The sequence below is a fragment of the Anomaloglossus baeobatrachus genome, chromosome 8, assembly GCF_048569485.1.
Source record: "Anomaloglossus baeobatrachus isolate aAnoBae1 chromosome 8, aAnoBae1.hap1, whole genome shotgun sequence".
NCBI classification, from domain to species: domain Eukaryota; kingdom Metazoa; phylum Chordata; class Amphibia; order Anura; family Aromobatidae; genus Anomaloglossus; species Anomaloglossus baeobatrachus.
The window spans coordinates 196,341,442-196,413,530 of NC_134360.1; the positions used below are offsets into that span (position 1 = coordinate 196,341,442).

Below are 72,089 nucleotides of genomic sequence, written 5' to 3' on the forward strand. Positions count from 1 at the left end.
CTTTGCCAGGGCAGTCCAAAATTGTGAGGTTCACCAATGCCCCTGCATACAGACGTGCATGAGGGCCTGTAAACCTGAAGTGCCCATTGTAAGGAAGTGGGTCTATTTTAGTATAGCCCTTTGCCAGGGCAGCCAAAAATTGGGAGGCTCCACGTTGTCCCTGGATAGAGACGTGCATGATGGCCTGTAAACCTGAAGTGCCCATTGTAAGGAAGTGGGTCTATTGTAGTATAGCCCTTAGGCAGGGCAGCCAAAAATTGGGAGGCTCCACATTGTCCCTGGATAGAGACGTGCATGATGGCCTGTAAACCTGAAGTGCCCATTGTAAGGAAGTGGGTCTATTTTAGTATAGCCCTTTGCCAGGGCAGCCAAAAATTGGGAGGCTCCACGTTGTCCCTGGATAGAGACGTGCATGATGGCCTGTAAACCTGAAGTGCCCATTGTAAGGAAGTGGGTCTATTGTAGTATAGCCCTTAGGCAGGGCAGCCAAAAATTGGGAGGCTCCACATTGTCCCTGGATAGAGACGTGCATGATGGCCTGTAAACCTGAAGTGCCCATTGTAAGGAAGTGGGTCTATTGTAGTATAGCCCTTAGGCAGGGCAGCCAAAAATTGGGAGGCTCCACATTGTCCCTGGATAGAGACGTGCATGATGGCCTGTAAACCTGAAGTGCCCATTGTAAGGAAGTGGGTCTATTTTAGTATAGCCCTTTGCCAGGGCAGCCAAAAATTGGGAGGCTCCACGTTGTCCCTGGATAGAGACGTGCATGATGGCCTGTAAACCTGAAGTGCCCATTGTAAGGAAGTGGGTCTATTTTAGTATAGCCCTTAGGCAGGGCAGCCAAAAATTGGGAGGCTCCACATTGTCCCTGGATAGAGACGTGCATGATGGCCTGTAAACCTGAAGTGCCCATTGTAAGGAAGTGGGTCTATTTTAGTATAGCCCTTTGCCAGGGCAGCCAAAAATTGGGAGGCTCCACGTTGTCCCTGGATAGAGACGTGCATGATGGCCTGTAAACCTGAAGTGCCCATTGTAAGGAAGTGGGTCTATTTTAGTATAGCCCTTAGGCAGGGCAGCCAAAAATTGGGAGGCTCCACATTGTCCCTGGATAGAGACGTGCATGATGGCCTGTAAACCTGAAGTGCCCATTGTAAGGAAGTGGGTCTATTTTAGTATAGCCCTTTGCCAGGGCAGCCAAAAATTGGGAGGCTCCACGTTGTCCCTGGATAGAGACGTGCATGATGGCCTGTAAACCTGAAGTGCCCATTGTAAGGAAGTGGGTCTATTGTAGTATAGCCCTTAGGCAGGGCAGCCAAAAATTGGGAGGCTCCACATTGTCCCTGGATAGAGACGTGCATGATGGCCTGTAAACCTGAAGTGCCCATTGTAAGGAAGTGGGTCTATTGTAGTATAGCCCTTAGGCAGGGCAGCCAAAAATTGGGAGGCTCCACATTGTCCCTGGATAGAGACGTGCATGATGGCCTGTAAACCTGAAGTGCCCATTGTAAGGAAGTGGGTCTATTGTAGTATAGCCCTTAGGCAGGGCAGCCAAAAATTGGGAGGCTCCACATTGTCCCTGGATAGAGACGTGCATGATGGCCTGTAAACCTGAAGTGCCCATTGTAAGGAAGTGGGTCTATTGTAGTATAGCCCTTAGGCAGGGCAGCCAAAAATTGGGAGGCTCCACATTGTCCCTGGATAGAGACGTGCATGATGGCCTGTAAACCTGAAGTGCCCATTGTAAGGAAGTGGGTCTATTTTAGTATAGCCCTTTGCCAGGGCAGCCAAAAATTGGGAGGCTCCACGTTGTCCCTGGATAGAGACGTGCATGATGGCCTGTAAACCTGAAGTGCCCATTGTAAGGAAGTGGGTCTATTTTAGTATAGCCCTTAGGCAGGGCAGCCAAAAATTGGGAGGCTCCACATTGTCCCTGGATAGAGACGTGCATGATGGCCTGTAAACCTGAAGTGCCCATTGTAAGGAAGTGGGTCTATTTTAGTATAGCCCTTTGCCAGGGCAGCCAAAAATTGGGAGGCTCCACGTTGTCCCTGGATAGAGACGTGCATGATGGCCTGTAAACCTGAAGTGCCCATTGTAAGGAAGTGGGTCTATTGTAGTATAGCCCTTAGGCAGGGCAGCCAAAAATTGGGAGGCTCCACATTGTCCCTGGATAGAGACGTGCATGATGGCCTGTAAACCTGAAGTGCCCATTGTAAGGAAGTGGGTCTATTGTAGTATAGCCCTTAGGCAGGGCAGCCAAAAATTGGGAGGCTCCACATTGTCCCTGGATAGAGACGTGCATGATGGCCTGTAAACCTGAAGTGCCCATTGTAAGGAAGTGGGTCTATTGTAGTATAGCCCTTAGGCAGGGCAGCCAAAAATTGGGAGGCTCCACATTGTCCCTGGATAGAGACGTGCATGATGGCCTGTAAACCTGAAGTGCCCATTGTAAGGAAGTGGGTCTATTTTAGTATAGCCCTTTGCCAGGGCAGCCAAAAATTGGGAGGCTCCACGTTGTCCCTGGGTAGAGACGTGCATGAGGGCCTCAAAACATTAAGTGTCCATTGTCAGGAAGTGGGTGTATTATAGTATAGCCCTTAGGCAGGGCAGCCAAAAATTGGGAGGCTCCACGTTGTCCCTGGGTAGAGACGTGCATGAGGGCCTCAAAACATTGTTCCCATTGCAAAGGAGCGGGTCTCCTGTCGTTGTAATGTCCATTCTGCAAAGAATGGGCGAAAAAATTTACCACTGGGGGTATACCTGAAACAAAGGCCTAAGTATTGCAATTTGTAACGGTCATCATCATGGTGGCGCATGAGGAGAAGGAGGAGCACTCCAGCGATTATCCAAAGTCCAGAAGTGTGTACCCATGGGTGAGTGGAGGTACATGGCAAACTTTAAATTCCGCTCTCATTTGCTGGTGGTGTGGTGAAGTCTGGCCCAATCCAACCCTTGTTCATCTTGATCAGAGTCAGCCTGTCAGCATTTTCAGTTGACAGGCGGGTGCGTTTATCTGTAATGATTCCACCTGCGGCACTAAAAACACGCTCTGACAAAACGCTAGCAGCAGGGCAGGCCAGGACTTCCAAGGCGTAGAGAGCCAATTCATGCCACGTGTCCAGCTTGGATACCCAATAATTGTAAGGCACAGAGGAATGTCGGAGTACAGTTGTTCGATCTGCAAGGTACTCCTTCAGCATCTGGGCAAACTTAGGATTTCTTGTGGCACTACCCCGCACCTCAGGGGCTGTGGTACGTGAGGGGCTGAGAAAACTGTCCCACATCTTAAAGACTATTCCCCTACCTCTGGCGGATTGGACTTGTGCCTCTCTCGGCTGTACGCCTCGGTTGTCCACTGATTCCTGACCTATGCCGCTAGCGTTTTGTGAGGGGAATGCTTTGCCTACTTCCGTGACTATGGCCTTCTGGAACTGCTGCATTTTGGTTGACCTCTCCTCCATGGGAATAAGAGACAAAAAGTTCTCCTTGTAGCGTGGGTCTAACAGTGTTACCAACCAGTAATGATTGTCGGCCAAGATGTTCTTAACGCGAGGGTCACGAGACAGGCAGCTTACCATAAAGTCAGCCATGTGCGCCAGACTCATAACAGCCAGGACTTCAGTAGCCTGACCAACAAGATGACTGAACATGCTGTCCTCCTCCTCCTCCTCCTCCTCCTCATCTACCCTGTCCTCTGGCCAGCCACGCTGAACCGAGGATATGACTGGTGTGCATGTCATATCCTCAATTTGGCCGGAGAGTTGCTCCATGTCTTCATCCTCCTCCTCGTCATAGTCCTCCACTGCACGTTGTGATGAGACGAGGCTGGGCTGTGTGTTATCACCCACACCCACTACTGTTTCTTGCTGCAACTCATCGCGCTCCGCCTGCAATGCATCATGTTTGTTTTTCAGCAGAGAACGTTTTAGAAGGCAGAGTAGCGGTATGGTGACGCTAATAATGGCGTCATCACCACTCACCATCTTGGTGGAGTCCTCAAAGTTTTGGAGGATGGTACATAGGTCTGACATCCATCTCCACTCCTCAGGTGTTATGTGTGGAGTTTGACCCATTTCCCGACGGCTTAGGTGATGCAGGTACTCAACAACTGCCCTCTTCTGCTCACATATCCTGACCAACATGTGCAGAGTTGAATTCCAACGCGTGGGGACATCACACACCAGTCTGTGAGCCGGAAGATGCAAACGGCGCTGAAAGCCGGCAAGGCCGGCTGAAGCAGTAGGTGACTTTCGAAAATGTGCAGACAGGCGGCGAACTTTTACCAGCAGATCAGACAGCTCTGGGTATGACTTTAGAAACCGCTGAACCACGAGGTTGAGCACATGGGCCACGCATGGAACATGTGTCAGCTGGCCTCGCCTCAAAGCCGCCACCAGGTTCCGGCCATTGTCACACACGACCTTTCCTGGCTTTAGGTTCAGAGGTGTGAGCCAGTGATTTGCCTGCTGTTTCAGAGCTGTCCACAGCTCTTCTGCATTGTGGGGTTTGTCACCTATGCAGATTAGCTTCAGCACAGCCTGTTGCCGCTTTGCCGAGGCAGTGCTGCAGTGCTTCCAGCTTGTGACTGGTGTGGAGGGTACAGTGGATGAGGATGCGCAGGAGGAGGAGGAGGCTGAAGAGCATGACATTCCGGAGCTGTAGAGTGTGGGTGAAACACTGACTGAGGTAGGGCCTGCAAACCTTGGTGTGGGAAGGACGTGTTCCGTCCCTCGCTCAGACTGGGTCCCAGCTTCCACAATATTAACCCAGTGTGCCGTCAACGAGATGTAGCGGCCTTGCCCACAAGCACTTGTCCACGTGTCTGTGGTTAGGTGGACCTTGGGTGAAACAGCGTTGTTCAGGGCACGTGTGATGTTTTGTGACACGTGGTTATGCAACGCGGGGACGGCACACCGGGAGAAATAGTGGCGGCTGGGGAACCGAGTAACGTGGGACAGCTGCCGCCATCAGGTCACGGAATGCTTCTGTCTCCACCAGCCTAAAAGGCAACATTTCCAGCGCAAGCAGTCGCGAAATGTTAGCATTTAGAACTGTGGCATGTGGGGTGTTGGCAGTGTATTTGCGCCTGCGTTCAAAGGTTTGCTGAATGGATAACTGAACGCTGCGCTGGGACAAGGACGTGCTTGATGATGGTGTTCTTTCTGCGTAGGCAACTGCAGGTGCAGGAGTGGAGGAGGCTTGTTCGCAGGCAGCATGGACAGGGGATTGGCTCGCATGCACAACCAGCGAAGACGTAGCAGTGACATCAGCAAGCACTGCTCCTCGACTCTGTTGTACTTCCCACAAAGTCGGGTGCTTGGCTGACATGTGCCTGATCATGCTGGTGGTGGTCAGGCTGCTAGTTTTGGTACCCCTGCTGATGCTGGCACGGCAGGTGTTGCAAATGGCCTTTTTTGAATCATCTGGATCCAACTTAAAAAACTGCCAGACTCGGGAAGACCTAACATTTGTACAGGCACCTTGTGTCGTCGTGTTGTTCCGGGGAACGGTTGCCTGACTTCTGCCTGGGGCCACCACCCTGCTTCTTACTGCCTGTTGTGATGCTACGCCTCCCTCCCCCTGTGCACTGCTGTCCTCGCTCTGCATATCCTCCTGCCAGGTTGGGTCAGTTACTGGATCATCCACCACGTCGTCTTCCTCTTCCGCACCCTGCTCCTCCTCCTGACTTCCTGACAATTGTGTCTCATCATCGTCCACCACTTGTTGAGACACGTTGCCAACTTCGTGAGAACGTGGCTGCTCAAATATTTGGCCATCTGTACAGACGATCTCCTCATGACCCACTTCAATATGAGCTGGCGAGAGGCCAGAATGTGTGAATGGAAACGTGAACAGCTCTTCCGAGTGTCCAAGTGTGGGATCATTAATGTCCGAGGAGGACGTGTACTCAGCCTGGTGGTAGGAAGGAGGATCAGGTTCAGAAATGTGCGGTGCAGTATCACGGCTACTGACACTTGACCGTGTGGAAGACAGAGTGTTTGTGGTGGTGCCAATCTGACTGGAAGCATTATCTGCTATCCAACTAACAACCTGTTGACACTGGTCTTGGTTCAAGAGCGGTGTACTGCTGCGGTCCCCAAGAATTTGGGACAGGACGTGCGAGCGACTAGATGTGGCCCTTTGTTGTGGCGAAATTAGAGCTTGCCCACGACCTCGGCCTCTGCCTGCACCACCATCACGTCCACTTCCTTGTTCCTTGCCAATGCCCTTGCGCATTTTGCAATGCTGTGCACTGCTGACGTGTATATTCACTACTTGTGCGTTATATCAAAGTTTCTGGAAATTGCACACAAGTGCACCTGTACGCTGCCACCAACAGGCACACACGTGCGGTTTTAAAAACCAAGCACGGACGCAATAAGAACCTAACAGGTTTTTTTGGGGAGCGACAATTACAGACAAGTCAGACACTATCTGGACTGTTTTACACTGTGTACACCAGCCCCAGATATGATGAAGGCTGGTATACGGTCACCACTACCCTGCCTGCCTGCCTGCCTGTATACTGGTACAATAGTCCTGACAAGGACTCTTTTGGTCACTAGCCTGTATTCAGACCTGGCTATACCCTGCCTGTATATAGCAACAATAGTCCTGAGAAGGACTCTGCTACTGTACTCCGACCTGGCTATACCCTGCCTGCCTGTATACAACTAGAATAGTCCTGAGAAGGACTTTTGGTCACACTGTTTGCAGCCCTGCAACTGAAAAAGCTATAAAGGGCCGCAAAGCTTTCCCTGAATCAGCGACACTCTCCCTGCACTGACAGTCTGGATAGCTGTGAGCAGAGCACAGCGCGCCGGCCGATATAAAGGCTCGGTCACGCTGTGCAGGCCGGCCAATCACTGCAATTCCACAACTAACAGGGCTGTGGCATTGCAGTGGTCTGCCAGCCAATCCCTGCATGAGGGCTGGCTCTCAAAAGAGCGCCAACATGCAGAAATGAAGACCACGAGTACAGCACGAGTATCGCGAGATTACTCGGTCCCCGCCGAGCAGCCCGAGTACAGCGATACTCGTGCGAGTACCGAGTAGTTACAAGCATGCTCGCTCATCACTAATTAATGTCACTTTTATGTTGAGGTGCCCATACTTTTGCACCGGTCAAATTTTGTTTAAGTGCGGATTGCACATTTTCTGTTAGTACAATAAACCTCATTTCAATCCAGAAATATTACTCAGTCCATCAGTTATTAGATATATGAAACTGAAATAGCTGTTGCAAAAACCCAAATTGTTATAAAGAAAAAAGGTTAAGGGGTGCTTCACACACAGCGAGATCGCTGCTGAGATCGCTGCTGAGTCACGTTTTTTGTGACCTCATTAGCGATCTCGCTGTGTGTGACACTGAGCAGCGATCTGGCCCCTGCTGTGAGATCGCTGCTCGTTACACACAGCCCTGGTTCGTTTTTTGATTGTTGCTCTCCCGCTGTGATGCACAGATCGCTGTGTGTGACAGTGAGAGAGTGACGAAATGAAGCGAGCAGAGAGCAGGAGCCAGCATCTGGCAGCTGCGGTAAGCTGTAACCAGGGTAAACATCGGGTAACCAAGGTGGTTACCCGATATTTACCTTCGTTACCAGCCTCCGCCGCTCTCGCTGCCAGTGCCGGCTCCCTGCTCCCTGCACATGTAGCTGCAGTACACATCGGGTAATTAACCCGATGTGTACTGTAGCTAGGAGAGCAAGGAGCCAGCGCTAAGCAGTGTGCGCGGCTCCCTGCTCTCTGCACATGTAGCGATGTTATGATCGCTGCTGCGTCGCTGTGTTTGACAGCTAAGCAGCGATCATAACAGCGATATACAAGGTCGCTGTTACGTCACAGAAAATGACGACGTAACAGCGACGTTGTTGTCGCTGTCGCTATGTGTGAACCCAGCTTAACATTAATAAAATCTCTTTTCTCTCCTTTATAAACACAGTGAAATGCTTTACATTGGTTACACGGTCATGACTCATCTAGACTGGTTTCTGTAATAGCCACTATCTTATTACCTACAGACTGTCAGTGATTTGAGACTGGGCTTGGAGGTTCACCTTCTAACAAGACAATGATCCCATGCATACTGCTAGAGAAACGCTCTTGTGGTTTAAGTGAAATGTGTAAGGCTATGTGCACACGTTGCGTACAGTCACTGCAGAAATTTCTGCAGCGATCTGAAGAGCACGTGCGCTTCAAATCGCTGTAGAAAATGTCCGTAGTGGAAAAAAAAAAAAGCCGATTCCATGCGCTCTGCCTGCAGCTCCTCCCATAGACAGAGCGGGACCTGCAGGCAAAGCGCACGGAAGAAGTGACATGTCACTTCTTAGAACGCGCGCTTTGGGCAGCAGCCGAAGCGCTGCGCTCTAAGACGCCACGTGCGCACGTCTCCTGCATAATCTTCATAGATTATGCAGAGGACGCAGGACGCATGCAGTTACGCTGCGCTACAAAGCGCAGTGTAACTGCATGTAATTACGCAACGTGTACACATAGCCTAAATGTAATGGAGGGACTAGTCAAAGCCCAGACCTTAACTCAATGGAGAATCTGTGGTCAGACTTGAAGATTGCTGTTCACCAGAAGAGACCATCTATCTGGTAGGACGTGGAATACTTTTTGCCTTGAGGAATGGGCAAAAATCCCAGTGGCAAAATATGGAATATAGAGACGTCTCCAAAGCTAGAGATTTGTGGACCTGTGGAAGTTCGGTTCGGCGGGTGCAGCCTTGACCTCAAACTTGACTTGAACCCCAATGGAAGTCACTGATTGGCAGTTTGGGTCTCCAGACACATGCAGCCAGCCATAAGCAGTTCATTTCCAGGAGAGGGTGGGCAGGTTTTTTTTTTCTGTTTTTTTTTGTTTTTTGGTTTTTGGTTTTTTTTTGGGGGGGATGTTGCACACAAGATCTGATTGCGCTACTGTTACCCCCAGTGTGAATCATTCAAACACTGCAAGTGGCTCACACTTGGCTGAGCAGTGAGTGTATCCGGGCACAGCAATGCTCACATAAGTGGTCGGGATACGTATAGTACCTGAACGCTGGGTGTTTTTTTTTTTTTTAAAGTCTGTGTGACACAAAAATCTAACATCAGGTGTGCTCATCTCTATCCAAAGCGACTTAGAGATGTAATTGCTGCAAAAGAATGCTCTCCAAAGTACTGACTTTAGGGGGGGTGAATAGTTGTGCACACTGAAATTTTCAGTTATTTTTTCCTATTTGTTGTTTACTTTACAATGAAAAGCAAGGGTTCACAGTTGTAGGCATGTTCTTTATATAAACTGATGCAAACTCTAAAAAAACTGTGAAATTCCAGGTTACGAGGGCAAAATATAAAAAATGATAAGGGGTGAATAAATTCGCAAGGCACTATTTATCTGTCTTTACAATATCTAATATACTAATTTTGTTTGCAAGACCTCATATATTGACCATAATTACGGTATATTTTTCCCATGTCCACATTTATTCTTGGATTTGCTTATGAAGCCACAATCCAGATATTTCCCGTGTCAGCATTACTTGTTTTGCTTGCTAATGTACAAGGTGTAGAGCGATATATCCAACACTCCCTCCGCACCGCATTACTAGAGTGATGCAGTAATCGGGACTCTAGGTCACCGATAACATTACATTGCTCCACTCTCGCCTTGATCTATATATAGTGTAGCTTCTGATGATATCTCCGCGGTTAGCCCACTCTATTCATCCCTTCACCAAAACATAAAACTCATGAATGCCTCTGGAGGAAATGTGTTGTGATGTGGTGGGCAGAAAGTTCCCTTCTAATCTTTTTGATAACGAGCCATGATAAAAGCTCTGCTTGTTTGGGATTCCTGAGATTCCTGCTCTACAGAAGCCATGGGATGTGATGAGAGAATTGCTTTTATATATCTCTTTTCAGACTGGGTAACTTTTTTAGCTCACAGCCATCCAGACCGTAATCTACATTAACGTATGTATAGCTGAGTGGTAATGTGTAACCCCAAACCCCATTGTATCTAGACCAGCTGGTTTCTGTGCTTTATTTTTCAGTTTCTGTTAGTACAATGGACTTTTGTATGTCCAAATTCTATCTCTACGACAAAGGGAGTTAAGCAAAGAAAGGAAAGTATCAGCAAGAAAAGACATCCAGGATTGGGCAAACGTTTGAATGCATTCTTGAAATTAAGGCTGCTTTCACACTATGTTCCAATCTCCGGTCAATGGTCCCATCGGGGCTTCCGTCTGCACCCCCCGCAAAGCTGGTTTTGGACGTATGCTCTGACGGGACAATTGTGTGCTGTGTCGTGCACCATTAATGGGAATATACACTTTCTGGAGATGGACAGCCAGACAATAGTATACTATGTCTGGCTGTCCGCCTTCAGAAAGTGCATATTCCCAAAAATTGTGCACGACAGAGAACATGGTGACTCCATCGGCGCATATGTCCGAAATCCATTTTGCTGTGCGATGGTGTTGAGGAGAGACATTGAATTAAATACTTAATTAACCTCATGATATAGAGGATTGTGGGAAGTGTATTCAATTAAATCAATTCTCTATAAATACACCAGGCAGAGATATAAAGATGGTCGCTATTTCCTGTTTTCCACACCTTGCCTGGAATGCAAGGAATGTCCAGATGTAAGAAGACCACCATATAAGGAAAAGACCCAATAGCCAACCTAGAGGACAAACCCACAGATGATGACCCCCCCCCATGGATCCACCCGATGACGCCAACCAATCAGCTCATAGACTAACATATTGTTCAACTCACTGACCAATGGACACATCCAAGTATGCCCACTGTAGGGCTAACCATGCCCCTTTTCCTAGTTTTTATAACAGCATGTTCTTGAAATAAATCAGGCAGTTCTGGGCCGACCTTGGTAATGGAAAGATGAACAGCCGACTGTGTCTGATCTCATTTTTCAAGCATGCACTCGATCCACACCAATTAGAATCAGGCAGTAGGCAACACGAGTGAAACCTGGTTAAGTGTTCACCCTAACAATGGGACCATTGAACGGAGATGGGTGTGAAAACGGCCTAACAATATTTTCAAAAATAGATTTCATAAATTAGTTTATTTTTTTATTAATTAGCAAAAAGCCAAGTGAATGAAGAAGAGAGAAACAGAAAGAAATGATGGATCAGTTTGCGGGACTCTGATCCATCGGCAATGTCAGTAGTCTCTGGCCGTGGGATGAGAGATCACCGAATCTCTTACCTTCTGGGGATGACCTACTTGGCTTTTGATTAGCTAGACTGGCATACCATCATCATTGCAGCATGATGCACAGATGACGTTGTGCCAGCCTGGCTAAATAAGAGCCACAATGGGGATCCAGCAAGGCTAAAGATTTGCAGAGCTCCCATTCAGCTGTCACAGAAATCCTGACATGGACTCAAGTCCTGCAAATCAATCTGCCCATCTCTAGTGATCACCATTTGACTTCAAAACGGCATCAATTCTTCTAGGTACACGTGCACTCAGTTGTTTTTTACATTTGTTTTATTGAAAACTGTTACAGAACAATAATACGAGGTACGTGTATTCCAAAAGACTTCAGAAGTTGGAAACAAAAGTACAACAATATGCATTGTTCTTCAAAAGGTAAATATAAAGGAGCTGCTGAGGTACACACATCATTACATAGTTTGATATTACTAAGTCAATTAAATCCCATGTTGTTTCATAGGTTGAAAAAAGCCCTAGCTCTATCTAGTTCAACCTTCCTCCACCAATTACACATTTTGTCACTAAATTATTTATAACCAACAATACTGTGTGTACTGAGGAAATCATCCAGCCCTTATTTTTAAAAGCTGTTAAAGTATCTGCCATTACTACCTCTTGTGGTAGGGCATTCCACAGTCTGACTGCTCTAAAGCAGGCTTTACACGCTACGATATTGCTAGTAATTGCTAGCGATATTGTACGCAAAAGCACCCGCCCCCGTCGTACGTGCGATTTCGTGTGATCGCTGCCGCAGCGAACATTATCACTACGCCAGCGTCACACATACTTACCTGGTCGTCGTCGTCGCTGTGACTGCCGAACAATCCCTCTATCAAGGGGGAGGGACGTTTGGCATCACAGCGACGTCACTAAGCGACCGGCCAATCAAAGCGGAGGGGCAGAGATGAGCAGGACGTAACATCCAGCCCACCTCCTTCCTTCCACATTGTGGCCGGCGGCAGGTAAGGAGACGATCCTCGCTCCTGCGGTGTCACACACAGTGATGTGTGCTGTTGCAGGAGCGACAAACTACATCGATAATCAACCATTACCGATTTTTGGTTTTGGGACGACCTCTCCATGGTGAACGATTTTCACCATTTTTGAGGTCGCTTAAGGTCGCTGGTAAGTATCACACGCTGCGATACCGTTAATGATGCCGGATGTGCGTCACTAACAACGTGACCCCGACGATAAAACATTAACGATATCGTAGTGTGTAAAGCCCCCTTAACTGTAAAGAACCCTTTCCTATTTAGCTGCCGGAATAGTCTTTCTTCCACTCGCAGTGGTCCTTAGTATTGTCTTTGGAATATGGATAAGTGTTGAAAAAGTATAGAAACAATATACATATTAAATTTTCTATCATCAAACTTGAAGTATGAGCTCAGAATTTAAACTGTTCACATCTAACTTAACAATAAAACCTTTTGCTGCACACCATCAGATTCCCACGTACATCTCAAGAACTATATGTAACCTTTAACTGGTAGTATAAATGATACATCAATTGTGATAGATCATCTGCACCGATGAGTTCCATACCTTATCAAATTTCCTAGGGCATTCACTATTATGATATACAGTTTTCTCATATGAGATTATTTTTTTATGGAATCAGCCTAGACCCTTAAAGGGAACCTGTCACCAGTTTTTCGGCCTGTAAGCTGTGGGCACCACCAGTGGGCTCTTATATACAGCATTCTAACATACTGTATATAAAAGCCCAGGCTGCTATGAGAACATAGAAAACACTTTATAATACTCACCTAACGGTCGCGCTACGGTGGAATTGGACAAGATGGGCTTCTCCGTTGTCCGGTGTTGGCGCCTCCTCTTTCGGCCATCTTCGTCTTCATTCTGAAGCTTCTGTGCATGACACATCCTACGTCATACACACTCGCCGGTCCTGCGCAGGTGCACTACAATACTTTGATCTGCCTTGCTCAGGGCAGATCAAAGTGTGCCTGCGCAGGACCTCCTTATCGGCCTGTGTGTATGACATAGGACGCGTCATACACACAGGCTTCAGAAGGAGGAAGACCAAGATGACCGAAAGAGGAGGTGCTGGTCCTGGAGAACGGAGATACCCATCTGACTGTTGTGCACCGGAGCGACCTTCTAGGTGAGTATTATAAAGTGTTTTTATGTTCTACACAGCGGCCTAGGCTCTTATATACAGCATGTTAGAATGCTGGATATAAGAGCCCGGTGGTGGTGGCCGCAACTTATAGGCCGAAAAACTGTTGACTGGTTCCCTGTAGCTACCAATTTCCTGGCAAGAAATAAGGTTTCTCTAAGGGTACTTTCACACTTGCGTTGAACGGTATCCGTTGCATTGCGTTGTGTAACGGATGCAACGGATGTGTTGCATATAGTGACACAACGGATGCAACGGATGCTGCAAAACAACGCAATTCGTTTTGATTTTTTTTTTTTTTTTTTCCCGGTTTTACCAGCGGCAGACTATAGTGAACGATCAGCTGATCGTTCCCTGCAGCCGGCCGCTGGGTGATCAGCTGATTGCTCCCAGTAGCCGGCCGCCGGGTGATCAGCTGATCGCTCCCGCCCGCCGGGTGATCAGCTGATCGCTCCCGGCTGCCGGGTGATCAGCTGATCGCTCCCTGCAGCCGGCTGCTGGGTGATCAGCTGATCGCTCCCTGCAGCCGGCTGCCGGGTGATCAGCTGATCGCTCCCGGCCGCCGGGTGATCAGCTGATCGCTCCCTGCAGCCGGCCGCCGGGTGATCAGCTGATCGCTGTCACTTGCCGGCGCCCGGGCATGCCGGCGGGCGGGCGCTCAGCTGAGCGCTGTGACTTGCCGGCGGCCGGGCATGCTGGTGGCCGGTCATTCAGCTGAGCGCTGTCGCTTGCCGACGGCCGGGCGCTCAGCTGAACGTTCGGCCACCGCGAGCCAAAATAAAGTTTGATTTAAAAAAAAAAAAAAAAAAAAAAAAAAAAAAAGAGCATGCGCAGTGAAATCCAGAGGATTCCGCTGCTCAAAATAACGTTACATGCTGCGTTCCTCCCGCTGGGCGGAAGCAACGGAGCGTCGCCCAGCGGAAGCAACGCAGCTCCTTTTGGTACAATCCGTCAACCATACAAGTCTATGGGAAACAGCGGAATCCGTTAACGGATTCCGCTGTTTCCCAAAAGGGCGGATTGTAACGGAAGGAAAATAACGCAAGTGTGAAAGTACCCTAAGAAAGGTTTTGGTATGATGACTCCATATTTCCTCCTCCAATAGCCCAAATAATTACATTTTAGAATCTAGAGGAACAGGAATGGATATTAGGGAGGATAGGAAGGTGACTTTACTTTGCCAAAAGGAGAGAATAATTGGACAAGCCCAAACCATGAGATAGAAATCTGTGTTTAGGGTGTGACACGGTAAACATTCCGAATCGGGTGATCTTCCCATTCTGTACAACCTTGATGGGGTTAGGTAGGCTTGGTGAATAATGCATAATTGAGTCATTTTATTGTTCACTGAAGGGAAGACATAAAGAGGGATTCCAAGATCTCTTACCAGTCCTCTCCACTAATAGTGGGAATAAGCAGCTCCCACCTTCAGTGCCAACTTGGAAGGGAACATTTTGGGAATGTCTAGTTTATCAAGCTCTAAAAATTCTAGTAGACCGCTAATGTTTGCCACTTCCGCCATGTGGGTCTCCTTTGGCAGTTGAGAACCTGGCATCCAACTGCTTAGCGCCTTTAGATGGCCTGCTCTGAAGTAATAAAAAAACAATCTGGCAAAGCGGCACCTTCCAACTATATATCTCCTTATCTCCCCTCAGCTCCAGGACCAGACAATAAGGTCGATGTTTCCTCTCCCACATGGGCTTAGTCAGGCTTCTCTCCTGTCTAACAGATCAGAGCCAAAAAATTGAGGACCCACAATCTCCCAGCCGTGTCCACCTTTCTTAAAGGAGTGTTTTGGTCCATAGGGGGTCAGGGAAGGGATAAAACCCTTAGGCTATGTGCACACGCTGTGTATTTTTGATGCTGCGTTTTTGTGCGTTTTTGGCCGCTAAAAATGCACAAAAACGCACCTGCGGCAAAACAACGCGGCAAAAAACGTACGCGGTTTTACCGCGATTTGGTGCGTTTTTGGCTGCGTTTTGCTGCGTTTTTGATCTCTGCGCTTTTCTGTATTTTTCCAATGCATTGCATGGGGGGAAAACGCAGAAAAACGCAGGAAAGAATTGACATGTCCATTTTTTTTTTTAAGCTCAAAAACGCAGCTTAAAAAAAAAGTTGTGTGCGGACAGCAAAAATGAAAACTCATAGACTTTGCTGGGGAAGCAAAGTCATGCAGTTTTGAGGCCAAAAACGCACCCGAAAAACGCGCAAAAACGACGCGAAAAACGCACTGTGTGCACATAGCCTAAGAATGGCATTCAGGATAGCTGAAGCTTCACTCCAGCACATCTGCTAAGTGGATGAGCATAACCATGCCCTCCATGCATACAATTTTAGTGGGAGCTCGACGGGGAGGTTGTTCCAAAATCTTTGGAGAACTAACCACAGATATTCTGTGAGCCCGCATTAAAGAAACATACACGACGTATAGGTACGTCATTGCTTGTGAAGGGGTTAAAGAGTAACCATTTTAATTTTCTTTTTCCATAAATCAATAGTAAATGTGAAAATAATAATCTTTGTAAAATATCTTACTTTAGGAATACACTTCTTTCTCCTCTTGAGCTGATCCTTCATTCTCAAAATTCTCAATTCATTTGTCTTCAATGAATACAGATTTTCCCATTACTGATATAGGAGATGACGGTTGGTGCTCATAAAGGTTTATGGAGAACTGCAACTGTTGTTTCAGGAAAACTTGTAGCAGAATGTCTGTGTCTGCCTCTAACTCATCCCTCAGCCTTTAGCTCCTTCCTCCCCTCACCATAGAATCTTATGAGCACCAACTGTCATCTCCTATCTCAGTAATGTAAACATCTGTCTTCACTGTATTCCGAATGTACTCATGTATTGACAGTGACCGGTCAGTCCAGGAGGAGAAAATAAAGTTGATTTCTCTGGTAAGATAGATTACAAATTTGCTTATTTTCATGTGTTCTGCAGATTTAGGAAATAAAAATGAAAAAAAAAACAACTGTTACTGTAAGATTTCACTAAATGGGGAGCTTTACTTTAGAGAGAGGAATATGATACTTTATCAAAATTAATACCCCTATAGGGGCAGCTCAGATCAATGGGAAGAAGAAGAAAAAGCTCAATCCAACTTAAGTTCATCTGTTTTAGTTTTAGATAATGGTTATAATTAATGATGAGCGAGTTTTGAAATAATCGGATTCATGATACACCTAACGAGTACTGTCTAATACTCGCGTATGCATTCCGAATAGTGTGTGCAATGCAAGGCAATGGGGGAAAACTCGCAACGTAAAGAGTAACCCGAATTCTGCACTATTGGCTACTCGCACGAATAGTACGGCATTCAGGTTACTCGTTACATTGAGTGTATTCCCCATTGACTTGCATTGCACACACTATTCGGAATACATACGTGAGTATTAGACAGTACTCGTTATGAGTATTGTGAATCCAAGTATTTCAAAACTCGCTCATCATTACTAATAGTTAAAGCACTTAGGATAACTCAGGAAAATGTCCTTATATTCTTCACTTTTATTTCACTTGGCTGCATTTCTTCCACTGGGATCACACAAGTGTTATGTCTTTCAGCGGTATAATGCTGTGCAATTGCAACTATTATCTCAATAACCGCAGATAAAATGCTAGCGGGGTGACTGCTCGCCATGCCATAAAGATTATTCATTTTATTTGGGAACCAAGAGAAAAACAAGCAGTTGAGACAAGCTGTCCGAGGTTTACACTGGTGCAGGATACCAGCCACATTGGGTGAGGGCAGCTCTGTGGCTCAGTGGTGAGCACTGTATGGTGTCTCAGTGGTGAGCACTGTATGGTGGCTCAGTGGTGAGCACTATATGGTGGCTCAGTGGTTAGCACTGTATGGTGGCTCAGTGGTGAGCACTGTATGGTGGCTCAGTGGTTAGCACTGTATGGTGCCTCAGTGGTGAGCACTGTATGGTGGCTCAGTGGTGAGCACTGTATGGTGGCTCAGTGGTGAGCACTGTATGGTGGCTCAGTGGTGAGCACTGTATGGTGTCTCAGTGGTGAGCACTGTATGGTGGCTCAGTGGTGAGCACTATATAGTGGCTCAGTGGTGAGCACTGTATGGTGGCTCAGTGGTGAGCACTGTTGCTTTGCAGCGCTGGGCACCTGGGTTTAAATTTCCCCCCAAGAACAACATCTGCCAGGAGTTTGTACATGGGTTTCCTCTGGGTTCTCTGGTTTCCTCCCACACTCCAAAGACATATTGATAGGGAATGTAGATTGTCAGCCCCGATGGGGGACAATGCTGATCATGTCTGTACAGTGCTGTGGAATATGATGGTGCTATATACAGTAAGTGATGCATAATAATAATAAAACTAATTATTGAGTAAAACCATCTATATATACACTGCAGATTAAAATTAGAGAACATTGATAACTTGCTTTTTTCAGAAATAATATAATCTACATTGATGAACATGTGAAGATTTTTTGTAAGGAGTACTTCATGCCACTACAACAGTGTTTTACAAAAGATCCAAACTTTATCAACATAAAACCTTTATTTTGCCCAAAACGTGATGATCATAATTAGAGAACAGCAATGACTTCAGCACATCTGCGGCCACAGGACATCACAACTCTCTCACACTGCTCTGGTGGGATTTTGGTCCACTCTTCTTCCAGTCTCTTCCACAGTTCTTTGACTGTTGTGGGTTTCTTGGCCATAACTTTGTCACCAAGGATTCTCCAGAGGTTTTCTATTGAGGTCAGATCAGGATTATGGGTTAACCATTTCATTATTTCAATATTTTCTGTTTTTAAGGAACTGTTTTACCCGTTTTGCTGTGTGACAGGGGGCATTGTTCTGCATGAAAATTGCTGACTGATTGAGTGATGAGCGCAAGTAAGGAACGACGTGTTGTTGAAGAAGGTTCTGATCCACACTTGCATTCACTCTGCCATATAGCTGTATGAGAGGTCCAACTGCTGCTGCAGAAAACATTTCCCAAACCATGACATATCCTCCACCACCTTTCACTGACTTCTTAAAGGGAACCTGTCATCACAAATTTAGCTTGAAACCTAAAAGTTTCCCCCTCTGCAGCTCCTGGGCTGCATTCTAGGTTCCTGTACTTTTTGTGGCCCCTTTTAAACCAAATTAAATACTTTATAAACTTGTACCTTTTGCTATGTAAATTTTGTAAATCGTCCATGGGGCGGGCTCTCTGCTGACCGTTGCTGTTCCTCCAGCACATTGACGCCGTCCCCCCACGCTCCATTTCATCCATCAGGACGCCGCCCACTGCGCCCGAGGTTCCGCCCACGCCAGGATCGCTGGTGACGTGTGTCACAGGAACGAGATTATGGGCGGCGCTGTGATTGCATCGCAAGTGCCCGCCCATAATCTCGTGGACGCGCTTTCCCCCACTGCCTCCAGCAAGTGCCGCCCTTAACCTCGTGACCGCACTTTCCCCTCTGCCTCCAGCGTTCTGCGCAAGCGCTCGCCGGCCAAATGACCCGACGTCACCTCCTTCCCATCTTACCCTGCAGCAGGGCAAGATGGGAAAGAGGTGACGTCGGGTCATCTGGCCGGCGAGCGCTTGCGCAGAACGCTGGAGGCAGAGGGGAAAGTGCGGTCACGAGGTTATGGGCGGCACTTGCTGATGACACTCACAGCGCCGCCCATAACCTCGTGCCTGCGCCAAACGTCACCAGCGGTCACACGTGCACACAGTGCACAGTCCCGCTACAGTCGCACAGCGCATGCGCGGGACCAGGGGCGGCGTCCTGAGATATGAAATTCAGCGTTGGGGGCGGCGTAAATCTGCTGGAGGAACAGCAACGGTCAGCAGAGAGCCCGCCCCCATGGACGATTTACAAAATTTACATAGCAAAAGGTACAAGTTCATAAAGTATTTAATTTGGTTTAAAAGGGGCCACAAAAAGTACAGGAACCTTGCTAGAATGGAGCCCAGGAGCTGCACAGGGGGAAACGTTTAGGTTTAAAGCAAAATTTCTGATGACAGGTTCCCTTTAACACACTTTGGGTTCAGTCTTTCCCCAGTTTGTCAACAAACATGTTTCCCATCAGACCCAAATAAAGTAAACTTGCGTTCATCACTAAAATCAAGTGTGGACCACTTCTCCTCTGTCCACACAACATGCTCCTCACCAAAGGCGAGTCTAGCTTTTTGATAATTTCTGCTAATGAGAGGTTTGGTCACTGCAGAGTGGGATTTCAGTCCAAATGCTCTTAAGCGTCGTGACCCTGTATGATGAGACAGATCCTTACCCTGTTCAGTGCTGAACTGGCGAGCAATTCCAGCTGCAGTGCTGAAACGATTACCCATGGAGATTCTCCACACTATACTGTCCTCTCTTGCATTTGTCTTTTAAGGGCAACTAACCTTCTTGGGAGGCTTGAAAATGTTTGTGATGTTGTAAAGATGCAATATTCTCGAAATCACAGATTTGTAATAACCAACTTCTCTTGCTATGGCTGGTAGGTTCTCCCCATTGGCCTTCATCTGGACAACCTTCTACTGGAAGGTTTCAGTCACTTTGGAATAGTACACCATTTTTGCAAAGTCAGTGCAAACTGGAAAGTTAGGCTGCCAGTTACATAGGGTTTGTCAAGTAATTAAAGAAATAAGCACCAGGTGCCAGATTAACACCAATAACTCACAGGTATCTGAAAGTGTTCTCTAATTTTGATCAGTGTTCTTTTACATTTCTCATTTACATTTTTATTATGTGCTTTACAATAAATTAAATTTATGAAATAAGCTTAAAATACTGCGAAATAACTTATGCTAGGATATAATCACATAGGACGACACAATGACCTTAGCATTTAGAAGATTGTGTATTGTTCTCTAATTTGATCTCCAGTGTATATACACTACACAACAACATAGTATAATAGCCTCCAGCAGTAACGCTTCCACCGTGGGATGCTACCGGCCACATAGAAACCCCATCCATGTTTTCCACAAATACTTTGTTTTATTAGTCTATATTTGCTGTTCTGCACTATGACAACAGCTGGACTAGCTGAAAAGAATAAGGACTCAAAATTACTGGATAATCTTAAATACGCAGACGACACAGTATTTATTACAGAGTACTCAATACAAAGTACATAAAGTTATTGACTACTGTCAGGTATGACCGGGACACATTTGACCTGTACGGGGACAAGCTGGAGGTTATAAAGGACTTCAACCTTCTCTGATCAATGATCACTCAAGATGCAGTGACCAGACCGGAAATCAATAGGAGACTAGCTAAGGGCAATGGAGTCACTGGACACGGTCTTCAAATCGAGGAACAATTTACTGGTGACAAAGACATGGTTCTTACATAGTTTGGTCTTTTCTGTGGTAACATACAGATGCGAAAAATGGACAATAAAGGATCAAAACAGAAGAAGAATGAATGCCTTCGAAATGTGGTGCTGGAGATGGATGTTATCAATACCATGGATGGCAAGAAGAACAAATAAATCAATTTTGGAGCAAATCAATCCAGACATGTCACTCGAAGCAAGGATCACCAAGCGACTTCATGGTTGCAAGAATAGAAGGAACAAGGCAAAGTGGAAGACCAGCAACCCGATGACTTGATATCATCAAGAAAATAGCGGAGAAGACCTTGGTGGAACTATCTAGGCTGCACAAGATCGATCTTCCTAGAGAGCATTGATCCATCAAGTTGCCATGGCTGGAGATCGAGCTGAAGGCCATTAAAATAATAATACCAACACAAAGTAGCAAGTATTTGTGAATTCTAAAGCAAATGATTCATGGTTTTCTAACTGTTTTGAAAATATACATTTGAAAATTGTCACTTGTATTTGTATTCAGCTCCACTGAGTCAATACTTTGAAGGACCACCTTTCACTGCAATTACTGCTGCAAGTCTTTTGCATTATGTCTCTACCAGCTCTGCACATCTAGAAGGTAAAATAAATAACGGCATAAACATCAGCATATTAAAAAGAGAAATAATACATATATATATATATATACATATATACATATATATATATATATATACACCATATAATATGCAAAGAGGACTACAATATATGAACCAAATCGCTAAAAATTGACGTATCACACAGAAGAAAAGTAGGCGATCATATGGTTCAAAAAATGCTTTTTATTAATTAGTGCAGAGAGGAGAAAAGGGTAAGGCAAAACGGATTACATCACCACAGTCGTGGGGTAAGAAGCATATTTAGATGTACATACAGTAGCTGGCACAACAGTGCATTAGAAATGTAAAAAAATCACACATGCATTACTATATGAAATATTCAAAGCTGTGTAAAAAATAACCACAGACACGGATATTTAATGGCACATGTGATAACACTATAAACCCACCCATAGACTGCACATCATAGATGATCCATTCCCCTTTGGGCAAGAGAATTTTACATACAGAGTACTATGACATGTGCCTATGTCGGTAACAAAGATCAGCATAATCGCAAAAAAAGCACATTAATATAAACATAGATACATAACAGTGGAGACTAGACCGTCACAAGAATTCCCACTGAAAAGGATATATCAAATCCAATAAGTACTCAAGCTAGTTAATGCGATCAAAAAAACCGACAGAGGCACCTGTCCCCGCATATCCGCCCAAAGAGATAAGGCAGTCAGAGTGAAACACATAGGATACAGATGTACCATAAATAAACCGTTTCCACAGAGAACTGTTTGGAAATAGTACAAATACAAAAGGCCACTGTTAGTCAGGATAGGCCAGCAACAATGGACATTACCTAGACAAATATCGCTGCGGTGGTAATGCGCCCGATGCGCATTTCGGAGTGTACCTTCGTCAGGGGGGTGAAGAAGGTGAAACATTTGCCAATTATTTTTTGTAAAATAGATCTAGCTCAGTGGAATGGAATGGGGGTATCTGTGAACAGCAATTTTCAGATCTTGTCAAAGATTCTCACTGGGATTTAGGTCTGAACTGTGACTAGGCTATTCACACACACTTGAATAAGTTTTCATCTAAATCATCCATTGTAGCTCTGACCATATGTCTAGGTTTGTTGTCCTGCTGGAATTTGAACCTATGCCTCAGTCTATCTCAAGTTTTTTGTAGCCTGTAACAGGGTTTTCCTCCAGAATTGTCCTGTATTTAGCGCCATCAATTTTTTCTATCAATTCTGACAAGTTTCCCTTTCCCAGCTGAAAAAAAGCCTCCCCACAACATGATGATGCCATGATGTTTGAAGTTTACGATTGTGATTTCAGGGTGATGTTTTACTTTAGCATCTTTTTCCCCATGCTCGCTGTGTCCCCTACCTGTTTTTTTTGCAAACTGCAAATGGAACATCTTATGGCTTGCTTTCAAAAATGGCTTATTTCTTGCCACTTGTCCAAAAAGACCAGATTTGTGGAGTTTGCGATTAATAGTTGTCCTGTGGACAGATTCTCCCACCTGAGCTGTGAATCTATGCAGCTCTTCCAGCGTGACCATGGGCCTCTTGGCTACTTCTCTCTTTAGTGCTTTCTAACCTTGGGATGTCAATTTAGGTGGACGGCCATGTCTTGGTAAGTTTGCAGATGTGCCATATTTCTTCCATTTTTGTATTGTGATGCTCTGGCCTATCAGGTCGTCACAGGACATTGTGCAATCTGCTCTTCTGCATGGTGTTCATCTTCTCCTTGGTTACGGGTCCCTGGACTTTGGTGTTGCTAAGAACGAGCCAATCAAAAATCCTAGAAACACTCTGCACCACACCCACCACACACACCAATGGGTAGCCTGAAGGGAATAGGGCCGCCCACTAGGGGGGTTGGTTTGGAGGGCCAGGATTGTCAGGAGTAATCAGTCAAGTGGTGACTCTCGAGAGGAGAGGTCACAAGTAGTTGGAGGAGGTTAGGAGCTGGGCTCCTCAGTTACCAGATGGCAGACGTTGGTCTGGGCCTGGTAGGAGCTGGAACCCCGGTCACAGGGGATCGTGTCAAGGGGCACGGAACTACCGAGGAGGGCAGCCGGCGGCCTTGAGCCATCTCCCGGCAGGGGCCTGAGCATGGTGAGGTACGTGGACCCTAGGCCGGGAAGTAGCTTCAAGCGTCCTGGTAATTTACACGACGAGGGCAAAGACTTCATGATTCATCCTCCACCCGCTCCAAAATCGGGGTACTAGCGCAACGAGGGGGATAGGAATTTCCCAATAGTCCAGAAAATCCCAAGCGTGAACCCTGAGAGCAAGCTCACTCCGTTAGCCGTACGGGTGAGCGGGACCCGACTAGTTTTACACTACAGGGGCCAACCAGCAAAGAAATTGCCAAGGAAAAGGTCACAGGCTAACAAGCAATACCATCGGGCACGGGATCCCAGCGTACTCCCTCCCTACTACAGCGGTGCTAAGAATTCCGGTTTACAAGTTGTCGGTGTCAGCGTTATTGGACTGAGTGAGTACACAGTGACCCTTTCTTTCCCAACGGTGCTCCCCTCACCACCACCAAGCCCCGAGGCACTCTCCCCCTACCCACGGAGGGGTTAAACACCTAGCTGCCACACCATCGCCACCGGGCACTCTCCACAGCAGCGGTGGTATTACACCTTACCACACACCGCGGGTGGTGTCACGAACTCTAACATCCAAATCCCTTGTAAATTCCCCCCTTTTATTTCGAGTGCCCACGCGGCCCATCCTGGGTCCGGAGATCCCTCGAGCCACCGCGGATCCGGATCCGAGCAGCTGCCCGGCTGCTGGTTCTGGGGCAGTATAGTATGATACAGTGAACAGTGCTTCATGAGATGTTCAAAGCTTGGTCTATTTTTTCACAACCTAACCCTGATTTACTCTTCTCCTCAACTTTATCCTTGACTTGTCTGGTGTGTTCTTTGGATTTCATGATGCTGTTTGATCCTTAATGTTCTTAAACAAACATCTGAGGCCTTCACAGAAAATCTGTAGTTATATTGAGAATAAATTACACACAGAGGGACTTAATTTACTAATTAGGTGACTTCTGGAGGCAATTGGGCACACAAGATTTTATTTAGGGGTATCAGATTATAGGGAGATGAATACAAATACATGGCACAATTTTCAGATTAAAAAATGTAAAATATTAAAAAAACCATGCATCATTTCCTTTACACTTCATAAATACTTGATACTTTGTATTGGTATATCACATAAAATCCCAATAAAATACATTAAGATTGTTGAAGTAGCGTAAAAAATATGAAAAAGTTCAAGGGGTATGAATACTTTTTCAAGGTACTATAATACAGCAGATACCTGCTCTACATCAAGTGGGCTCAGCATAAACCACCACCACTCACTCCTTGTTGAATGTAGATATGTCCAACAACTTGAATGAAGGGGTACCTAAAATTGTAAGTCACATTATGTAGAATAGCTGACCATAATGATGTCCACAGATTAACCAGACAATAAAATAACTTCTAGTGGTTTGCAGATGTACAGGCTTAAATATAGCACAAATCATGGGAACATTTTTGCATACAGTCTGGTGGTAATAGAAATGATAGGAATGTACAGGACATTGTAGAGATGCACAATGTACAAACATCTGCTAATACGTTGGTACCATTTCCTGTAATGGACGCCCCCGTGGAGCCCTTATTACAATCGTCGTCTCCCGGGGTGTCTGTCCCATTCCTCTGTCATTTTCCAGTACACGATGTACATGACAGGACAAGCTCCCAGGCAGCAAATGTACAAACTGCACAAACCTGTTCTTATGAAGTTGTTCGGTTGAGTGCAACCACCCGTATCGGAGAGAGCTCAGCTATGGACTGCGGCTGTAAGCAAAAAGACGTGGCCATAGGGAGCTGTCCATGGAAAGGCTGTATAGTAGGGGATGCAGAGAGACTTATTGAGCCCTGTGACTCCAATGAGGTTATACAGATTTGTGTGGCTGCAATTATCATTTAACAGTTTACAGTAAATGGAGCTGAGGTCTTCATATCAGTATTATGGGCTGGCAAGAGGATATTCCGATGTGCAATAAGAAGTGGCATGACTACAACTAGGGTTGCCAATTTACTTTTTATTTTTTCTGAACAGCTTATCAATAAAATCACGGACAGATAATATTTTTACGGACACAAAGGAAAACAATAATCATTATGCCTTTAAGTTATATATGACTATTCCAACTAAAAGAATGAAACCGTATATAGCTTATTGTCACAGAAGAACCAAGTCCACCAAAGAACTGCTTGTTAGAGGTTCATAGTGAAACAACCTCAGTGCCAGATCCCCTACTTATGATGTTATGTACCATATAGATATATATATATATATATATATATATATATAGACTTGTCCAGATGGGAAATACAGTTTCTCAATAGTCTCTGATCGCCATTTTTAACACTGTAGAGGTGTGGCGGAGGGCGTGAGAGCGAGCGACATCATATTAGTCGCAGGCGAGGGGCTTAGTCTGCATCAGTTCAGCAGTCTTCTCTTTTTGGCCCACTCCCCAGCCCTTTCCATGGAGCATAGGGGAAGGGGTTAGCGGCGGTGTTCCTGGTGGGATGTGTGGGCTTTGTGTGTGCAAGCCATACTTGTGCTTAGGCCCTTGTACAGACCAGGATTCACAAACACAGATTCTGTGTTCTTTTTCAACAGTCTTTTACTAACATTTCCGTACAGTATCTCGGTCACATTCATTACTTTGGTCACAACACTTGAACATTGTAGGTACGGAACATTCGACTTCAACACATACTTTTACTGCAGACTGCTGCATAGTTCCTGGTACTATTGCTGTTGTATAAACATCCTCTTCCTTACTACCTGACACCATGGTTCCACTCAATAAAGTCATGGAGTCCCACATGGCCATGGTCGCATCCCACCCACAGTAACCCGATGCTATCAATGGTTTCGACCACCATCGGGCAAAGCTTATCTACTGGTGATTCCATGTCAACCCGTTCTCCCATGTTTATGCCAGACCTCCGATCTAGTACTAGTACCACTGGAGTCGGTCGTTACCCGAAATACTCAGATTTGGGCCTGGTACTCACTACAGTGGAATAGGGAGGATCCGTTGTCCTGTCTTACTCTGGAGTCCTTCCCACGTGCTTTGGCCACAGACACCCACTTTCCTTGGCCTCAGGTATCTAGCTGACTTGCACGCTCCTAGCTTGCACTACTTCTTCACTTGTTCTCTTCACTTCACACTAAACTTAACCAACTAAAGCTTTGATCGAGCCCGGTTGTACCCAGCAGCAGCTGCTCCCACTGTGGGCTTCCCACAGCAATTAACTGTTTGCTGTCTCACCTTCCCTGTCACTAGGCAACACCCAACACCTACCAGGGAACAGTACCTAAATATCGGCCACTAGAAGGCCACATTCACAGATTAAACATAATCACATTGTATGTATAAACACAATTCACATTATTATTCTGTAACAATGATCGGTGTCTTCATGTGGGGGGGAACATGGGCCTCCCTCTTACAACACCATAGACTCACATCTACATTGGGACCACCATTGCGGATATGGCCAAATATACCATACTGAGCTTTTTTTGTCTGGTTGAAGGGAGACTATCGACTGTTCAAACCAAGAACAGGTGCCCGATGCACCCTTGGCTTGGTTGAGCTGCAGTTCGGCGCACTCTCCCACCTACTTGTTATTATCTATCACTGCTCTTCTCTGGCCCCTGTAAATCCACAGCTGTCAATCAATGAAGAGGATGGTGGAGATAGGTGGAAAACAAGTAGTTAGGAAGTTGCACTGAACTGTTTGGCTCTACTGGACGCTTGTGCTTGGTTTGTGCAGTCAGTTTGTGCTGTCAGGCTCTCTTTAAATGCTGAACACCACGATGGAAACTAGACAGACTGTATTATTCTTAGTGGGGTCTGCTAGTATTCGTCATACGGGGGTCCGGTACGCCTTTTGTTTTTGCAATTCTGTTATAATAACAAATGCAGAACGTGATCATATTAACATAACAATTAACATCAGCCTTAACAATGACTAATACATTTTCAAAAAAAACCCATTGTGGTCTGTGACCACTATGAAAGTTAACAATGGTAGATTTGTTTTGATTCTCCCAATTGTACAAAGATTTTTCTAACCTTTTACATTTGTGGGGCATTCTTAGGATATTCCATCAATATGTTAATGACAGGGTCATGAATTGCTAACCACTTTTGCATTTTTTTAGCAATATATAATAGGTCAGGCCAGGAACATGCATAAAGGCAATGGGGCCTCATACAAAACCTTAGCGCTCTATTTGTGCCATTAAAAAACACCTGAGACAGTAAAGGGGGTGTTACACGCAGCAATATTGCTAGCGGTATCGCTGGTGAAAGCACCCGCCCCCGTCGTTTGTGCGTCATGGGCAAATCGCTGCCCGTGGCGCACAAAATCGTTAGGAGCCATCACACGGACTTACCTTTCTAGCGACGTCGCTGTTGCCGGCGAACCGCCTCCTTTCTAAGGGGGTGGGTCGTGCAGTGTCACAGCGGCGTCACTAAGAGGCCGCCCAATAGAAGTGGAGGGGCGAAGATGAGCGGGACGTAACATCCCACCCACCTCCTTCCTTCCGCATTGCCGGCGGCCGCAGGTAAGCTTCAGTTCGTCGTTCCTGAGGTGTCACACATAGCGATGTGTGCTGCCTCGGGAAAGACGAACAACCTGCGACCTCAACAATCACCGATTTTTTAAAAAGGAACAACGTGTCAACGATGGACGATAAGGTGAGTATTTTCCATCGTTAACGCTCATTCCTTGCTGTCACACGCAACGACGTCGCTAACAATGCCGGATGTGCATCACGGAATCCGTGACCCTGGCGATATATCGTTAGATCCGTCATTGCATGTAACGGGGCCTTAAGGCTTTGTGTTCGCTAATCATCTATTTGTTTGATCCATGGCTTTTTTCCCCAGTTTTATGCGTTTTAATACCTGTGTAGAAGGCGTTCCTGTACAGGTTCTCACCACCCAATGAAATAAGGGACCAAGCCAATGTAAGCTGGGCCCACTCTCTCCAGAGATCTCATAGCAACCACATAGGACGCCTCCATGGTACATATGAAAGAGGAAGTCACCCCGAGCTGCACTGGTGCCGCTCTCCTTCACCAAGGAGACTCCGTGTGTGGACATGGCTTTGGGCGGGGTGCATGACACTTGCTGCTTTGAGCCATACCCATCACTCCTGCTGCAAGTCGTTGATATGCTCGAATAGTAAAGCAACACCAAATTCGCTTGGCCAAACAGTCTTCTTTACTTTTTATTCTTCACACCGTTATGACAGACATGACCTTTCTTCCTCTTTCTGTGGGGTACTACTCTTCATTCTGTGCTGAGTCTGTGCCTCCTTCTCTGTAATACCGCACACCTTCATCTGCTTCTGGGCCTTGGTAACTTCTCCAGCCGGACAACTCTCTAAGCCTACCGGAGTGAGCCATAGGGTTCAGACCTCCAGAGGTTACCTCGAAGTTTCCGGAATGGCCCTAGCATTATAGATACATCCTCTGAATATGAACCCACTTCTCAACTGACTCTCCTTCTGGAGCTCCTTCGTCTAGCAATCTGCCCTGCCACCTGTCACACCTCCCTTCCACTACCTTAGCCCTATCTTATCTAATATCTCTTCTAAAACGGCTATACTGCTAACCTAATCTGACCGCTAGATGGCAAAATTTGGCAACATAGTCTACAGTCCTAAATCTACTGCATACAGAACCTGTTCTTTAAAATCACTTAAATATTAACACATACATTTATATTATTCATTCTTAGAGCTGTTCTACTATTCATATGTGAGGCCGTATCGCACATTTTATAAAAATATTTTAGTGTAGGACTGCCGCAAATGAGATTTGCCGTGACGTGGCGAGGTAGCTCAAGAAATTGCAATTTTTTGCCAAAAATCTCAACATTTTTATAAGTACAGTTTGGAATTTTTAGTGCTGAAGTGTACATTTAGTGCTGGCTTTTTTTTTTTTTTATTTATATTATTCAACAGTATACACATAAGACATAGCATATTTACATGGGGCACAGTCCACCTATTACACATTCACCATTTTCTCTACATTAACTTTGTCTAGAAGAGTAAACCGCTGATAATCACGTGCCTGGGAGTCTCCCATTACTTTGTCTATGAATGTGTTATTTTGGATTTCATTACTTTGTTGCCCAGGTTTGGCATTGTCTGGTGAATGTGCACGATTATGGGTAAGTTGTGAGAAGTAACTGTTGGCTGACTCAGCGTCATGTATGGTCAGTTTATGTGTATTCTCCTATAAGACATGCTCTCACTTCTGCAGTCCTGGCTCCCCATTTGGTCAGGGTCAACAACAAGGCAGCTGAGATAGGCATCTTTCTAACGGAAATGCTGGAGGTCTTAATATCGGTAATTCCAAAACCAAAAGGCGATTTGGAATATGTGAATAATTATAGGCCTATATCACTTATTAATACGGATATGGCCCTATATACATGTCCTTTTGCCAAAATATATACCAATAATCATTTATCTGACCCATTTAAAATAACATATGGAACTAGACAAGGCTGCCCCCTATCTCCCTTACTATTCGTAATAGCCATTGAACCACTTGCGGAATTAGAGCGCATCAGCGAATAAAAGGAATTAACACATGCAATTACCATCATAAGATAGGCTTGTTCGCTGATGATGTTATCCTTACATTGTCCGACCCAATAAACTCTGTTAGAGCAGTACAGGAAGTGCTTGATTTCTTTTCCAAAGCCTCGTACTATAAATTGAACATGGAGAAATCCAACATACTTCTATTTTTCTTGGAAGATAAAACTATTAACTTAATAAAAAAAAGTTTTCAACATTTACATGGGAAGTTACATCAATCTCTTATTAGGGTATCAAAATTACCGACAACCTACATTCCTTAAGAACAATAAATATGGAGGATCTCATCGAAGCCACTCAAAAGGCCACTAACAATTTATATAAAGAAGAAATTACGTGGCTAGGTAGACTCATGTCCTACAAAATGATGATCTTAGCCAAGATTCTTTACTACTTTAGGGCTATGCCACTCACCATTCCAATAAAATTCATTGGTAAACTTCAATCAATTCTAAATGGGTTTATTTGGAATCATAAAAAACCAAGACTTTCTAAGTCCACTCTAATGAAACGTAAAATCAGAGGCGGATATGGTTTGCCAAACCTTGAAAGCTATTATAAAACTAATATAATAAAACAAAGTGTTGGCTAAATAGTGATTTTTCTCCGACATGGTTGGACCTTGAGTCTGCTTTAAACAACTATTCTTCTCTCCGTTCTCTTCTTTTAACCCATATACTTAATCCCAAACTTTCCCTGCCTTACCACCCTACTCTTGCATCTACTATTCTTGCTTGGCGGAATTTATGTAAGATTAAAACCAAGATGTCGAAATATGATCAAATTAAAAACTGCTCTCTAAATATTTTAACATTCCTAACTGATGTGCAGGTTCCTTCCTCGTGGCAAAATCTTGGCCTAAAAACAATTAGTAACATACATGATGGAAAAGATTTTATTTCCTTTTTAGATCTAAAAATAAAATATAAGATCACAGACTTGGACTTCAAAACATTGATTTCTCTAAGGGAATCCCTTAATAAATTATTGGTTGGTAAACATCCCCTTCCAGAGATTATAAACCACCTCCTTTGTAATGCGGAAAAGAAAACCATCTGGAATACCAAATATATCTATGACCTTGTAAATAATTACACTAAACCTATTCATTTAAACTACATGGCTAAAAGGGGGAAAACTTTAAACAAGGATTTTACAGAAGAAAACTGGCAATTAAAGGCCCCTTTACACGCAACGACATCGCTAAAGAGATGTTGTTGGGGTCACGGAATTCGTGACGCACATCCCTTCTCGTTAGCGACGTCGTTGCATGTGACACATACGAGTGACCGCTAACGATCAAAAATACTCACCTTATCGTTGATCGTTGACGCACTGTCCTTTTCCCAAATATCGTTGCTGTTGCAGGACGCAGGTTGTTAGTCGTTCCTGCGGCAGCACACATCACTATGTGTGACACCACAGGAATGAGGAACAACACCTTACCTGTGGCCGCCGGCAATGAGGAAGGAAGGAGGTGGGCGGGATGTTCGGCCTGCTCATCTCTGCCCCCTCCGCTTCTATTGGGCGGCCGCTTAGTGAAGGCGCTGTGGCGCCGAACAAACCGCCCCCTTAGAAAGGAGGCGGTTCGCCGGTTACAGCGACGTCGCTAGGCAGGTAAGTAGTCTGACGGGTCCAAGCGATGTTGTGCGCCACGGGCAGCGATTTGCCCGTGGCGTAAAACTGACAGGGGCGGGAACGCTCGCTAGCGATCTCGCTAGCGAGATCGCAGCGTGTAAAGTGGCCTTTAGCCTAAAAGCGACTTTTTCCTCTAACATTTCGGCTATACTACACGAGTCCTTCTATAAGGTCATAACAAATTGGTATTTCACTCCCTCTAAGCTACATAACATAGACCCCAAAAATACTCCACTTTGTTGGAGAAATTGTAACGAAAAAGGAACGTTGGTCCACATCTTATGGAATTGCCCAAAGATTTGACATCTCTGGAGGGAAGTGTCAAATCTAATTAATCGCGTTACAAATTCCAACATCAAATTATCGCCCCAAATAGCACTTCTTTCTATGGATACGGAAAAACTAGACCAAATACAGATCCCGATTGTGATTCACATTTTTTTTTATTACAAAACAACTTTTATTGGCCAAATGGAAAAGTGATACTGTTCCAAATATTTCTGAAGTAATCAAGAGGTTATCCGTGAACCACGAATTTGAAAATAAACACGCGATATACAATAACCTGTTCCAACCCTATCAAAAGAGATGGGGTACCTGGCTATCCTACATCGAGCAATCCAAACCATAAGCTTTTATAGTAGAAATTTTGAAGATAAAAACACAAATAGTCCTCTGACTAATGCCCCAATCAATTTTCTCCTTTCTTTCTTCCTTCCTCTTCTTTCCTTTTCCTCTTTTTTTTTTCTTTCTTGTACATATTTCATAAAAGAAATGATTCTCAATATTTGCAAAGACGATATAACTAAAGTAAGCTATATATATATATATATATATATATATATGTTGCACAGATGTTTTTGCCAATGATTATTATGCATGATAGTTCTCCTTCTAACCATTTTCCTAATCCCATTTCACCTTTCTTTTCCCGGTTTCCCCAATCAAGATCTCTCCTTCCGCCCTCCCTCCCCGGCTTACCTCCTCTCAAACAAAAAACGCAAATGTTTGAATTGTTTACAAAGAAATTGTCTAATGTTTCTACTTTGTTCCACTAATCTAATGTAATATAGTAATATATAAATGTTCTAATATGTAATAATAAAAATATTGTAACCAAGACATGCTCTCACCCTTTATGTTTTCCTTAAGGGAGGTGAAGGCTCTACATCCTGTACAGATAAGATAAAAGGAATAAAATATTGGCTAAAATAAATACTATCAATATGTAAACTTGCAAATAGTGTTCAAAGGTGAAGTTCCACATCATGTGTCTAATTTAACCATTAGAGCGGCTGCTTACTAGGTAGTAATTTGTTATATATCCTTAAGGCAGCCCATCAATATAAGTGGGGATCCAAAATGCGGCACCTCCACTGATCAGCTGGTTGCAGCTTCTGCAGGGACCAGATGTTAGGAGCAATAACAGCACAGTGCCATACACTGTGCAGTGGTCATTCACAGGTACTGCAGTACTTTAATGGACACTGAGCTGCAGGACCTTAAAATTACCGCTGTAGTGTATGGAGCCGCACTGTTTCAGCTCTGTACACTTTGCAGCTCCTCTCGGATGGATGTACAAACAGCTGATCAATGGAGGTGCTGGGTGTTGGACCCCCAGCCAATCTGATTTTGATGACATATCCTTTGGATAGATCCTCAATATATTGATTTTTAAATTCCTAAATGGCACCTAGGCGTTTACACCCTTATTCCTTCCAACTGCCATGAAGTGACAATATATAATAAACATATCCAATTGCTCTTAGCTACTGTTCCCCAGGAGCTTATTACTAAGCTGAGAATCATTTACAACACTTTTTTATTTGCTCTGTATAATACAGAAAAAAGTCTGTCAGTGTTAGGAGACCGACAGCAAGTATGCTATTGTTCCTGCAATTTATTTATTTAGCAGTAGTGATGGGCGACACCCGGATCCGCGCGTTTTCAAACATGCCCGAGTGCCAGACCCGGGCTCGGGATTCTTAGGGATTTCTGGTTAATGGTTGATAGATACTGATGTAAAAAACTGAAATACTCAACGTGTGAACGCGGCCTTAAGGCCGCTTTACACTCTACGACATCGCTAAAGCAATGTCGTTGGGGGTCACGGAATTTGTGACGCACATCTGGCCGCGTTAGCGATGTCGTTGCGTGTGACACCTATGAGCGATTTTGAATCGTCGCAAAAACGTTCAAAATTGCTAATCAGTGACATCCCCCCTAATCTCAATTATCGTTGCTGCTGCATGTACGATGTTGTTCGTCGTTCCTGTGGCAGCACACATCGCTATGTGTGACACCGCAGGAACGAAGAACCTCAGCTTACCTGCGGCCGCCGGCAATGCGGAAGGAAGGAGGTGGGCGGGATGTTACGTCCCGCTCATCTCCACCCCTCCTCTTCTATTGGGCATCCGCTTAGTGACGTTGCTGAGACGCCGAACGAACCGCTCCCTTAGAAAGGAGGCGGTTCGCCAGTCACAGCGACGTCGCAGAGCAGGTATGTGCGTGTGACACTGCCGTAGCGATAATGTTCGCTACAGCAGCAATCACCACATATCGGCCGTACGACGGGGGCGGGTGCTATCGCACTTGACATCGCCAGCAAATGCTAGCGATGTCGTAGCGTGTAAAGCACCCCTAAAGGCCCTGTCACACACAGAGATAAATCTGTGGCAGATCTGTGGTTGTAGTGAAATTGTGGACAATCAGTGCCAGGTTTGTGGTTGTGTACAAATGGAACAATATGTCCATGATTTCACTGCAACCACAGATCTGCCAAAGATTTATCTCTGTGTGTGACAGGGCCTTTAGTCCTGTTTCACACGTCAGTGATTCTGGTACATTTGTGCTTTTTTTTTTTTTATACATACCAGAATTACTGACATACGCAGACCCATTATAATCAATGGGTCTGCACACACATCAGTGATTTTTCACTGACCGTGTCTCCGTGCAGTGTACACGGGTATCCAAGATTGCCGCACGGAGACAAGTCCGTTTTTTTCTGGCATCCCAGATGTCCCACGGACCACACTAAGGTGATACGTGAAGCACGTGCCAGGAAAAAAAAGCCGTACATTGAAAAAAAAAAACATTTTCAACTCACCTTTCCAGTGACGCTCTGTGCAGTCTCAGCTCTCTGCAGCTTCCTGGCCAGCTCATTACTGCATGCATATTCATTTATGCAGCCGGAGATGACCCGGAAGTAACTGCAGAGAGCAGAGGCAGCGGCGCCCGGATGCTGCAGAGCCAGAGACTTCAGCACCATGGACAGCAGGAACGGGACAGGTGAGTTATCTCCATGTGCAATCACGGATTGCACATGACAACCCACGTGTGCCGTGATTCAGGACACACGGATGGACATATGCGCTTTTTACATGGCAGTGTGAAACAGGCCTTACTGAGAGGCATTCCCAGAACAGGACTTTTCCCTGAAAAATGCTTGCAACGCTGTTGTGGTGCTTGAGGGAGGTTACAGAGGATTGTCTGAGTAGAGGGAAACTTTGGTCTTTGCTCACTGTCAGATTATACACAATCCAATACACATAGCATCAATCAATTACAAGACTCCTTTATATTTCCCATTCACCTTTATTTGAAAATAAATCCTATAAAAATAAGTTACTTTTACAAATAGAAATACATTCATTTTCTCATAATAATCATATTCATAAAAAATAATAAATCATATATTATATAAATAGTACCCATGATTGTCAATGTATAAAAGTAAATCACCAAACACAACAATATCTAAAAAACAAAAACTCCTATGCAAATCCCTTTATAAAAATACAATATTGTCCTGATAAGTGCTTTGTCTGAGCATACGTACTATATATACACCTCTGCAGTACGATATCTGAAGGCGGTGATTTTCAGGTAGTGTTTCTTACTAGGGATGATCGAATACCTCAAATATTCGGCTTCGCCAATATTTGTCGAATAGGTCGCCGCTATTCGTCTATTCGCCAATATTCGATGCGCAATGTAAGTCTATGGGAAACCCGAATAACAACTATTCGAAACTTTTCGGGCTTCCTATAGTCTTACATTGCGCATCGAATATTCGTATAGCGGCGAGCTATTCGTCGGATATTCGCGAAGCCGAATATTTGAGGTATTCGATCATCCCTATTTCTTACATCTATGTAACTAGAGCAGTGTAGTGTTTCTTTTAATAAAGCCAAATTGTTTCACAAGTTAAAAAAAAAAGCAGCTTTGTCATATCCATGAGTTTCAGCATTAGAACCGAATAATTGGTAAGGGCTGATTTAGAGGTCAATGATTTTTGATTGTACGCCAAAAAAAAAAAATCAAAAACCCACGAGGGAGGGGGAAATGGATTTTTTTCACACGGATCTTTGAAAACAGTTAGGAACAAATGGTATCACAGTGCTGTCCAATTTCTTTTTCGTGGGCCCATAGACTTATATGGGCAATTTTGATCAGTGACCTTGATGAAAATCATGATTTGGGGTGGACCGCTATGGATGGCTTTCAACTCTATCGTCTATAAAGAAAAACACCCAAAAAAACCCAACAACTCGTTTTGGGTAGTTGTGTGCATAGTTTGGTCTAGCAAAAGTCCAAACTGTCAGTTTAGTGTTTCCCCAAAAATAACACCTACCCCTGAAAATAAGCTCCAGGAGGAATTTTGGGCCTCCGGTAATGCCTCACCCCTCGTAAGCAGGAGGCTGAGAGGCAGGGGAGAGGTATACTGTGGAAGATGACACGGGAGCACAACCCTTTACGTTTCTGTGTCATGCACCACCCTTTAAGTGCAACGATAGCCATAACACTGCATCTATGCATTTCCTATAGAGTTTCTTTACATTAAACTGACCAGTCTGAGCATCACTGGAAAATGGGAATTAGTCACTGTCAAAACTTGTCCCAAAATCTGATTAGAAAAGCCGGGGGATATGATAAGAAGAAAAGTGATTGCTGCCGATGGGCTGAAGAGCAGCGTCTGACTGCTACACGTATATTTCTGACAGCTATAGGTAAATTATAGGTTATTTCTCAAAAAATATGAACCCCCAATAGTCTACTAGTCTGCCAGGTGATCATTTGTTGACATGGGGAGCAATAAAGCAGACTTGGCAGATATTTCCTCTAGGGTTTGTCACCCTGAAGACCATTCGTAACTAGTAGCTTCTTATTTTGCCACCTCCATAGACTTCTATGGTCAGCGTATCACTGCATATCACACCTGCTGGAAAGTGATACACAATAGACTGAATATTCTTGTACCTTTTTGCTGGTAGTGCTTTGAAAGTAATAATTATTTTACTATTATTATAAATATAAATTCCTCATTCAGCGCTAAGTCCAGTAGCGCTGACAATGCCCAAGGGCTATATCCAACAGCACACAGCATCCATCATCATATAGTGTTACACATATAGGAATGCATCCTGCACTTGTACCCTGTCAAATATTGACGTGATGAAGAAATAATATAAAATTGATAAGTTTCATAGAAACTAGGGAAGTCCGATGCTGCGTGGAAAACAGCAGGTAGTGTGCACTGAAGAGTCCAGTAGTCAATTTGCATATGGGGGTGTTCACAGTACCCCCCGTCTATACAGCGTTCAACGGCGTTGTCTCTTTTGTCTTCTGTTTTTGCGCTTTTCTACATTTGCAGAGGACCACTGACAGCACTATTATTATCACGATAAGAGCCACGGCTATTCCTACAGCAACTAATATAGTAATATCCAGCTCTGGAAAGAAAAGGAGACAACGTCGGGTTAGGTGATGTAAAGCACAAAATAATTAACTCTCTATAGGCATGCATTAAATATTGCATAAAAAATATGTATCTCATTTTCAGTCAAGATACATATGGGGGTTATTCCTTTCTTCACCGAAGCGCCATCTCCTATTAGTAAAATATACCGTATATTGCAGCGTTAAGGTATTACGAGAGGGTCATTAGAGATAACCGTCCCACCCTAGTGTAATAGCGATACCTGGATGCATTATTAACCACCACATTTCATGACCTATGTAATGCAAGGCCCATTAAAGAGGTTTTTCCATCTCAAATACCCCGTGGATTTGCCATAACTGTGCCACCTTTGGAATCCCCACCTATTGAAAGACTGGTGGTCCATTTATGCCCGGTAGAAGACTCCAAATGAATGAAGAGGTGGGATGCCCACCTACTGAAAGAATGGTGGTCCACTTATGCCCATCTTTCCAGACTTGACCGAAGACTCCAAATGAATGATGAGGTGGCTGCGCGAGTGTGGCAATTTCCATTCAAGTCTAAGGGTATGTGCGCACAAGTGTTTTGGAAAAGGATCTCGATAAATCCTCCTCAAGAGCTTAAAATTCCTCCAAAAAAAACTTGGAGATTCTGCTCAGTTCCTGGTGTGAAAAAATTCTACAAAAAGACGCCATTTGCACAAGCCCTAAAGTATAAAACAGTAGAGTAGTTTCTTGGCAACTTCTGAAGACTTGGATGGAGATTGCCTTGCTCACGTACTCACTCTGCCATTCACTCTGGAGGTGGCTGCCATGATGGGTAGAACGAGGAGAGTATTCCACCATGTTCTAGACAGGTTGGCTCCCAGAGGTGGCATCAACAAATCCTGGAGATGGGACATGAATATCTGAAACGGAAAAACCTACTTTGGACCGATAGTTGTTGCTTCTTAATATACACCGCCCTGTACAACTCCACTAATTAGTAAGACATGAAACCACAACACATTACAAGTAATGTGTTGGTAAAAGAGGAGGCAGAAAAATAGCAGGACTCGTGGGAACACAGAGGAGTCTATATGAAAGCACATTTGACTTATTGACCTAATTGCGTGGGAATGGACTGAATAGAATTAATAAAAGCGTTATGCAATAGGACCCAACTCCCACATGTCTACTGAGGTCATACGAGAGGAGTCAACTTACAATGAGGCACAAAACTCCAGTGGAGGGTAAAAACCCACTGGCAGCTGGAAAGCAAAAGCAAATTCAGAGTCGATGACATTTACATTGGATTATACATTAAGTAGAAAGGTTTCTTCAAGGATCCACAGAAAAACTTTTCAGGGATTACAATGTATTTTTTTTTAACTTAGAGGGTTATTCTCCACTTTGAAGGTTAGCACCTCTCCATAGGGTAGGTGATAACTTCTTGATCAGTGGGGTCCCAGTGCTGGGCATCCCATTAATCACAAAAACAAGCTTCTGAAAAGCACCATTGAAATGAAGCAGCGGCCGGCGCATGTGTATGGGACTGAGCGAGAAATGTTGTATTCGGCCAGCTCTGACAGTCTAATAGGCAGTGAATAGAGTGGTGGAATCCATGGCGCTAGTGTTATGTTATATGGAGGCATGATATGGTGTCCAAAACATACTCCATGAGTTTCTTGTATATAGTCACTACAGTGTGTTTCCGGTACATGTGACATCCATTTCCACACGTACCGGAGACTAGGACAAAAGTAGACCCATTAAAATCAATGGGTTTGCTCACACGTCCATGTTTCCGGTATGTGTGACATCTAAATCCACACGTACCGGAGACACGGACACATGTAGACCCATTAAAATCAATGGATTTGCCCACACGTCCGTGTTTTGACATGAACATTGTGTCAGTGTGGAGTACATGCGTGTCTGTGTACTCCACACAGCGACATGTCCATTTTTGGCTGGCAGTCACACGGACCACACACTGATGTGATCTATGGGACACATACTGGAGGACACCCATGCACTGAATTTAAATGGACTTTTATACTTGCCTGTCTCAGGCGCTGCTGTCTCCAGAGCTGCTGTTGCTTCCAGATCCTGGAACCGGAAGCAAGTGTGACAGCAGCACGGAGACTGGTAAGTATACAAGCTCATGCTGTCTGTGTGGTATCCGGATGTGACACGGATAACACACACACGGACAGCCATATTGACACATGTGCGTTTAATGCACGGACATGTGAAGGGGGTTAAGGCAAATTACGAAATTCTCTAATATTGGGGTAAACTGTTTAGGTATTATAGTCAAAAGCGCTTCCAGATTCATGAATTATTATTTATTTTTATTTTTTTTTTAACGAAGTTGAATTTTCATTGAATCAATAGCAAATAATATCAGATACTGTGGAGAAGGTGAACCTGAAAAATGCAATAAATGCTGCTCCACCTGTATGTCTCAGAAACTGTTCCCAATATGGTCCTCATACCGTGTTACACAGTTAGTTTACTATGGGACATTCCATTCCGGATCACTTTCACTGTCATGTGACCTGATTTTTTTTTTCTCCCCCTATAGCTAAATGGAAACATCTTAACCTTGCCATAGGCAATATCTATCGGAGCCGCAGACAAATCTCCCCTTTTTTGTTTTACAGTCAGGTTATTTTTACAACACATTCTCTTAACTTTGAGCAGAAAATTCTGATAGCAAAAAAATATAAAAAAAAAATTGAGACACTGGACACATACCTCCACCGTCTGATTGGGTGCACAGTTCCTCCGAGCTTTGGCTCACACGGTTTTTGACGCGAGATGGAACCGATGCCTGGACATAGAAGCAGTAGCCTTCACCTTTCTCTGTATTTATGACAATCTCATTAGTGGTGGATGACTGTGATTTCTGTGAAGGCAATTAAAAAAAAAATAAAATAATAAAATGACAATTTTTTATCCTATTGGTATTGGAAACAATCAGCAAATTTACCTGTTAGTTGTCCTTTACCAGATTATTGTGCAGTGCCTTATGCGTAGCAATCCCATAATGAAACCCTGCTCTATGCAGACATTAAACTAAGGAATGCTGGGAGATTTCAGCTCCGAAACCATTAGGATTGTAATTTATACTTTAATCTATTACACATGCTGTAACATCGGATGAGTATGAGATTTCATACTATGCTGGCCAAATGTACTTGGAACATCAACATTTAATATGAAAAAAAAGGAATGGCTGGACCAATATTGACTAGTTCATCCCAAAAATGAAAACATATTTAAGACCCTCCCAAAAAAATTGCATTAACTTGGTCTGGAATGCTCTTCAAGATTACAGCCATCCCAGAGCAGTGAAAACGCTCTTGGCCCCGCACCCACTGTGAATGCTTTTGGCCCCGCACCCACTGTGAACGCTTTTGGCCCCGCACCCACTGTGAACGCTCTTGGCCCCGCATCCACTGTGAACGCTCTTGGCCCCGCACCCACTGTGAACGCTCTTGGCCCCGCACCCACTGTGAACGCTCTTGGCCCCGCACCCACTGTGAACGCTCTTGGCCCCGCACCCACTGTGAACGCTCTTGGCCCCGCACCCACTGTGAACGCTCTTGGCCCCGCACCCACTGTGAACGCTCTCGGCCCCGCACCCACTGTGAACGCTCTCGGCCCCGCACCCACTGTGAACGCTCTCGGCCCCGCACCCACTGTGAACGCTCTCGGCCCCGCACCCACTGTGAACGCTCTCGGCCCCGCACCCACTGTGAACGCTCTCGGCCCCGCACCCACTGTGAACGCTCTCGGCCCCGCACCCACTGTGAACGCTCTCGGCCCCGCACCCACTCTGAACGCTCTTGGCCCCGCACCCACTGTGAACGCTCTTGGCCCCGCACCCACTGTGAACGCTCTTGGCCCAGTACTCAAATGCCGGGATCTTGAGTGACTCATGTGATTACAAGGTTCATGTGAAATCCTGACATCACTATACATGTCATGACGTTACAGAGACCTAATAAGAGCAAGAGGCATCCAGGATCCCAGCATTTAGGTGTTGGTTGGCCAAGGAAGGTCCAGCACACATAGAGTATTGAATTTATTGCTAGTAGTATGAATCTTTTTCCTCTCTTTCAGAATGGCATATTATCAGCATTCATCCTCAGGTTATAATGGCCTCTGCTTACCTTTCCTGTGCTGGAAGCCTTCCTGTAGTATAATGTATAGATAAAGTCATTTTGAAAAATCTCCCGCAGTGTCTTCGGAGAGTTATCAGCATTTCTGTAGGGTGTCGGGGTATCTCTGAGAACTACAGTGAGACGGTTTTGCTCTTTGTCGAATGTGTAGTTTTGGATTATCGGTTTTCCAATTATTGCTACAACGAAAAAAATAAAATCATGTTAACAAAGGAAGATTATAGAGTTATAGCAGGCGTATTTGCAAAACATTATCTAAGAAAAAAAATACAAAAATAAAAAAAAAATCAGCTTTTTTGGACAGTTCCACTATATGTCAAAGATATTGATCTGCTAATACTGATGGATGACAACTTAAGGCGTTGCCTAATTTTTTTAGGGTATGTTTTCGATCCACATATAGGATCAGATACTGCCATAAAGTCCGTATGGCCGATGAGAAGCCCAACTCGCCAACAGGTCATATGATGGTTCCACAAACAAAATCACTGGTTATTAGAGCAGAACCGAACAATTGAAATCTAGTTGAAAAATTGGAGAAACCTTTTAATGTCCAATTTTGTGTGCCTCAAATGTTCAATACATAATGGACTAAAACCAGGAAGACAAAAAAGCAAACAAAACCCAACAACTCAATAGAATAATATTTTAAACAAAGACCCTTCAATAATTTTATGAGAACAATTCTCTTATAGTCAAATGGTTTCATCCTCATATTCTCTTCTAGATTTCTTGACCCCCCCATGATGTCTTTATTAAGAATACATACTTTGCAAATAAGGGGAGAAAGTTGGCCCATCCGAATAAGGAAACTCCTCGGCAGTAATTTCTGGTGAGTCGATTTCTGAAACAACTCGAACTTCGTAAGTGGTGTTAACATTTTCCATAAGATCAGTAACATCGCATGTGGTGTCCTTGATGCGAAAACACTTCTTTTTCCAGTCTTGAAAAAGTGGACTAGAAAGACAAAAATAGATTTTGATTTAAACATTCAACTCTTTATTGAAGACGTTAGTCTGTATATCTCGGTGTATAGGATGGCTGTCAGATTCCCACTGACATCCTAAGACTTATGCAAAGACATAAAAAGAGAAGACCCCCTTTGAATCAATCATCCGAAAAAAGCCACATTAATAGGTATGATGCCACATACAATTCACAATCCCTCTAAAGTTGGGAAAAAGTGATTTGATGATGAATATACTGTGTATATTAGATGCAATCCCCAAAAATGTGAAATGTAACGCTTCGACCCCCTATATTGGGGTCTTCATCAGACTCAATAAGTTCTTGTGTATGAATTTGCCTTTAAGATGATGATACTGTCCAAAATCGCAGTGAGAGTTATAGATAAATCAGATTGCTGTACTGTATAGATGTGATGGCGCGGTATAGGAGAGCATCTTACACACAGGAGAAAGGCATGTAAAACACTCTGCTATATTGTGCCATCACATCTATACAGTACAGCAATCTGATTTATCTATAACTCTCACTGTGATTTGGACAATATCACTATCTTAAAGGCAGGACACAAGAATCTATTGTGTCTGATGAAGACCCAAATACTGGGGTCGAAACGTTACATTTTACATTTTTTGTATTTGCTTTATAATAAAGTCCTTATATTCAATTTTGGTGTGCCAAGATATATTGCATCTAATGACGGGTTTGAACCCTTCTTGAGCACACAAAGTTCAAAGTGTGCCATAAACTTTATTCTAATATATATAGCTCTGGCAAAAATTAAGAGATCACTGCAAAATTGACAGTTTTTATGATGTTTCTCTTTATAGGTATATTTTTGAGTGAAATGTAAACGGTTCTTTTATTCTATAAACTACTGACAATGTCTCCGAATTTCTAAGCAATAAATTTTGTATTTATTTTCTAAAAATGAGAAATGATCAAAACAACAAAAAATGCATGGCTTTCACACCTCCAATAATCCCAAGAAAACAAGTTCATAATCATTTAGAAACAACAATACGAATAATGTTTTAACTCAGGAAGAGTTCAGAAATCAATATTTTGTGGAGTAACCATGATTTTTAATCCCAGCTTTCATGCGTCTTGGCTGCTTTCCACCAGTCTGTCACACTGCTTTTGGGTGACCTTATGCCACTCCTGGTGCAAAAATGTAAGCAGTTCTTCTTTGTTTGATGGCTTGTGACTATCCATCTTCTTCTTGATTGCATTGCAGAGGTTTTCAATGGGGTTCAGGTCTGGAGATTGGGCTGGCCATGACAAAGTTTTGATGTGGTGATTTTTAATCACAGCTTTCATGCGTCTTGGCATGCTCTCCACCAGTCTTTCACTCCCGGCCAGTGGATTGAGATGTACTCTGGTTGGAATTCAACTGACACTGGAATTGACATGCGGAGAAGCTGATTTTATAAAATTGTGCAGTGGTCTCTTAATTTTTGCCAGATAGATACGGTATATCTCTATATAGGTGCCCGTTCTCTTTCAACCCAGTCTCAGTGAAGAGAGGATGCATATTTCTCTCTTCTCTTGAGACATTATCTCCGAGCAGCACCGGAATAATCTTCAATCTCACAAGCTCAGAAGTAGAGGAAAGGCCAAAAATACCAAATTGGAGGACCGCCAGTGTGTAATCGGGTGGTTGTAGTATATTTACTGTTAACATTCTACTGCTAGAAGTTTTCCATCATCAGATAGTAAATTGTATGTGCTTTTAAATTGCTATTCTATAACCGAGATTGTTGTTTTGCAGTATTTTTTCAACCCCTGTCTTAAACTTTTGCACAGCACAGTGTGTTATTACTACACCTCTTCTATAGTATATGAACTAGGTTTACTGATCCTTGGAGTCATAATCTGCAGTTAATGTGGAATGCGGTAACATTTTTTTTTTATTATCTTTTATTATCTTGCAGCTTTTCTCATTCCTTCCAATGTAAATCTTCACAACTACTTGTGACATAACATGCAGGAACAAGAATGCACCTAGTCCACCCCTACAGTATATTAATTCCTCCATTATCAGCAAATCTGCCTGTACACAGAGTAATCAGAAAGAAATGTTCCACACCTCTAAAAAAAAAAAAAAAAAAAAAAAAAAAAAGATCCTGACAAAGCAACTGCCATCCAACCGTTCCAGGAAATCATTGGCACCCGTGTATTGTCAGATTCTACAGCAAAGTTATGCATTAGAGGCTGTGATTAATTAATAATTTGCGGTGCCCCCCGGGAGGCCACATGTTAATGTTAAAACCAATACCTGCTCATAGCTTTACCGAAAAACACCACAATATAAGTTAGAAATAAATGTATAACTAAATATAATATAACTAAAGTCTGGACCACCATCTGTAAAATGACGACCAGAGAGAAGTTACCACTCACCTTCTCACCAACACACTGTATGAATAGTTCGTAGGTTTGGGACTCCAGTCTAAAATGGATTTAAAGTTGATTGATGTCCACATTATGTTATTTGCTGTGGGAATGTTCATATCTACAAAATAAGAATGGGATTTTAAGGGTTAACACCGACAACTTTTGTTTCGAAGATACTTCCTTTTGAATTGCAGAATTAAAAACAAAGTATCTTATAAGTTACTTACTAACTAGGGATGATCGAATACATTGATTATTCGGCTTCGCGAACATTTTCCGAATACCTCGCCGCTATTCGACTATTCAATGCGCAATGTAAGTCTAGGGGAAACCCGAATAGTACTGAATAGTTGTTATTCGGGTTTCCCATAGACTTACATTGCGCAACGAATATTCACGAATAGTCGAATAGCGGCGAGGTATTTTGAAAATATTCGCGAAGCCGAATAAACGAAGTATTCGATCATCCCTATTAATAACCACAATTACTATGGTGGATTTACAAGACTATTGGTTGTTATCCCGATTTTTTCATTCGTCGTAGATGACTACATTATCTAATATCGTAGAAACATCTCCAGTCACATTGGAGACTTCTGGTTTTGCATTGCCACATTTTTCAGGTTAAACCAACCTGAAAAAGCCCCAAAAAAGCCATAAAGAATGAACATGACTATACACAGCAATGTCAAAACGATTTGCTGTGCATATTCTGTAGCTTCTTTTAACTGCTTCAGGCTTTGAAAGAAGGGAAATGGCTAAGAGGTGACTGACGCTTCTCACACGTTCACGTTGGAGGTCGCAGTATGTTATATATAGAATTAAAGAAGAAAAAAACTCCAGCGGCAAAACCTCCGCAAAATGCATTAGAAAAGATAATTCAGGGAAAACACCACCATTGTTTTCATGAAGCAAACAAGAAAAAAAAAAATACCAGCTCTCCTTAGTTTTCAAAGATTATTCTATGTGGATCCATAAATGATCGTGGGATGCACAGACAAGAAATCTCAGGTGGCTTTTGGATAATCGATAGTTAAAATAAATAAATATAAATATATATTATATATATATATATTTATTACAGACCAAAAGTTTGGACACACCTTCTCATTCAAAGAGTTTCCTTTATTGTCATGACAAATTGTAGATTCACATTGAAGGTATCAAATCTATGAATTAACACATGTGGAATATTCAAATTGTCTCTCCAGGAAAGGAGACAAACTCTAGCTCAGTGCAACCTAATGGAAGTAGCGATCCTAAAATTCTAAAGTGGATTTTTAACAATCCTTTGCATGTGACATATTACACACACGTGGAATGAAATACTTAACAAAAAAAGTGTGAAACAACTGAAAATATGTCTTATATTCTAGGTTCTTCAAAGTATCCACCTTTTGCTTTGATTACTGCTTTGCACCATTTCCGGTGACTACCTCTTGAAGCTCATCAAGAGAATGCCAAGAGTGTGCAAAGCAGTAATCAAAGCAAAAGGTGGCTACTTTCAAGAACCTAGAATATAAGACATATTTTCAGTTGTTTCACACTTTTTTGTTAAGTATTTCATTCCAGATGTGTTAATTCATATGCGGGCTTCACACGTTACGATCTTTCGTGCGATAGATCGTCGGGGTCACGGTTTTCGTGATGCACATCCGGCTTCATGGGCGACGTCGTCCCGTGTGACACCTACGAGTGATCGCAAATCGATGACAAATCGTGAGTCGTGTACTCGTCGTTTAATTTTAAAAAGTCGTTTATTTTACTTAGCGCCGGTTGTTCATCGTACCCGGGGTAGCACACATCACTACGTGTGACACCCCGGGAACGATGAACAGCAGCTTACCTGCGTCCCATGGCACCTGCCTGCTAGGCGGAAGGAAGGAGGTGGGCGTGATGTTTACGTAGCGCTCATCTCCGCCCCTCTGCTTCTATTGGCCGGCCGCTGTGTGACGCCGAATGTCCCACCCCCTTCAGGAACTGGATGTTCGCCGCCCACAGCGACATCGCTCAGCAGGTAAGTACGTTACACGGGAGTTAAACGACTTTGTGCGACACGGGCAGCGATTTGACTGTGACGCACAAACGACGGGGTCGGGTACGATTGCTCGTGCAATCGCACGATAGATCGTCTCGTGTAAAGCCCGCAATAGTTTTGATGCCTTCAATGTGAATCTACACTTTTCAGAGTCATGAAAATAAAGAAAACTCTTTGAATGAGAAGGTGTCCAAACCTTTGGTCTGTACTAATATATTACACATATATATATATATATATATATATATGTATATTAGTTAAAAAAACAAATATATTTGTATAATTTTTATGATATTTTTGGGATTACTGGAGATAGAGATCTCTATCTCCAGTAATCCCAAAAATATCATAAAAATTGGATTTTATTCAATATCCATATAAGTTGCAAAAGAATGCCATAACAAACAAGTGAATTTAAAAACAGGATGACGCATTTCAAGGTAAATTAGCTCTTATTCATATCCTGATATGATATGGACTTTCTATGGATTTTGAATAAAATATAATTTTTATCATAGTTTGGGGATTGCTGGATTAATCTATGGTTTTCTCGAAACATTTTCGGTTTCAAAAAGGATTCAGGAACGGTGATGTCTTAAAGATGTTGTGTGCACATATCCGTCACTTTTTATTCTACTGCAGCTCTGCTGTTTGTGATTCACCTTGGAGAGGATTCCTTTACTAGGGGATATTGTGATTATAAACTACAAAAAAACAAAATTCAGATCCAGCCACATAAATAGGAGTGAAATAAGCCTCAATATTGGAGATTCTGGAGCTCGACTTCAAGTACAATCCTTCATCATATATTGTGATATAGCACAAATTGTTAAGAACCAATGCAAAGTTTGAAATTCTTGTATTTGTGGCCTCAACAGTAAACCTCAATTTATTAAGTAAAGATAAAAGGTTAATCTGAATTAATAATTAGCCGGATTTCACAGCCGGATTGCTGCATGTATGCAAGTACTGGTGAACAACAAGGAATGCTGAGAATAGAGATCAGCTGGTACAAGCTCCTACACTCTGGCAGTACAATATTCTGCACCGATATCCAAGGTCTTAATACCATCACACTCAATGAGAGTGTTTTCCCCCATTAAAATAAAAACACTTATAATGACCTCCAATGTCAGTGCTGTTCCAGCAGTGTTGATACTCTGTCTCCCGGAGCTTACATGAGGTTGTTACATCATGCAAACCCTGTGCCCAATCATCACTGGCTTCCATGTTCCCGCCTTTAGACAAATCAAACATCAACAGGAAGTGAGTTTACTCTTAATGTTCATCTGAAGGTGCGAAGAGGGAGGCTGGTGATTGGGTGCATGGCATAAGAACCTCATGTGAGCTCCAGGAGAGAGCGTGTCAACACAGCTGGAACAGCACCAGCGGTGATTATAAGTGTTATGTTAACGAGAGCAAATACTCTGCTTGAGAAGGGATTGTCCGAGTAGTGGAAACCCCCTTTAAACTTAATTTCTAGTCATTGCTACTGTATAACAGTTTACAAAATATGCCAGATGCAACATGGAAATATTGTGATACTGATTTTTTTTATGAAACCGTACAGTAAAATTCAGCCATTTATATAGCAATTGTCAGAAAAACTTGTCTCTGGAATCACATTATTAGCAAAATCATATAACAATAAATCAATCAGAGGATGGAGTGAGGAGTGCAGCACACACCATCCGGTATATTAAAACGTCCAATTTATTGGTCTACATTAAAAAGCAAAAATACGCATTCGCTGACGCGTTTCTGGCACAGAGGTGCCCTTAGTCATACTGACAATAAATCAACCCATCAGATACTGTCTAAGGGCTCATTCAGATGAACATTTTTTTCTTATATGATACAAAAATATTTGGAGATGACATGTTTACTTTTTTCCTGGTTGCTGAATATAAACTAATATATATATATATATATATATATATATATATATATATATATATATATATATATATATATATATATACTGTAATGTCTTCTTTCTCGTTAATCTCAATGATACAAATAGCTAGTTCAGTTTTCAGGATTTTCATTACCCAACACAAGAGACTTCCTGTCTAGTAATCTCACCAATGAAAGTTACCTCCAGCCTCTCCCCAATCTGGAATGGCTGATACCAGAGAATAATATCATGCTCACCGCTACACCACAAATGTGTTGGTATAATGTTAAATGTCACAAAACAAAACAGGATATGTGATGATATTTTTGCATTCATTGTGCAAGGCCTTGGAAGAACTGATCCTTAAAACATGCCTTGTTTCACAATTCTCTCTACGGATTTGTCTTCCTCTTGTTAATGTAAAACATACCAAGTTAATTAGAGGTCACAATAAAACTAAGTCCCCCTGAGACTGCGGCTCTTACTTCAAAAGATCGTTGTGAGTTATTTTATGCCATGAGCATCTGTTCAACATTGTAGAAATCCAACTAAATGACTGTGTCCAATCACAGAAGTTGTGCCTCCTGTTGTGTAGAATGCGCCCACATGTTCCTCCTGTAATGTGAGGATTATAGGGCTGTACACCTCTGGGTTTGCTCATTTTTTGCATATAAAAAAAAGGTCTGATTTTCATCCAGGAAAGTTGGACGAGTGAAATCCATTAGGTATTCCGCCTGTCATGGGAGTACGCAATTTTTTTTTTGTATTCTACAGTCGTTTACAAGTGTTTTATTCTACAGAATAGAAATGTATCCATAAAAATTGGATGGTATATAAATGGTCCGTGTGACATCTGGTTTTTATTTTTCTCACACTCATTGACTTGCATTAACGAGTCCCCAGAATTTTTATATGACCTTTTTTTTGTGAAGCCAAACACAGCTAAGGGCTTTTTTTTTAAATAATAGTATATACATGGGATTGGGAAAGGGGGTGTAAAATGGAGAGAAAGCCTAAATGTAGCCATGTCTTCACTCACAGTATGGAGTTCTGTAGGATTACAGCTCTACCTCCTTGACAGGTGCACATAGGGACAAGGATGCCCTACATTAAAATTACCCCTCAAGAGTCATCTGGTAGGAGCTACACTGACTCATGCAACCCCATGACATTCATGCCCAGGTGAGGTCCATCAGGCCAGGGTACAAAATTCCAAACCAGCTCTTTTCACCTTTCTTTCCTGCACAATGTTCAGATTACATTAAAGCTGTCTGCAAATGATGCTCCCCAGCCTATGTACAGGTATGCGAAACTCTTGCACTCTCTGGCAATCCTGGGTTCAAAACCTAAAACTATTCCTATGGTAATTTTGTGAGCACTTTTTTTTAGCCTTTGCAAAAAAAACAAAAACCTGACTTTTTATTCCTCTGAGGAAATCTACGGCACTTTAACTAACCACTGCCAAATCAAAAGACTGCAAAGAGAAAAAAAACAACCACAAAACAAAAAAAACACTCGGGTATATTCATAGTTTTTCATGCTAATTAATTTCAAAATCCGCGATGAAGAATATTCAGGAGCTTTTGGAGACTGATCCACTTCAAAATGTACAAAGAAAAAACAAACAAAAAAGAAAACAAAACAAAAAAAAAAACACGCAGTCCTGCTCACCCTTCCAGGTAAAAAATACATCTCCATAAAGGAACAGTTCCTGAAGAGGCTTTTGCTTAAAAAACTTGAACTTTTCGACTTAAAAATCTTTGTGAACATAAATTTTACATATTCTATGTTGGACCCCACTGTTATTTTAGATTAAATAATATCTTCTAGATAGCAGATGCACATTGTATAAAATATAAATTATATATTGTGAAATATCATAAGTGACAGGTAAATATGACATACATTGTAACAATTGTGATTGTTATATATGATACATTGCAATATTGCAATATACATGATATATATATCATATATATATATATATATATATATATATATATATATATATATATATATATATATATATATATTGTACAGGTTGCATAATTCCTCATTTGTGATGATATCAGACAGATCAGTCCCCCCACATGATTGATCTGTAGCATTCTCCCCGTGTTCTGTCCACATTGGGTCATGCCCTTATATGGGCAGGGATCTTGTAATCTTAGAATCTTCAGAACATTACACTTCCTATTGTGTAAATATTTACAACAATATAACAAAGCTCACTCTGAATGATACAGGGTTTAGATAACTGATACTTATTAGATTTCAGGGTGAACAACAATGGGATTTACCACTGGAAATTCCCAAATTTTCAGTGATAAAGAATACATTTTAAACAGGACTAGCCGTGATTTATTGTAATTTGGACACGGATTCTTACCTTGCGCTGAGCTCTTCTGCCAGCAGAAGACAGCCAGGAGCAGCAGACTCTGTACACAGCGCATGGTGTGATATAATCCGGGGTAGTGAGATTAGTTCAGTAATTCTGGTAATCCGGAGTCAGACGCTGACACTGCAGAATATCTGTCAGTCCCGGGCTCCGCCGCTCGGTGCTGTGTGAGGGGCTGTGTGTGACTTGTACTGGTCCCCAGCTCCTTTATACTCACCTCTTACTGGGCCGGATCTGTAGGTGACTGGGAGGGAGGGGAGTCCTGCCTGACTCACTGCACAGCGCCTCCTGGCATTACCACATTGTGCCGCTAGAGGCCGCTCTCTGCTCTAATTAGTTATACAAATTACAGAAGTTTGGAGTCGCCTGTAGCCAAAACCTCTGTATTCATCAGGACAGACAGTGGTCACTAGTGATACAGTGCAAATCACACGTCTGGTCTGCATTCTTTATTAGGACTCATGGCAGTCTGTTTATTATATATTTTCCCTCACTATATAGTCATATCTATTTCCAAAGACATATCATTATCTATCTACTCATCCATCTATTTCTCTATCCCTCTATCAATCTATCTCTTTATCCATCCATCCATCTATCCCTCTACCTATCTATCCATCCATCCATCTATCTATCCCTCTATCCATCTATTCATCTATCTCTCTATCCATCTATCTATCAATGTATCTATCTATCTATCTATCTATCTATCTATCTATCTATCTACCTACAGTATTTATCATTATCTATCTATCTATCTATCTATCTACAGTGCTGGCCAAAAGTATTGGCACCCCTGCAATTCTGTCAGATAATACTCAGTTTCTTCCTGAAAATGATTGCAATCACAAATTCTTTGGTATTATCTTCATTTAATTTGCCTTCAATGAAAAAAAAAAAATTGTCATAAAGCCAAATTGGATATAATTCCACACCAAACATAAAAAGGGGGTGGACAAAATTATTGGCACTGTTTGAAAAATCATGTGATGCTTCTCTAATTTGTGTAATTAACAGCACCTGTAACTTACCTGTGGCACCTAACAGGTGTTGGCAATAACTAAATCACACTTGCAGCCAGTTGACATAGATTAAAGTTGACTCAACCTCTGTCCTGTGTCCTTGTGTGTACCACATTGAGCATGGAGAAAATAAAGAAGACCAAAGAACTGTCTGAGGACTTGAGAATCCAAATTGTGAGGAAGCATGAGCAATCTCAAGACTACAAGTCCATCTCCAAAGACCTGAAAGTTCCTGTGTCTACGGTGCACAGTGTCATCAAGAAGTTTAAAGCCCATGGCACTGTGGCTAACCTCCCTAGATGTGGAAGGAAAAGAAAAATTGATGAGAGATTTCAATGCAAGATTATGTGGATGGTGGATAAAGAACCTCGACTAACATCCAAACAAGTTCAAGCTGCCCTGCAGTCCGAGGGTACAACAGTGTCAACCCGTACTATCCGTCGGCGTCTGAATGAAAAGGGACTGTATGGTAGGATACCCAGGAAGACCCCACTTCTTACCCTGAGACATAAAAAAGCCAGGCTGGAGTTTGCCAAACCTTACCTGAGGAATCCTAAAACGTTTTGGAAGAATGTTCTCTGGTCAGATGAGACAAAAGTAGAGCTTTTTGGGAAAAGCCATCAACATAGAGTTTACAGCAAAAAAAAGAGGCATTCAAAGAAAAGAACACGGTCCCTACAGTCAAACATGGTGGAGGTTCCCTGATGTTTTGGGGTTGCTTTGCTGCCTCTGGCACTGGACTGCTTGACTGTATGCATGGCATTATGAAGTCTGAAGACTACCAACAAATCTTGCAGGATAATGTAGGGCCCAGTGTGAGAAAGCTGGGTCTCCCTCAGAGGTCATGGGTCTTCCAGCAGGACAATGACCCAAAACACACTTCAAAAAGCACTAGAAAATGGTTTGATAGAACGCACTGGAGACTACTAAAGTGGCCAGCAATGAGTCCAGACCTGAACCCCTTAGAACACCTGTGGAAAGATCTCAAAATAGCAGTTTGGAGAAGGCCCCCTTCAAATCTCAGGGATCTGGAGCAGTTTGCCAAAGAAGAATGGTCTAAAATTCTAGCAGAGCATTGTAAGAAACTCATTGATGGTTACCGGAAGTGATTGTTCGCAGTTATTTTGGCTAAAGGTTGTGCAACCAAGTATTAGGCTAAGGGTGTCAATACTTTTGTCTGGCCCATTTTTTGGAGTTTTGTGTGAAATGATCAATGATTTGATTTTTGTTTCATTCTCTTTTGTGTTTTTTCATTGCAAGCAAAATAAATAAAGATAATAATACCAAATAATTTGTGACTGCAATCATTTTCAAGAAGAAACTGAGTATTATCTGACAGAATTGCAGGGGTGCCAATACTTTTGGCCAGCACTGTATCTATCTATCTATCATCTATCTATCTATCTATCTACTCATCCATCTATCTATTTCTCTATCAATCTATCCCTCTATCCATCCATCCATCCATCCATCAATCCATCCATCCATCCATCTATCTATCTATCCCTCTATCCATCTATCTATCTATCTATCTATCTGTTTGTCTGGCTGTAAGCCTGTCTGTAAGTCTGTCCGTCTATCCATCTATCTATATTTATCAATCAATCTATCCCTCTATCCATTTATCTATCTATGTGTCTATATATTTATCTGTCTATCTAGCTATTTAGAAAACTGGAGCAGCACATTAAAAAATGAGAGCTGATTGCAAGGCTTCCCAAAAAATACCATATATCTAATAATATATTAGAAAAAAAAACAGGCGGCACTTCAGAAAACGCCTAGAGGTGGAGCCGGCCAGTCCACTAGTTGACCAGGTGGAAGGGGAAGACAGAGGACAGTTGATCAGAGGAGTGAGAGGAGTAAAGGTGGGCATGAGGAGATGCACTGACAAGGAGTTGACAGTAACCTGGTGCCCAGGAGGGTAGTTGCCGGTGGAGTACTCCTGGAACTACGCACCAACGGATACAGGACCCTAGGTCAGGCATAAAGCTCAAGGCAGGCCTGATTGTCCCCTCGCTGTGCAGGTGTTATCAACGACCTCGCTAACCCTAAAAATCTGAGACTCAGTAGCAAAGAAAGAGCCGGGGACAGGACCAGAGACTCCAACCCCAAAGGGTTCACGCTACCGTCATACGGACAGCAGTGGAAAGAAAAACACCGGACGGGGACCCCCAGTTGCTCTATGCCACGGGGACCCACTAACCAGAGACAGTTGCAGGGGAAGAACCAGATTACTACACTGGCACTGGAACAAAGGGGACCTGAAGGTGAAACCAACCAGCCTCAGGTGACCAGTTAGCACCAGAAAGTGAGTAAAGAACCAGTTGCACTGAACCCCTTGTGTGGACTACCTTCTTGCGACACCCATCATTACACCTACCCTCGGAGGCCCGACCCTGCTTGTGCAGGGTCTAACATCCAGGCTGCCATTAACACCAGCCCCAGTAGTGGACATTGTGCAGCGGTGGCTCCATCCACATAGCCGCAACACCGCAAGTGGCGTCACGTATGAACACTAATCTAATCCCCTGTAAATATATCCCCTTTACAAAAAGGGCCCAGGGAATGGAACTGGGCAAAGGCCACCACAGTGACATCCCCAAGATATACACTGCCCGGGACCGAGTACCTCATATCCCTGGGCGCGACACATGAGTATATACATAACCTAACAAAATAACTCCAAAATAGAATTAGAACCTAAAGAGCCTCTGGTTATACTCAGTTGAAAAAATATAAGACCAAATAATATAAATCTATATTTTTAGTTTATGCGATATAAGATATACTCTATTACAAGGGTGCACAACTTTTTTTGCGCCAAGGGTCACATTGCCATACTGAACCAATCCCAAGGGCTGGAATTTTTTTTAAACAGGTACTTACATGAATGCATCACCAGCATCATCAACCATTACATTAATACATCACAAGAACCATGTTTTGAGTATTTTTGGAGGATTTGAAAAGTTTGAACATACACATGAACATGTGCTAGCTTAATCTTAAATGTTTGGAGAAGAAACTCGACAACTCCTCCTGATAATCTCTGATCTTTAATTTTTGAGGATTTTAACATAGACATGAAGCTCATTGTGAATTGCTAAATGTGTACATAAGAAGAACCACTGTCAACACGTGAGTGCAGTGCCAGAACCACCATTAGTATATCAGTACATGAATGCAGCACTAGAACCACCATCAGTACATAAATGCAGCACCAGAATCACCATCAGTACATGAATGTAGCACTCTAACCACCATCAATACATGAATGCAGCACCAGAATCACAGTCAGTACATGAATGCAGCACCAGAATCACCGTCAGTACATGAATGCAGCACCAGAATCACCGTCAGTACATGAATGCAGCACCAGAATCACTGTCAGTACATGAATGCAGCACTAGAACCACCATAAGTACATGAATGCAGCTCCTTTAAAGCATCTTTGAATACATTTAGAGTGTTATGCATAAATACATTTGTATAATAAAGATATCAATTTTAATTATTTGGTCTTAGATTTACTGAATTAAATCTAACCAGATGTTCTATAGCTTGTATTTCTACCGGACAGATTCCCATTAAAAACATTTAGGACTCTGTAGATTTGAAAACAGGCTCATATAATCAATATAAATGGGAAATAAAAAATGTCTAGAAGGGGGCTCCAGGAGATCCCAAAACCCAACCAAATTCACATGTATACAAGAAACAGACTTTTGTGCAGCAATATTTCAAAGATACCAGAGCCTATTCTACGGGTCATGTCTGCGAAACACCACACTGGCAAGTAGCCCATTTTGGATTTTATATATATATATATATATATATATATATATATATATATATATATATATATATATATATATATAAAGTTGCTTTAATGCTACTGCTTTATCACCACAGATACAGCTGTCTATCAAGCTATCTATCTAAAAGTTGTCCCCCTCTTCACACCCTACCAGCTGAAATTAAAAGGCATAAAGTTAAAGATGGCACATTTCCTTTGTATTTTAGGCAAAAAGTATATATCTTTTCATCATTTTTAATTTCAAAATTACAGAAGGAAAATGGGCTGATGCCAAAGTTTTACGATTTGTGTGCTCAGACAACTTTGATCAAGGTTTCAGACCTTAATTAGCCTGTTAGGGTTATGGCTTGTTCACTATCATCATTAGTAAAGGCTAGGTGATACAAATTTCTCAGTTTTATAAAAACCCAGCCTCCTCTAACCTTGTGCCAAAAAATAACAGTCATGGGTTTTTCCCAAGCAGCTGCCTAGCACTCTGAAAATTAAAATGAGGGAGGTCCACTAAGCAGGAGAAAGATATGAGAAGATAGAAAAGCATTTTAAATTTGCCCTTTCCTCAGTTTGAAATGTAATTAAGAAGTGGCAGTTAACAGGAACAGTGGAGGTCCACTGAAAGACCAAGCAAAATTTCTTGGAGAGCTGCCCATAGAATTGCTAAAGAGGCAACTCAGAACTCCTATTTGACTGCAGAAGACCTTCAGGAAGATTTAGCAGACTCTGGAGTTGTGGTACATTGTTCTACTGTTCAGAGACACCTGCACAAATATGGCCTTCATGGCAGAGTCATCAGAAGAAAACCTCTCCTGCATCCTCACCATAAAATTCAGGGTCATAAATATGCAAAAGAACATCTAAAGAAGCCTGATGCATTATGGAAACAAGTTCTGTGGACTGATGAGGTTACAATAGAACTCTTTGTTTACAATGATCAACGGTATGTGTGGAGAAAAAAGGGCTCAACATTTCAGGAACGAACATCATGCCATCCATTAAGCATGGGGATGGATCAATCATGCTTTGGGGTTGTGTTGCAGCCAATGGTACTGGGAACATTTCACGGGTAGAGGGAAGAATTGATTCAATGAAATTTCAACAAATTCTTGATACAAAGATAACACTATCTGTAAAAAAGCTGAAGTTGCAAGAGGATGGCTTCTACAAATGGATAATGATCCTAAACATGTCAAAATCCACAATAGATGACCTCAAAAGGTGCAAGGTGAAGGTTTTACAATGGCAATCACAGTCCCTTGATCTGAACATCATTGAATATCTATGGATAGACCTCAAAAGACCAGTGTATGCAAGATGAGCCAGGAATCTCCCAGAAGTGGAAGACATCTCCAAGGAAGAGCAGTGCATACAAGATGAGCCAGGAATCTTACAGAACTGGAAGACGTCTCCAAGGAAGAGCAGTGCATGCAAGATGAGCCAGGAATCTCACAGAACTGGAAGACGTCTCCAAGGAAGAGCAGTGCATACAAGATGAGCCAGGAATCTCACAGAACTAGAAGACGTCTCCAAGGAAGAGCAGTGCATACAAGATTAGCCAGGAATCTCACAGAACTGGAAGACGTCTCCAAGGAAGAGCAGTGCATGCAAGATGAGCCAGGAATCTCAGAGAACTGGAAGACGTCTCCAAGGAAGAATGGATGAAAACCCCTCAAACAAGAATTGAAAGACTCTTGGCTGGCTTCAAAAAGCATTTACAAGCTGTGATACTTGCCAAAGATGGTTCTACTAGGTAATAACTATGCAGAGGGCACCAACTTTTGGTTAATTTTAAAATGTAAAATATGAAAATGATTTTTTTTTGGGGGTGGGAGCTTAAAATGCGAAGAAAATCCGTTATCTTTATGCCTTTTAGAGATTATTTCATCTTCAACTTGCTTAACTGTTCACAATAACAGTAAATTTGATCATGGGTGCCCAAACATTTACATGCCACTGCATGTCTGTGATCAGTTTTAGGGATTCTTAAATGATTTAGTCATTTTTTTTAATTAAAGGGGATTTCCAGTTTCAGAAAAGCCCCGTAACCCAGGTGCAGTTTATTTACCGAACAAACCCTCCCCCGATCCAGCACTGAGTCTCCGCTGCAGCACTTGGTATCTATTATTGCCTGCAGCCCTAACGTCACATTGACAGCACTGCAGCCAATCATTGAGCTCAGTCATTGGCTGCAGTGCTGCAGGTAATTGATACTGAGAACAGTAGCAGAGACTCAGTGCTGGATCAGGGGGGTGAGTATAGGACAGTTTTTTTTTGCTAAATAAACAAAAGTTGTGGGACAGGGTTTTTCAAAACTGGAAAATTCCTTTAAGTGTCGTACGTACCTGCATGCATTGGTAGGAAAGGCAGTTTGCATAAGATCTGTGTGTTCTACTAGTTTTGGCAGGAACCTTCACAAATACTGTACCCTTCAAACTTTTGATAAATACGTAAGGAAACTTGTCACCTATTCATTATTTATTTAACTCACTTATATAGAGCTATTAATTCCACAGCTTTTTACAATTGTGATCAGTGTGTCTTTGGAGTGTGGGGAAAAAAAACCAGATGAAACCCATGGAAATATGAGAACATACAATCTCCTTCCAGATGTTGTCCTTAGAGGAATTTATCCCAGGATTCAGGCATCTTATCCTGTACTTACATTACATCTGACATGGCTTTTATATTTTGTTTTTTCATCTAAATTATAATTTTGGTTCTTGAAAATATTGTCACACAAGTATCATGCGGACTGGCTTTATTGCGATGAAATTTATAGTTTCCCTTTCTTACATGAATACAATTACATATATACTATATCAGAAAGCTTTATTTATTTTTCAAATGAATACAACTTTCCCCTCAGGACTAAATAAAAGGACGGATTTATTTTATTTTTATTAATGTACTAGTCTCTCCTACATTTTTTTTTTTAAATAATTCATGTGATTGTGTTTTTTTTTTTCTTTGTTTTTTTTTTCTTTTTTTTTCTCTTGCTCGTTTGCATAATATATTCAAAAAGTCGTCATTTCCTTTGACTATGTGTATATAAATGCTATCAGTTGTATCCCATGATGATCATGATTAAGGACGATCACGTCTGAAACGCGTTGATCGGAGGAATTTATTTTATGCTGTTTTTAATTTTCCAATAAATGTGAAGTTTTATATTATACTTCTGAAATGGACATTTTTGTGCCGGGATCCACCCTCTATTGATTGCCTTCAGCCTCCTTCTTCCAGTGAGCACAGTCCGGATTCTCCTCTAAGAATTTCCCCTATTTTGGTGAGCTGAATTACACTGTTTTGCTTTAATTACATATATACTGTATATACATTGTAGACTGTGAATCATCGATCTACTCATGCCCCATACTTTCAGATGACCTAGTTCCTACAACTGTTTTTCAGATTTCCAGTTTACCCCTTCCTTGACCCATTAGGAAAGGACGGGCCTTCAACCCCCTGAAGACGAGCGTCATCCTCCGACATGCTTTGAATTGATGTGAGCACTTTGATGATCTAATATGGCTAGATTTGGCTTTATGCTTGACAATGAGCCAAAAACAAATTATAAAAGTAGGGTATAAAACTTACATTAATACAATGAGTGACCAAAGTGAGAAAAACAATTAATGATCAATATTTATCATCATCCTATTTACTGCACTATAATGTTAATGAGATGACTCTGCTGACCATTCCAGTCTATGCAGTAAAGCTGAAAGAAAGCTGTTAAAAGCAGGAATCCTCAGTGTACTGTGTAGTCTCTAGTTCTCAGTATTAATACTGTAATAATTTGTATTGCTGGCATGGATAGTCACATAAAAATGTCTCTTTCTCCAAAAAGATTGTCCGTTATTCAGCAACCTCCATTGGCCCTAGTATGCTAAATAAAAAAGAAAAATGTATACTTACCTCCTTGACCGACACTGTGCCTATCACTCTGACAGTGAGTCCCCTGGTGATCTTGCGACATTGTTTATTTCACATGAGCAATGCAACCTATCTCTGGCCAGTGATGGGCAGCAACTTTCTCAGTTCTGACAGATCAGTCCTGGTTGATGGAACTATGGCAGCTGCAGCCCATCAGCATTAAGTTTTTTTTTGTTTTTTTTAGCACACTTAGGTTAAGTACTATAATTCTGATTGCTCCTGAAGGCAGCAGATCTGTCTGTTTCCTGGCAATACTGGCCTTTCATTGGTGTCCATTAAACCATAGAATATTTGATGTACATGTCCTACTAGTAAACCCCCTCTTCCCAGCTAAGCCCATGACTTAATGCAAAGAGTATTGTGTAACGCCGATCCTCCGGCAGGGATGTTGCTTCTCTCACCTGCCCGGCCGTCCTGCGGCGGCTGCTCCATCCTCGGTTCATGCCACTGTTTCCCAGGGTCTACACACACCACACAGGCTTCCTGGAAATGCCCGTAGAGTGCACGCGCGGTATGTCCCTTTTCTTAAAGGACCATTATAACCTGACCCGAAAGTGCCTCTCTGGTCAGTTGAGAGGTTTCAGGTATTTAAGGCACCTTCCCCTTAAGGGAGGTGACTGGGCAACGAGTTAATAAAGTTGCTAGTTCTCAGGTCCCATTGTGCCGCTGTCATTGTGCTGTATTCTGCTACTGGTTCGTATCTTTGTTTTATTGCATTGCCAGTCTGTTGCTGCAAGCATCCACGCAGGCCACCTACTACGGTACCCGCTGCCGCAAAAGTCCTCATTGGTTGCCGCTACCGCAGCCATCCATCAACTCATACCGATTGAATTCATGACACTGGCTGCTGCTGCTGTTCCTATCTTCAGAGACCGTTTGTGTCAGTACCCCTGGGGCCAGTCATCGCAATATCAGTCTTCCCAAGTGGCACCCAGTCTCACATCTGCACCGTAATACCCTCACCATTAGAGGCTCTGGGGAAAACTAGGTGTGGTTCCATAGTAAAGCCCCTTTAGGTTTTCTGTGTGTTGTGGCCCAATGGGTCCTCTAATCCCTTGCTCACCTTGCAAGTATAACACATAGCTTGCAATGTGTAAAATCCTTATTCTAGATATGTTTGAACAAAATGATACAAATCATTATTCTAGACTCCTATATTTAATTAATATATGGGATGATTACCTGAGCTGCATATTTGCACACTCCCATATACAGTATATTGCATGCCATTTTTTTCTTAAAAAGTAGTGTGACGCCCTGGGCAAGCCAGGGCTCACAGGTCACAACACCACACGCACCCCACATTCCCTGTAGGTACACCAAGGCTAACCTAAAATCCTTGTTGCCTTCCTCCAGGAGCTGGTGTTCACACCAGGGGGTGGGCCAGGTGGTTGGCTCCGCCCACCGAGGAGTTCACAGCTCTGGAGGTGGGAAAACCAGCAGATAGATAGAGTTTGGAGTTTGAACAGTTCAGTTTAGGAAGTGAAGGAGTAAACAGTGAAGTGGAAGTTAAGTTAGGGAAGTGAAGTAGAAGTAAGTGGCAAAGGAGGACAGTAAGAGTGGTGACCGAAAAGAAACACTTAAGAAAGCCTGAAGTTAGTCCTGGTGTGTGCCCCGGACTGTGACAGCAAGGTCAGCAGACAGCGGTGGTAGTCTGCAGGGGGACTGTTTGGAGGTTGCTGGAAGGACCGCGGACGGGTAGTGACACGGCGGTCTGGAGCAGTATACGAAGAACAGTCAGCACCAGGGCAGGGGCCTTTCGGATCCCGGCAAGGCTAGGAGTCACCATAATTTGCCAAATCCGTCAGTGAAGGGGACGTCTGTCTCCCAACAACCAAGTCCCGATTGAAGGCAACAGCCCGACCGTGAAGGGGAGACACCGCCACCGCCAGGGCACCAGTTTCCCAGGGCCAGCGCCTGCGGGCAAGAGTAGAGCTCCTTCGGCCCAGCTTGAAGCCGAGGAGTGGGTAACCGGTGGGAACCCATCGCTACCAAAAAGGACTTTACATAGGTGCAGGGAAGAGACCATCACCGCTAACTACAGGGAACCGCAGCACCGTGAACCATCTGAGGGACCCGTCCAACCAGCCATTTGTTTACCGAGAACTGTGTCGTGTTTACTGGCTGAGTGAGTACCTCCGTGCCGTGCGGCACAGCGCTGTCCCTGCGCCCCTGCACCTCCACAGGCCCATAGCCCGCCTGTCCAACATCCCAACCCCATCACTGGGCCCTGGGATCACCAACCCCTACCCACGGAGGGGCAACACAACAACTGGCTGCTCCACACCATCACTCCCGGGATCCCCAGCCAGAGCAGCAGTGGTGTACACTCAATCACCACAACTGTGGGTGGTGTCACGGACTATAAACAAGCCCCACACCCAAACCCCCCTTCTCACTCACGGGCGAGGAGCGCCGCTAGAGTCCCCGGGATCCGGCCCATCGCTCGAGCCACCGAGCAGCAGTAGGCCGCGGCAGCAGCGGCAGCTGGACCCGAGCAGTGGGAGAGCGCGGCGTCCCCTCCTCCGCCCGCGACAATAGTCTGTATCCGTGTGAGCTTTGTCAGATGCCATCAGCTCAATAGAGCTACCTTGCATAGTCTTGGCGCTAGCCACATTACCTAGAAGATCCCAGAGGAGCTCTTGCCTTCTCAGGGATTTGGATTTTCAATAGGGCCCTTGGTTTGCGTTCAGGGAGTAGCTACTGGAGAGATGATCGAGGATAGGTACATTTGCTGGGTCAGGAACTGAAGGGACAGTTGCAGGGACATAGTCAGATGACAAAACAACAGTCAGTGGGATATGCAAGGAAATAGATAAGTCAAGCGTAACATCAGCCAAGCTAAGGCCAGATAAGGAGGAATATACAGAGAGAAGAGAGATATAATCCAGTAAACTAACCAGATCAAAAACAGAGTACATTCAAAAAATAAGACCACAGTAACAATACAATAACTGGCAACTCCCAGCAGTACACCATGTGCAGTATTACTAGGCAAGTTGTATTTTAGAGGATTTTGTTTTATTATTGATCAACAACTATGTTCTCAATCAACCCAAAAGACTCATAAATATCAACGCTTAATATTTTTTGCAGTTGGAGTGGTTTTTTTTTTAGATTTGGCTATCGTAGGAGGATATCTGTTTGTGCAGGTAACTATTACTGTGCAGAATTATTAGGCAACTTAATAAAAACCAAATATATTCCATCTCACTTGTTAATTTTCACCAGGTAAACCAATATAAATGCACAAATTTAGAAATAAACATTTCTGACATGCAAAAAACAAAACCCCAAAAAATTAGTGACCAATATACCCACCTTTCTTCAAGCTGACACTCAACAGCCGACCATCCATAGATTCTGTCAGTTGCTTGATCTGTTTACAATCAACATTGCGTGCAGCAGCCACCACAGTCTCCCAGATGCTGTTCTGAGAGGTGTACTGTTTTCCCTCCCTGTAGATTTCACATTTTATGAGGGACCACAGGTTCTCTATGGAGTTCAGATCAGGTAAACAAGGGGGCTATGTCATTATTTTTTCATGTTTTAGACCTTTACTGGCCAGCCACGCTGTGCAGTAGTTGGATTCATGTGATGGAGCATTGTCCTGCATGAAAATCATGTTTTTCTTGAACGATACTGACTTCTTCCTGTACCACTGCTTGAAGAAATTGTCTTCCAGAAACTGGCAGTAGGTCTGGGAGTTGAGCTTCACTCCATCCTCAACCTGTAAAGGTCCCACAAGTTCCTCTTTGATGATACCAGCCCATACCAGTGCCCCACCTCCACCTTGCTGGCGTCTGAGTCGGAGTGGAGCTCTCTGCCCTTTACTGATCCAGCCTCTGGCCCATCCATCTGGCCCAGCAAGAGTCACTCTCATTTCATCAGTCCATAAAACCTTTGAAAAATCAGTCTTAAGATATTTCGTGGCCCAGTCTTGACGTTTTATTTTATGTTTCTTGTTCAAAGGTGGTTGTTTTTCAGCTTTACTTACCTTGGCCATGTCCCTGAGTATGGCACACCTTGTGCTTTTTGATACTCCAGTAACATTGCAGCTCTGAAATATGGCCAAACTGGTGGCAAATGGCATCTTGGCAGCTTCACGCTTGATTTTCCTCAATTCATGGGCAGTTATTTTGCGCCTTTTTTGCCCAACACTCTTCTTGCGACTCTGTTGGCTATTTGCCATGAAACGCTTGATTGTTCAGTGATCACGCTTCAAAAGTTTGGCAATTTCAAGACTGCTGCATCCCTCTGCAAGACATCTCACAATTTTGGACTTTTCAGAGCCCGTCAAATCTCTCTTCGGACCAATTTTGCCAAAGGAAAGGAAGTTGCCTAATAATTAAGCACACCTTATATAGGGTGTTGATGTCATTACACCACACCCCTCCTCATTACAAAGATGCACATTGTGACGACATGGACACCCAATGCCTAGCATGGGTTAAAGTTTCTTAAAATTCAGCCAGACGTATTGTTCTTCTGTGTGCTAACTCATGTTTGCTAAACTATTGTTTCTATCAGACCCCTCTGAGCAATCATTGTAATGTAGTTGTGTATTGCTAATCTAATGTAAATTACCTTAGTAGCCATTGTCTAGTCTGTGACTTGCAGACCACATGTAGATATCCTCAGTCTTTCTATCCACATTATTTAAATGAGCATTATCCATGCAGCTTGAAATTCATCCAATAAGAGAAGCAACCTTGTACAACCAATCCGATAAGGGCACAGTATATCCTAAGGGAAGGTTATGGCTATAAAAGGGATTTCTTTAAGTCACCACTGGTTGATGGATGTGCATGATCCAGTCTAAGCTCTTAGGAGCTGGCTAGGGCATCAGAACCAGGATGCCTTGTGGACTCGGTCTAGGGACTTTGGCTCCGACTACAGGATCACTTGGCTACATGGCTTCAATCTAGGGACTTCGATTCCGATTGGAGACCATATCCACAGTCTAGGGATTTCGACTCCGGCTGCCAGGATTATATCATCATACCAGAGACTACTTAAGGAGGAAACCCAGGTTGGGACAATCCAGTCACCTGGCTACAGACTTTAAGGACCTCAGCCAGCTTCCTAAATCTGATGTTATTCCTTTCTCGGTGGGTGCCCGCCGAAAGTGGGGTGCTGCTGGATTGGAGTAAATAGCCCTGGAAGCTCTGAAGCATGGACATTCTAAATCCCTGGTGAGCCAGCGGAAGGGTGAGACTCTGTTGCCTGTTACATTTGTGTGTTTTGCTAGTTATGTGCTATGTGCTGTTAATTGTTTGGGGATCCAATAAAGTCTTAATATTGTGATTCCCTCACCCTGTGTTGTCTGAGTAGTGTTCTGTACATGGTTAAGGAGGTCGTGAGTTCAGTTGGGATGAGCCCTGAGCCACGCTGTCTTCATAAAGGCGGCTGGGCCAGCGGAAAAGAGCACCCACTGAGCCCCGTGTCTCCACAATTGGTGGCAGCAGTGGGATACTACTCAGCCTCGTTTATCCAGGGGAGCTGCAGAGGACTGGTGTTTGCGGATACCGTCCAGGGCTCAACAACCAGGGAGGCACATAAGCATACCTAGCAGGCCATAGGGGAGGCATTCAGGTTTCGGACGCTGCCATGTCCTACCCCACCAGCGTAGCCATTGGACAAGGACAAGTGAGGAGTTACGACCGCAGCAGTAAATGGATGCTACAGGATCTGTGCCAGATGCGAAAGATTGTCTACAGGAACGCTGACACTTGGTCAGACTTGATTCAGAAATTAGTCCGTTGGGATGCCCAGAATGATGCAGAGGACGATGAGGATCCCACCGATATTGACCCAGAGGATTTAAACTATGTGCCACATCATGGATCTAGCGACAATCGTGAATCAACTTGGTCCAAAATGGCCCAAGCCACAGTGTTGTTGGCTGCATTGGGGCCTAAATCCTCAAGAGAAGAGAGGGCTTGTGTTCTGGAATATGTTTATGGGGTTCCAGCTGCCATACTGCTAACACCAGCCGCTCGAGAAGGATGGCCCCGCTACCCAGCAGAAGCTGCACCAAAACAAAGGTATGCAAACAGGGCCTGTGACTTGCCCCAATCTATGGCGCTGTTATACATGTGGGCACCATGGACATATAGATAAAGATTGTCTCCAAAACAGAGGCCACATGCTTGGAGCCCGTCTGCCAGTCCAACCAGTCAACATATGCCGAGATGAACCAACGAGACCTGAGGAATGCTACTCCCGAGAAACTCCAATAGCTGAGCAAGTGGTGTACCCAGTCCACACCCTATGGCAGGCCGGACACCGTACACCAGCCAACCTCCATCCTCACATCCAGACGGTCAAGGTCGGTGATATACAAGCTCAGGGACTTCGAGACACTGGATCTTCCATCACCCTGGTCAGCCCAGATATTGTTCACACACAACATCATTTACCTGGCCGCCAAGCGACCATCACCCTTGCTGGGGGCCAGCGCTCGGACCTCCCTCTGGCATGTGTGCAGTTGGACCTAAGGACCGACCAGGGAGAGGTCAAGGTGGAGCTTGTGAACAGCCTCCCCACACCTGGTATTTTGGGGACTAACCAGGAAGCGATCGATGTGGGACTTGTGAACAGCCTCCCCATACCTGTCATTGTGGAGACTTACCAGAGCAAGGCTGATGTGGAGCTTATGGACACCGTCCCCACACTAGTTATTTTGGGAAATGACCAGGAAGAGGTTGATGTGAGACTTGTGGACAGCCTCCCCACACCTGATATTTTGGGGACCAACCAGGAAGCGATCGATGTGGGACTTGTGAACAGCCTCCCCATACCTGTCATTGTGGAGACTGACAAGAGCAAGGCTGATGTGGAGCTTATGAACAGCATCCCCACCCCTGTTATTTAGGGGTCTGACCAGGAAGAGGTCCATATGGAGCTTATGGACAGCCTCCCCACACCTGTTGTTTCGGGGACTAACCAGGAGGAAGTTGATGTAGGGCTCATGGATGGTCTCCCCACTTCTGATGTTTCGGATACCACCCAGAGGGAAGTGAAAGTGGGGCTTGTGGATTACCTGCTCACACCAGTCATTTTGGAGAATGACCTAGGACAAGGACTATCCAGCCAGTTTGTTACCACCATCACCCGCAGCCAAGCCAAACACCATCCTTGTGCAGATGTTTCTACCAACCCATCCGAGGGGAACCCTCCTCCTCAATCTTCAGCCTCCTCCTCAGATGCAACAAATGTGAGTACCTCAGACCCAACTGTGGCCATTGACTGGGGGGAGATAGATCATAAGGAATTCAGGGAAGCCCAACTCACGGACCCCACCTTAGTGCTTGTCTGCAATATGGCTGCTCAACCTGGGGGAGGTAATCAGGGGGAGGTGTATAGATGCGAGCCTCTGTTGCTGACCTCACCATTAAAAAGGACAATGCCATAAAGAGGAGAAGGATGATCGGAAGCCCATCCTGTCTGGCTAATATTAAGAAGGGGGAGGAATGTGACGACATGGACACCCAATGCCTAGCATGGGTTAAAGTTTCTTAAAATTCAGCCAGACATATTGTTCTTCTGTGTGCTAACTCATGTTTGCTAAACTATTGTTTTTACCAGACCCCTCTGAGCAATCATTGTAATGTAGTTGTGTATTGCTAATCTAATGTAAATTACCTTAGTAGCCATTGTCTAGTCTGTGACTTGCTGACTTCATGTAGATATCCTCAGTCTTTCTATCCACATTATTTAAATGAGCATTATCCATGAAGCTTGAAATTCATCCAATAAGAGAAGCAACCTTGTACAACCAATCCGATAAGGGCACAGTATATCCTAAGGGAAGGTTATGGCTATAAAAGGGATTTCTTAAAGTCACCACTGGTTGATGGATGTGCATGATCCAGTCTAAGCTCTTAGGAGCTGGCATCAGAACCAGGATGCCTTGTGGACTCGGTCTAGGGACTTTGGCTCCGACTACAGGATCACTTGGCTACATGGCTTCAATCTAGGGACTTCGATTCCGATTGGAGACCATATCCACAATCTAGGAATTTCGACTCCGGCTGCCAGGATTATATCATCATACCAGAGACTACTTAAGGAGAAAATCCAGGTTGGGACAATCCAGTCACCTGGCTACAGACTTTAAGGACCTCAGCCAGCTTCCTAAATCTGATGTTATTCCTTTCTCGGTGGGTGCCCACCGAAAGCGGGGTGCTGCTGGATTGAAGTAAATAGCCCTGGAAGCTCTGAAGCACGGACATTCTAAATCCCTGGTGAGCCAGCGGAAGGGTGAGACTCTGTTGCCTGTTACATTTGTGTGTTTTGCTAGTTATGTGCTATGTGCCGTTAATTGTTTGGGGATCCAATAAAGTCTTAATATTGTGATTCCCTCACCCTGTGTTGTCTGAGTAGTGTTCCGCTAGAAATAACTAGCAAAACCCAACTCACCTATTACATATTCTATACACAAGAACATAGTTTGAATTTATCCTTATACGTTTTCCATTGTTTTTTTTTCTCTTTGTTTTACTACTTTAACGTTTATCCCCATTTAATAGGTACTCCATGGACAATGCTACCAGGTGTGTATCTTGTCAGATGTATGCATGCTTTGAGCAGCCGTTCGAGGGTGACTATGTCTGCACTCGATGCAAGCATGTTGCGTATTTGGAAGCCAAGGTAACTGATCTAAATAAGCAGCTTGCAACACTAAGGGGCATTGCAAACCTGGAGAGGAGTTTAGAGCTCACTGAACTTTCTCTGGCTGGGGCCAGTGATATGGAGGAGGGTGGAGGTGGGGAAGATCAGGACCCAGAGGTAGGTAGCTGGGTAACAGTTAGAAGAAGAGGTAGGGGGAAAAGTGTCAGGGAGCCTAGTCCAGACCTGGCACAACCTAGTAAATATGCCTGTTTGGCTGATATTAGGAATGAAGGGCCTGGACTAGGGTCACTACAGCAGGATGTTGCTCCTAGCAACCAGGAAAACAACTGCTGTAGGAAGGAGGGAAATAGGAGTGCAGCAAAGCCCAGACAGATGTTGGTGGTAGGGGACTCTATAATTAGGCGGACAGACAGGGTCATCTGTCGCCGAGACCGTGAATGCCGAACAGTGTGTTGTCTGCCGGGTGCTCGGGTTCGGCATATTGCGGATCGGATAGACAGATTGCTGGGTGGGACTGGGGAAAACCCAGCGGTCATGGTGCACATTGGTACTCATGACAAAGTTAGAGGCAGGTGGAAGGTCCTTAAAAATGATTACAGGGAACTATGAGAGAAGCTGAAGTCCAGGACCTCCAAGGTGGTGTTTTCAGAAATACTACCGGTGCCACGAGCATCACTAGAAAGACAGCGGGAGCTTAGGGAGATAAATATGTGGCTTAGAAATTGGTGCAGGAAGGAAGGGTTCGGGTTCATGGAGAACTGGGCCGACTTCTCAGTCGGCTACAGGCTCTACGGTAGGGACGGGCTGCACCTCAATGGGGAAGGTGCAGCTGTGCTGGGGGAGAAAATGGTCAGACGGATGGAGGAGCTTTTAAACTAGGATCGGGTGGGAGGGAGGGTAGTGGAGCAAATAAGGGGAGAGATAGAGCAGATAGAGACAGTGAGACGGTAGGGGTCAATGAAGGATTAGGGGGGGATGGGACATACAAGGAATGTAGGGAGGCTAGGAGTAATAAAGGTGTTAATAGAATTAAATGTCTACTGGCAAATGCAAGAAGTCTTGCAAACAAAATGAATGAATTGGAGACTCTTATGTCAACCATGGATTATGATGTGGTGGGCATTACGGAAACCTGGCTGGATGAAAGCCATGACTGGGTGACAAACATACAGGGTTATAGTACATTTAGGAAGGACAGGAAAGGCCAAAAAGGTGGTGGGGTGTGTATATTTATTAAATCTAACCTAAAACCTGTGTTGTATGATGACATTGAGGGGAACAGCAACAATGTAGAGTCAGTATGGGTAAATGTACATGGGGAGGGGAATAATGGAAAAATGCTAATTGGAGTTTGCTATAAGCCTCCTAACATACCTCAACAAATAGAGGGTGAAATGCTGGAACAAATTGAAAAGGCAGCTAATAATAATAATCTGGTTCTTATTATGGGGGATTTCAACTATCCAGACATACAGTGGGACATAGAATCTTCTGGTTCTGCTAAAAGCTGTAAGTTCTTATCTACCATTCAAGACCATTTCCTCTCTCAGATGGTAGGAGAACCGACCAGGGGAGATAATTTGCTAGATCTGGTCCTGTCAAATAGACCGGATACAATTTCAGATCTACAGGTCCGGGAGTACTTGGGCACCAGCGATCATAATATGGTAAGCTTCAACATAATATTCAATAGAACATTTCAAAGGGGGAATGCTAAAACCTGGAATTTTAGGAAAGCTGATTTCAACAAATTAAGGGAAGAGCTTAAATGTGTAGATTGGGACAAAGTCATAATAACTGGGGATACCGAACATAAATGGGGTAAGTTTAAGGATATACTACTAGAGTCCTGTAAAAAACGTATACCCTCTGGTAATAAAATGTCCAGGAATAAAAAGAAACCACTATGGATCAATAAGACTGTACAAAGTATAATAAAACAAAAACAAAGGGCATTTAAAATCTTCAAGGCTGAGAATACAGAAATAGCATTTCAGAAGTATAAAGATATCAATAGGAAATGTAAAAAAGAAATCAAACAAGCAAAATTAGCTACTGAAACAAAAATCGCCAATGACATTAAAATAAATCCCAAAATCTTTTATAAATACATTAATGCCAAAAGGAAAACAAAGGATAGTATTGGCCCCTTAAAATATAATAACAAGTTAGTTATAGAGGACAAACAAAAGACTGAGATATTAAATAGGCATTTCTCATCTGTATTCACCAAGGAACTGACTGTACCAGGGATCATTCAACAAGTGAAAAATCAAAGTTCACCACCCGATATAATTAATTTAACACAAGATGAAGTATGCCTACGTCTGAGTAAATTAAACATTGACAAATCCCCAGGGCCAGATGGCATTCATCCACGAATATTGAGGGAATTGAGCTCCGTAATTGACAGACCGCTGTATCTTATCTTTTTAGACTCGCTTGTAACAGAGTTGGTGCCTCAGGATTGGAGGATTGCTGATGTGCTACCGATATTTAAGAAAGGTAAGAGGGTAGATCCAGGCAACTACCGTCCAGTAAGCCTGACATCAGTAGTATGCAAAGTTTTTGAGGGCATTTTAAGGGATGACATGCAAAAATATATTGCAGAAAATAATATGATAACTGACAAACAGCATGGATTCATGAAAGATAAGTCGTGTCTAACCAACCTGTTGGGGTTCTATGAGGGGGTAAGTTCAAACCTGGATATTGGTAATGCAGCTGATGTGATTTATTTGGACTTTGCAAAGGCATTTGATACTGTACCACATAATAGCCTTATACTAAAGCTCCAGAAGCAAGGACTAGGGGACACAATATGCAACTGGGTAAGGAATTGGCTAAAAGATAAGAAACAAAGAGTAGTCATAAATGGAACATTCTTTAAATGGGCTATAGTCAGCAGTGGGGTGCCGCAGGGATATGTGCTAGGACCAATTCTTTTTAATCTCTTTATTAATGACCTTGTGGATGGGATTGATAGTACAGTGTCAGTCTTTGCCGATGACACCAAACTATGTAGGATATTAAAAACTGACCTGGATAGTACAATATTACAAAAAGATCTGGATAAGATGTCAGAATGGGCAGATACTTGGCAAATGAGATTTAATGTTGATAAATGTAAAGTAATGCACCTAGGACGGAGTAATCCTATAGCTGTGTATACATTAAATGGAAGTAAACTCGGGACTACAGAACAGGAGAAGGACTTGGGTATTCTCATTACAAATAAGCTGAGCAGCAGCACTCAATGTCAAGCAGCAGCTGCTAAAGCAAACAAGATTTTAGGGTGTATAAAAAGAGAGATTAGATCCCGTGATCCCAACGTATTGTTACCCCTCTATAAATCACTTGTAAGGCCACATCTGGAATATGGGATCCAGTTTTGGGCTCCACATTTTAAAAAGGACATTCAGAAGTTAGAGTCAGTTCAACTAGACTATTACAAGG

At 43.5% G+C, this 72,089-nt stretch overlaps 1 protein-coding gene across 2 annotated transcripts; it reads right to left on the reverse strand.

The window, feature by feature from the left end:
• Positions 1-35,212: 35,212 nt before the first annotated feature.
• F3 (coagulation factor III, tissue factor) lies at positions 35,213-51,448 on the reverse strand. Of its 2 annotated transcripts, XM_075322361.1 has the most exons (7): positions 51,216-51,447; positions 44,898-45,009; positions 42,298-42,485; positions 41,520-41,707; positions 40,099-40,249; positions 38,563-38,606; positions 37,254-37,370 (listed from the first exon to the last, which is right to left on the reverse strand). In XM_075322361.1, the coding sequence occupies exons 1-7, from the start codon at positions 51,277-51,279 to the stop codon at positions 37,350-37,352; spliced, it is 768 nt and encodes a 255-aa protein (XP_075178476.1). In that variant the 5' UTR covers positions 51,280-51,447; the 3' UTR covers positions 37,254-37,349. The 2 variants fall into 2 exon arrangements, with proteins under 2 accessions (XP_075178475.1, XP_075178476.1); XM_075322360.1 differs by lacking the exon at positions 38,563-38,606 and having other exon boundaries at positions 35,213-37,370; positions 51,216-51,448.
• Between the last annotated feature and the right edge of the window lie 20,641 nt (positions 51,449-72,089).

Bases quoted from the DNA above. Each gene is read 5' to 3' on its own strand.
- F3 (XM_075322360.1), bottom strand. From the start codon at position 51,279: ATGCGCTGTGTACAGAGTCTGCTGCTCCTGGCTGTCTTCTGCTGGCAG. The intron at 41,708-42,297 runs GTATGTATTCTT...TTTTCGTTGTAG, and splicing joins TTTCTCCCCTTATTTGCAAA to CAATAATTGGAAAACCGATA. The intron at 37,371-40,098 runs GTATGTGTCCAG...TTTTCTTTCCAG, and splicing joins CACCCAATCAGACGGTGGAG to AGCTGGATATTACTATATTA.